This window comes from Aquarana catesbeiana, linkage group LG01 (genome assembly GCF_042186555.1).
Source record: "Aquarana catesbeiana isolate 2022-GZ linkage group LG01, ASM4218655v1, whole genome shotgun sequence".
Classification (NCBI taxonomy): Eukaryota; Metazoa; Chordata; class Amphibia; order Anura; family Ranidae; genus Aquarana; species Aquarana catesbeiana.
Genome location: NC_133324.1, coordinates 289,217,521 through 289,289,609, shown reverse-complemented (window position 1 = coordinate 289,289,609; position 72,089 = coordinate 289,217,521). Strand labels below are relative to the sequence as shown.

Here is a 72,089-nt window from a genome sequence, read left to right as displayed (position 1 = left end):
GGCGGTTTGCAGGCGCTATTGCGCTAAAAATAGCGCCTGCAAACCGACCCGAAACAGCTGCTGCTGTCTCTCCAGTGTGAAAGCCCCGAGGGCTTTCACAATGGAGCGGTACGCTAGCAGGACGGGAAAAAAAATCCTGCTAGCAGCATCTTCGGAGCGGTGTATACACCTCTCCTGTCCATTGAAATCAATGGGACAGCGTGGCTTTACCGCCGGCAAAGCGCCTCTGCAGAGGAGCTTTGCGGTGGTTTTTATCCCTTTCTTGGCTGCTAGTGGGGGTAAAACCGCCCCGCTAGTGGCCAAATACTGACGGTAAAGCGACGCTAACCATAGCGGCACTTTACCGTCGTGTGAAAGGGGCCTAATATACTAGTTTCCTACTGCACTTGAACTAGATACTTGCAAATTTCTGGCTGCAGCATATCTCTTGCCCGTTGCCTTTGACAGTTTTTTACATGTGAGGGTTCAGCCTCTCCTCAACCTTAGGTTTCTATTGGTACCTATAAAGCTATGCTTGTGGCCAGCTGAGATAATGCAGGACACCCTGGTAGCCCTTTAAAATGCTAGAAAACCACTGTGTGTTTTTTCTTTTCCTTTCTATCTACAGTTCTAGTGATTTGTTAGGCTTGTACATTTTTAGGAATCTCTTTAAGAATATTTTCTGCACTTGAAGGCTAACATTATTCTTTGTCTTAGTAGCTGGCGTGCAGTAAGCAAACGAGAAAGATCCTCATATAACTGCTTACTGAAGATGTTGTAACTACTATTGGAGTCAGATCTGTCCTTCACTGACTCTTCCCTCCTTTAGTGGATGTGGCCAGTATGCATTGTGCCCAGAATGACCCTACCTATGAAATGCTTGATCTCGTTTAGAATCCCTGAACGTAAGGATTGATCCTGAAGCTTTGAGGACCTGCACTGACCACGGCAATCAGGGAACAGGGGTCTATTAATCAATTATATTATTCCTTCTATCACAGATCATCAATGTAAGTGAAGCCCTTCACCAACTGGAGAAATACACACACACACAATTTCTTTAAACGGTGCTCTGGGATGCCGGACTCTAAGGTAAAAGGTCAGTTTATTAAACACCATAGTTTAGCAATGGCCATATGTATTAACCACTTAACAACCGCCCACCACAGATATACTGCGGCAGGGTGGCCGCTCTGTGCCAGATCATGTACCTAGTACGTGATCTGACACATCTGGGGTGTGTGATGCCAGCGACCCACTCTTACTTGGTTTTATACACAGCAGGAGCCCAGCGCCAGGTACTGTGGACTCTATGTCCGCCGGCACTGGCTGATGACACAGACACAACGCCATCTGCCTATGTAAACAAGGCAGATTGTTGTTCTGTCAGAAGGGAAGGCATTGATCCTGTGTTTCTGCAAAGCAGGGACATGAATCTTTGCCTTACCCTAGTCAAAGCACCTCCCCCATAGTGAGTAAGCACAGGCTAGGCACACAGTTATCCCTTTGATCGCCCCTGCTGTTAACTCCTTGTCAGCCAGTGTCTGAGTACAGTGATGGTGCATATTTTTTTTAGCACTGGTCCCCAAAAAGTGTCAGGTGTCCAATTTGTCTGCCACAATATCTGTCCTGCTATAAGTCGCTGATTGCCGCTATTACTAGTAAAATAAAATTATCCCATAGTTATAGTGTCTACAAACTTTTGCGCAATACAATCAACATATGCTTATTGGGATTTTAATTAAAAAAAATATATATATTTAGCAGAATACATATTGGCCTAAATTGGTGTGTGTGTGTGTGTGTGTGTGTGTGTAATATAAATATATATATATATATATATAACAGAAAGTAAAAAATATTAGTGGTGCACCGAAATTTCGGCAGCCGAAACATATTGGCCGAAAATTGTGTTTTTTGGTGGGTGCCCAAAAGAAAAAAGTGCCAATACTGGAGCCGAAAAGGGGGTGGGGCCGCACATGTCATCCTGGCGTGCCCCTGTCAGAGCCATCCCCTCTCCTCGCGAGTGTCATGAGATGCAGCCTCACAAGTGCCTTGTAGCACAATCTCACGTTGTGTCACAGAGCTGGATCTGAATCGCCGTGCAGCCGCTGTAACAATGTCCCGCCTCCTAGACTGCTTCTTGTGATAGACGGCACACTGATCCAGTGTCGGGAAACATTGTGCTGTGTGTCATAGGAGGCTGGATATCGTTACAGTGGCTGAACGGTGATTCAGATCCAGCTCTGACACAGAGCTGGATCACATGAGATCCTGCTACCAGGCACTGGCTGGCTGCATTGATCTCTTGTATTATGTCTGCAGTCTCTGACCATCTTCTGTACCATGCCTGCTAGAGGTGTACCAAATGGAAATTTTGCCAATACTATTAGCAATGTGTTTAAGTAAAAGATTGCAGACATGATACAAAATTTTAATTATAGAAAAAAGTAAAAAATATAGCTTTTTTTTTTTTTTTTTTTTTTTTTTTTGTTTATAGCGCAAAATATAAAAACTGCAGAGGTGATCAAATACAACCAAAAGAAAACTCTATTTGTGGGCAAAAAAAAGGACTTCGATTTTGTTTGGGTACAACATCGCACGACTGCGCAATTGTCAGTTAAAGCCATGCAGTGCCATATTGCAAAAAATGGAGGATCGGGGCCACTCTGCAAAAAGAGCTGCACAGTGCAGGTAAGTATGACATGTTTGTTATTTAAAAAAAAAAAAAATTAACTTTAGTGTCACTTTAAGCTCGAGCACAAAGGTCTCAGAAACAATCTGTCAAATCCATCTCCAAACAGTAGAAGAGGATGATGCAAGTCTCCTATATAGACTCTGTTTACCACAATGCAGAAATAACATTTAGGTACACCTTTAATAGCTTCAACCATATTTAGTGCAGGGCAATCTGCTTAGGAGTAAACTGTAGATGTAAAGACTGAAGACAACACATAAGGAGGAGACAGCTTTTGGTAAGAAAGAATGCTTAGGTCTCAATACCAACATAATCCTATGAAGGTTTAGAAAAGGATGCCTGCAAAACAAGGCTGCTAGCTCTGAAACCCTCCTAGCCAAAGCCAATAGCCACAAGGGGGTTTCTACATATCGCAGAGCAGCAGAATGAGGTCCCACAGTTTAAGTGAAATCCTTACAGGAGGAGCAACAGACATCACCACTGTAACAGTTTATACGACTTAAATCGCTGTAAAGTATGTCAGGGAAGTTTTGGTCATCAAATTAACAGAATATCAGAGACTTCCATATGAAGAAAAATACATGTTTAAATATACCTGCTTAAAGTGGAACTTTGTTCATTACAGTTTGATGACATTCAATGTTTTTTTAGCATGAATTATGCTACCAAAATTAGAGTGTGCTGTAAATTGCCTCCAGCATTGCTCCCGTTTCTTCTTTCTGAAGGCTGCCATTTTGTTAAAGCCCAGAGCAGACACTTTCCTTTTGGAAACTCTCCCCCATTTCTATAGTCTCAAAAACTGTATGTCAATTAAAATATGTACAATTCCAGCCTTGATTGTATGTCTTGACTCAGCTAGAGAGGAAGGCTGATGAATACAGTGCTGAAATTCACAGGCTGCCATAAGGGGGGAAGGAGTGAATATCAGGGCAATAAGATAAGACACTAGCCTTGGAAGTTTAACTCTTTTGTGTCTCCTTGGCAGCAGCGTTTGTCCTGTCACCTCTGCTTTTCTTTTCTTCCTCCCCACAGTCTGTCATTCCTGTTGTTTTCTTCCTCCTTCAGCAACAGTAAATCTTAAAGCTGTCAGTTGATTGACAACCAGTGACTCTGATTTTAGGCACTTTTTTTTAAATGTTTTTACATAACTATACCTGCAGAAAAGGCCAGCCTGACGTGATGTACCAAGACCTAATTTTCTGACTAAAGTACCACTTTAAGATGATCACAAATATTAAGGAGACCCACCTTGCTTTGAATGGCAGGCACATTGAGTAATGATCTGATCGTCATTTTATCAGGCATGATTTCCTTCTTATCCTTATAAAGACTAACAAAACAGGATGTGGTCCCTTAACTACCAAGGTTTCAGTAGGTTGTTCTAACCCTGATATGTAAAACACACTTTATTGGTTACACACATTCCCTGGAATTCATAAAGACTGGCGCTGAAAGGTTTTGCAAAAGTGTCTCGTATGTCTTCTAGAAGTGGTGTAGCGTGTGCCAAATTCATGTACCTGTCCAGAACTTGTACTTGAATTTTTGAACTTCAGTCTCTTTACGCCAAAAGAAAGTTGGTTTTAATTAGCTTCACTTTCATAAGATATGAACTTGTGTGTAAACCAATGTGTGGTACCACAATGAAGTGGATCAAATTAGAACTTTGTGAATTTGGTGCACGAGTCACTGTCAGAACCATAACTGTATCAGTTCTTTTTTTTTTTTTTTAAATTAGACGCAGCATATTAACAGTAGCAATTAAAGTGATACTAAAAACAGTGTTTAATTTACATTGTCCCAAACATCAAGATTAGTTTTCTAAGTGATATACAGCTGTCACATGACCCAAATCTTTCCCAGACTGTCTGCAGGGAAACAGGGAACTTCTAGTCCTCTGCTGCTGGTCACATGTTCAAAATAAAAAAAAAAACAGCCTTTGGAATACAGTAAAAAGAAATATCAATAAACGGTTTTAAATTGTCATACAAATACATATATATATATATATATATATATATATATATATATTTTAAATCAAATCTTTTTTATTTAGTGGAAATAACATGGTGTGGGCGGATTTCTGCCAGTCACAGGCTGTGAGACGCCCCTTCAGCCTGTGTCTTAGAATAAGAGGGAGGTGAAGCCACCATTAATCTACATGTAATATCCCGCCCCCCATTGTGTTTAGCTGGTTAGTGGGCATGGAGGAGGGAGGCAGTGGGCTGTCATTTACAACTGTGTATATGTCCACATGTGTGATTGTATAGTCACATGGGCTGCTCAGATGTGATAGGGAGGAAATGCTCAGCATAGAAACTCACTGAAAACAGAGCATGTGCAGAGTTGTCACCACAGCTGCAAAATCCATAGCTGAATTGGGGACATGAACAGCAGGTGAGAGTATGAAGAGTATGTGGGATTGGCTCGCTGATTTTTCCAGAATTCTGCCCAAAGATAAAGTCAGATTTTAGGTATCCTCTGTAACAAAAATGTAATTTTTGGTGAGATGTTCCCAAAGGGTTAATCACTGCAAGTGCATAAGCAAATTATTAAAGTGATTGTAAAGTCTCGTTTAAAAAAATAAAATAACAACAAACATCTCATACTTACCTGCCATGTCGCAATGTTTTTGCACAGCCCAGATCCTCCTCTTCTCAGGTCCCTCTTCTGTACTCCTGGCCCCTCCCTCCTGTCAAGTGCACCCGAGATGAGCTGCAGCTCCGCGTGTCCATTCAGACACAAGGCTGCTGTTCGGCCCACCCCCTCTCTCTCCTGATAGGCTAACTGACTTTGATTGACAGCCCTTGGAGCCAATGGTGCCGCTGCTGTGTCTCAGCCAATCAGGAGGGGAGTCCCGGATGGCCGAGGGACTCGTGGACATCGCTGGACAGAAATGGGGCTCAGGTAAGTAATTAGGGGGTGCTGGGGCAGCTGCTACTCAGAAGGCTTTTCATCTTAATGCATTGGGATAAAAACCTTCTGCCTTTACAACTCCTTTAATGAAAAAGTCTTTTCCATTCAGATGCACTCTGCAGACTCTTCTGATCAGAAACAGGTAGGACTCTGCAACAAAATTTATTAAAATCCTTGCATATAAGTGTACCACAAAGTGCCACTATTTCATGTTTACTTGGGTGTATATAGCTCTTTTATAGGAGCAGCATGGATTATAGTTTTTATAATTTAACAAAAAAAAAAATAACAAACTGCAATTTTTATTTTACACATACGTATGAACATATCGGGATTTTAGGATGAGTTGACATGGCTGCCTTTAAATGAATGGGCCCTAGACAAAGAGAACCACAAACACTTTTAGCTGAGTGTGGAAAATTTAAAGCCACAAACAGGTCTTTTTTTTAACATCTGTGATCCATTCCCCTTTCTTATTCCTGTTTTGGCGTCATATAGGTGAGAGAAAAATCCCCCAATGCAATCACAAACGAATACAAAAAGAAAACACTTTACACATACAGAAGGGCTTCTTCACGGTAAAGCTATGGAAATGACACCTTCAGGAACAGTATTTTTTTTTTTTTTGTTATTTACAAAAATGCTGGTTGCATTCCTGTATGCATACACTATAACTGCCTATTAACATTTCCAAATGACAAACACCACAGATTGTTGATCCAGGGAGTATCGAAATGCCGATTGGTAAGGATTTCTTTTTCCCCCGGTGTAGCAAATTGGACCTTACTTTGAAGTGATATTATTAGGCATACGTTGTTTGTTTTTGTTTTAACATGTTATGCTAACCTGCTCTTGCTCAGAGGCCCCTGCCAGTGCTCCTGGCTCCTCCGTCTTGACCAGTGCCCCCAATAGCAAGCCACTTGCTATGGAGGCACTGGTGTGTGCTCGCCCCCCCGAGCCCTGCTCTATGCATCCATAAGACACAGAGCTGTGGCTTGCCCTTCCCCTGCTCTCTCCTCATTGTCTTCCTGGCTGTGATTGACAGCAGTGAGAGTCAATGACTCCCGCTGCTGTGCCTCAGCCAATGAAAAGAGAGACCGGGAACAGCCGGGGCTCCCATGCACATCTCTGGATCGAGAAGGGGCTCAGGTGAGTATTATGGGGCTGTGGGGAGAGCAGCAAACAACGTTTTTTACCTTCATGCATAGAATGCATGAAGGTAAAAAAAAACCTTCAGCCTCTATAACCACTTCAAGAGTTTTTTCCTTTTTCTGGACCAAAAAGTTTTGGTTGGACAGCTGCCCTCATGTATATCTGCTAACTGCACGCAGATACAATATCTTCACACTAAGCTTATCTTTTTGAACACAAATCTAAAACAATCATTAAAAAAAGCTATCCATTCCCTATAAGCACCCATTCAACATCTGTGTAATTTGTCATGCATTTCCTGCAGAGTGATAACACGCAACCTATTTCAATCATTCAACTGTGCCCTTTTGCAATAGGGTGCTGTGCTTCTGATTTTTCGCACAAAAAAAAGGTACATGAGTTTTTTTTTGTGTGTAGAATTACACATTTTTGGCCCTATGGAACTTCTTGTCTTCAATAAAAGCACCTGAAAAAGCGTGACACAAACATTTTAGTGCCTAACAACTGGTCTCCTCCTCCTAGCAACCCTAGTCCTGTTAAGAAAATGTAGGACTCAAGAGTGTACATGCAGGATATGGAAACTTTCATCCACCTGGTGAGGGTCCACATGACGCTCTATGACCCCAGTGATGCCCATTACAAGAACTGGACCCATTACAAGTTGCAGAGACCCTAGGAAGAAATTAGGCATAACTTTTTCCCAGATTTGAAGACATAATTAGCCTCACAGAAAGACAACAAAGGTCATCTATATGTTTGTACGACCCATTTGTTAGGTATGCTTTATTTTTTTATAACAGAAGGTATGCCTTTAAAATGACACTGCATTACTACTGTATTACCTTCCTTAAAAAGGTTTATTTTCATAAAGAAAACCTGGCTAGTATTATTGTTCAGCATTGCAGTAGCATGCACTCCCAAACACATGGGCCCTGTCAGAAGTTTGAGGTACGGTTTCTTGCGACAGTATTCGGCCCCCTTGAACTTTTCAACCTTTTGCCACATTTCAGGCTTCAAACATAAAGATATAAAATTTTTATTTTTTGTGAAGAATTACCAACAAGTGGGACACAATTGTGAAGTGGAACGAAATCTTTTGGATTTTTGAAACTTTTTTAACTAATAAAAAAATGAAAAGTGGGGCGTGCAAAATTATTCGGCCCCCTTGCGTTAATACTTTGTAGAGCCACCTTTTGCTGCAATTACAGCTGCAAGTCGCTTGGGGTATGTCTCTATCAGTTTTGCACATCGAGAGACTGAAATTCTTGCCCATTCTTCCTTGCAAAACAGCTCAAGCTCAGTGAGGTTGGATGGAGAGCGTTTGTGAACAGCAGTTTTCAGCTCTTTCCACAGATTCTCGATTGGGTACAGGTCTGGACTTTGACTTGGCCATTCTAACACCTGGATACGTTTATTTGTGAACCATTCCTTTCTAGATTTTGCTGTATGTTTGGGATCATTGTCTTGTTGGAAGATAAATCCCCGTCCCAGTTTCAGGTCTTTTGCAGACTCCAACAGGTTTTCATCCAGAATGGTCCTGTATTTGGCTGCATCCATCTTCCCCTCAATTTTAACCATCTTCCCTGTCCCTGCTGAAGAAAAGCAGGCCCAAACCATGATGCTGCCACCACCATGTTTGACAGTGGGGATGGTGTGTTGAGTGTGATGAGCTGTGTTGCTTTTACGCCAAACATATCGTTTTGCATTGTGGCCAAAAAGTTTGATTTTGGTTTCATCGGACCAGAGCACCTTCTTCCACATGTTTGGTGTGTCTCCCAGGTGGCTTGTGGCAAACTTTAGACGAGACTTTTTATGGATATCTTTGAGAAATGGCTTTCTTCTTGCCACTCTTCCATAAAGGCCAGATTTGTGCAGTGTACGACTGATTGTTGTCCTATGGACAGACTCTCCCACCTCAGCTGTAGTTCTCTGCAGTTCATCCAGAGTGATCATGGGCCTCTTGGCTGCATCTCTGATTAGTCTTCTTCTTGTCTGAGCTGAAAGTTTAGAGGGACAGCCAGGTCTTGGTAGATTTGCAGTGGTTTGATACTCCTTCCATTTCAAAATGATCGCTTGCACAGTGCTCCATGGGATGTTTAAAGCTTGGGAAATCTTTTTGTATCCAAATCCGGCTTTAAACTTCTCCACAATAGTATTACGGACCTGCCTGGTGTGTTCCTTGGTCTTCATGATGCTCTCTGCGCTTTCAACAGAACCCTGAGACTATCACAGAGCAGGTGCATTTATACAGAGACTTGATTACACACAGGTGGATTCTATTTATCACCATCAGTCATTTAGGACAACATTGGATCATTCAGAGATCCTCGCTGAACTTCTGGAGTGAGTTTGCTGCACTGAAAGTAAAGGGGCCGAATAATTTTGCACGCACCACTTTTCAGTTTTTTAATTGCTAAAAAAGTTTAAAATATCCAATAGATTTCGTTCCACTTCACAATTGTGTCCCACTTGTTGGTGATTCTTCACAAAAAATTAAAATTTTATATCTTTATGTTTGAAGCCTGAAATGTGGCAAAAGGTTAAAAAGTTCAAGGGGGCCGAATACTTTCGCAAGCCACTGTATTTAGTGTTTCTAGAAGTCAGCATTTCAAAGATTTTCACGGTGCACATTTGGCTAGACATTGAGCCCGGTGATAATTTTTTTGTGAGCGGCAGTTAAAGAAATCCTATAAATGAGTGATTATTTTTCTGTTTCAATAAATTTTATTGAATAAACATTGGAAAAACAAGCATGTGTCATTGTTTTCAGCTACAAAAAAGTATGCATCTGAATGTTCCACAAAAAAAGGATATACAAGTAAATAAAGCATAAGAAATGTGAGTCAACAGCAGGTCACTATTCAATAAGGACTTTCAAGTAATACTTAGTCCCCAATAAGTGATTTTTGAATAAAGTTCCATTGTCAAGAAACAGTTACAATTACCAGTGTTTACTGTATTTTATCAGGCAAGAGAACAAGAGAGTAGACCTCAAACTTTTAGAATTTCTTATTTAATAATTTTCACTAGATGTAATCTGCCACGGAAGCTGTCCTGTGGGAGACATAAAGAAGGATGCAAAATCTTCCCGGATGTTTGCACTATGTGTGTTGTCCTGAGTTCTAGTCCAATGGGCTCTTCCCATGCTGTGAGTGAGTGAGTCTTCAAAAATGAAGTCTTCACGCTCCAGAACAAAGTTGTGCAGAGCACACGCTGATTTAACAACAGTGATAGCATCCTGCATGTCCAAGTTGATGGGAGTGCGCAACACATGCCACTTATTGGAAAGGATGCCAAAAGCTTCCTCAACAACTTTTTGTGCCCTGTGATGGCGATAATTGAAAACCTTCTCCTGTAAATTTCGTGAGAAATTTAAATAGGGCTTTAGCAAGTGCTCACCTAAGGCAAAGGCCTCATTTCCTAAAAAGACAAAAGGTAGAGTAGGACCTGTTACCGGTAGTGGACAGTTCTCAGGCAGGTCAAGTCCATCTTCATGCAGCATCTGTCCAAATGAAGAGTGGTCAAAAATATTGGAGTCAACACAGCTTCCATATGACCCTACATCAATATAACTAAAATAATAATTTGCATCAGCCACTGCTAATAAAACAAAAGGAAATTTTTTTGTGTAATTAAAGGAATTGCTGCCACTTGATCCTGGCTTGATAATTTGCAAGTGTTTCCCATCAATTGCTCCCAAACAATTGGGGAAATTGTAACGCTCCCAGAAAAGATGGGATATCTCTGACCATTCTTCCTTTGTAGGTTTTTTTAGGACCTCATCCTTCAGCACATCCCATATGACTGCACAGGTGTCACGGATAATGTAGCTCGTCGTCCTTTTTCCCACCATAAAATGGAAGTGCAGACTAGCCAAGGACTGACCAGTGGCTAGGTACCTAAAAAAAAACAAAAAACAAAAGAAAAAATATAATTGTTTTGCAAAGCACAGCTTAAAAGCCAAGTTGAAAAGTGTCAGACTCATACTGTATGGGCACCTCTGTGAGCAGTTTAGAGAGGTTAACACAATGTCAAATGTTCAAAGGAATATTTTGAATTTGCAGCAAGTAAAGCAGCTGAGAATCAGCACAGGAAGACGTGGACAACATTTTAAAGGGTAAGTTCACCTTTACAGAAAAATCTGTAAAGTGAATTTACACAGGACCCCCCCTCTCCAGTCCCGCTGACCTGAATGGCCGCCCATTCTGAGCTCCGGTATAGCCGCCTCACGGCTCCGGGCTTAGAAATCCCTGGAGCTTAATCTCCTAAACATATACCGTCAGGAGGTACGTTTAGCAGCACTTTAATTGATCAGCGCCATCACACGGACCAATCAGAAGCCATGTAGCCCGTCCTCTCAGCGGGGAGGAAGAAGAGGAGAGAGCTGAGAGGATTTCTAAGCCCCAGAGCTGCGAGGCGGCTATACCGGGGCTCAGAACGGGCAATCGCCGCCATTCAGGTCAGTGGGACTGGGGGGGGGGGGGGGGGGTCGGGATCCTGTGTAAGTTCACCTTACAGATTTTTCTGTAAAGGGGAACACACTTTAAAGAGCACCCAATTCTTGAAGTCCAATCTATTACTAGCAACACATCAGTTACACCTTTACCTGAAGAGCAGACTGCATCTTTATAGTCCAGGACAACCAGAATGCCCACACGAGAGCCACCAACCAAAATTTCAACCTGATGCTGGACATACGGGAAATAAATAGGTGCCCAGTGAGCACCAAGTGGAGATGCAATCCTGGGTCATGCAATACATTACCTCAGTCATTCCTCCTCCATCTAAAAAACCTTCCACTCTTTCCTTCGGAAGTACAGGCTGTACTTCATAAAAAGGTAAGTTAGAAGAAAAATTTTTTTTTTTAACTAGCCAAACATGAGGGGTGGAGAAGTGGTCTTTCATTTAAGACCACTTCTTTAAAGTGGGTGGAACTCCGCTTTAAGCATTGTTTACCTCCAGATTTTGATGACACACTATTTTTGCATTGGTAATTTTACTCTATTTGCCTTGACTATAATTTCTATTCATTTGGGATCACATCACCACTTGTAAACCCCCCTCCCCCCATTCCCTTCCCCCCTTTTTTCTACCCTCTTCTCTCTATCGACGCCTATTTTTTGTTTTCTTTCCAACTTTTAATATCGTGTGGTACTTATATACACATCATCTCTTCTGTTTTTAATATATACCTATTAGATCAGTGGTTCTCAACTCCAGTCCTCGGGACCCACCAATAGGCCAGATTTTACGTATTACCTTGGGGAGTTGCCGACTAGAATACTACAATCACTGAGCAGCAAGTGATATCACCTGTGATGTATTTCAGCTATCTTGCAAACCTGACCTGTTGGTGGGTCCTGAGGACTGGAGTTGAGAACCACTGTATTAGATTAATTTGCCTTGTTACGGCTCTTGCAAAATGAACCAATAATCACTAGCTTACTTTTTTCCTTCTGATGGGATTTTGTAATGCTTTTGATGTAATACTTTATTGGTTTATTCGTTGCTCTATCCGTTAAATTTTTACATTATGTGCTCATCCTGTTCATAAATCAATATGTTTAGCTTTATTGCTATTTGAATATTGTACCACCATCCTTGTATGTACTCAATTTGTCAATCTTTGTTATATTTAAAAAATAATTAACAAATTTGACGAGAAAAATTAGGAGACAGATCCACCTAGCAATGGTGGAACAAGAAGCAGCCTGCACTTTCCAAGAACCTTCAAGTTACATAAACAGGGAATCATACTGACAAATGGAGGCCAGAGCGAGAGTAAGAATCAAACAGCCTAAACCACAGGGCAATCTCTTTAGGAAGCTTAAAAACAGGACAGAACTGTGGTAAACAACATCCTTGTTAATGTGGAAGGAAAAAAACACCATGGGTAAAAAAGGAAGCTCTAGGCCCCAAAACAATTTTGTTCTTGTGAAGCTGATGTGAAGGGTTCCTTACAGGGTAAAGTCATCAACGCGGAAACCCTCTGAAAAAATGTAATGGCCACAAAAAAGGCCACCTTACAAGAACAGAGAGAGGAATGTTCCTGATATTTTTAACTGGCAGTTTCTGGAATACCAAAAAAACTAGATTGAGGTCCCACAGAGTCAACGGAGGACACACAGGAAGCACTATACAGGTAACATCCTGAAAAAGGCTCTCACAAACGAATAAGAAGCAGGACATCTCTGAAAGAGAACCTCCAAGGCGAAGATCTGATCCTTAATGGTCCTCAATGATAAGGAAGGGTGGGTCCAGCAGCCCCTGAAGTAAGACGGGGGAAGATGGATGCAGCGTCCATTGGGGACGACGTGGGCTTCGTTTGCATGTAAGTGTCACATAATGTGCCAGTATGAGATGCATACAAGCACATTATGCCTTTACTTTGCAGGAAAAAAAAAAATTAATTTATATATATATATACACACACACACACAGTATCTCACAAAAGTGAGTGCACCCCTCACATTTTTGTAAATATTTTATCATAACTTTTCATGTGACAACACTGAAGAAATGGCACTTTGCTACAATGTAAAGTAGTGAGTGTACAGCTTGTATAAGTGTAAATTTGCTGTCCCCTCAAAATAACTCAATACACAGCCATTAAGGTCTAAACTACTGGCAACAAAAGTGAGTACACCCCTAAGTGAAAATGTCCAAATTGGGCCCAATTAGCCATTTTCCCTCCCCGGTATCATGTGACTCATTATTGTTACAAGGTCTCAGGTGTGAATGGGGAGCAGGTGTGTTAAATTTGGTGTTACTGTGCTTACTCTTTCATACTGGTCACTGAAAGTTCAACATGGCACCTAATGGCAAATAACTCTTTGAGGATCTGAAAAAAAAGAATTGTTGCTCTACATAAAGATGGCCTAGGCTATAAGAAGATTGACAAGACCTTGAAACTGAGAGCTGCAGGAAGGTGACAAAGACCATACAGAGGTTTAACCGGACAGGTTCCACTCAGAACAGGCCTTGCCATGGTCGACCAGAGAAGCTGAGTGCACGTGCTCAGCGTCATATCTAGAGGTTGTCTTTGGGAAATAGATGTATGAGTGCTGCCAGCATTGCTGCAGAGGTTGAAGGGGTGGGGGGTGAGCCTGTCAGTGTTCAGACCATACGCCGCACACTGCAGAAATTGGTCTGTATGGCTGTCATCCCAGAAGGAAGCCTCTTCTAAAGATGATGCACAAGAAAGCCTGCAAACAGTTTGCTGAAGACACGCAGACTAAGGACATGGATTACTGGAACCATGTCCTGTGGTCTGATGAGACCAAGATAAACTTATTTGGTTAAGATTGTTTCAAGCATGTGTGGTGGCAACCAGGTGAGGAGTACAAAGACAAGTGTAACTTGCCTACAGTCAAGCATGGTGGTGGGAGTGTCATGGTCTGGGGCTGCACGAGTGCTGCCGGCACTGGGGAGCTACAGTTCATTGAGAGAACCATGAATGCCAACATGTACTGTGACATACTGAAGCAGAGCATGATCCCCTCCCTTCGGAGACTGGGTGACAGGGCAGTATTCCAACATGATAACGACCCCAAACACACCTTAAAGACAACCACTGCTTTGCTAAAGAAGCCAAGGGTAAAAGGTGATAGACTGGCCAAGCATGTTTCCAGACCTAAACCCTATTGAGAGTCTGTGGGGCATCCTCACACGAAAGGTGGAAGAGTGCAAGGTCTCTAACATCCACCAGCTACGTGATGTCGTCATGAAGGACTGGAAGAGGACTCCAGTGGCAACCTGTGAAGCTCTGGTGAACTCCATGCCCAAGAGGGTTAAGACAGTGCTGGAAAACAATGGTGGCCACACAAAATATTAACACTTTGGGCCCAATTTGGACATTTTCACTTAGGGGTGTACTCACTTTTGTTGCCAGCGGATTAGACATTAATGGCTGTGCGTTGAGTTATTTTGAGGGGACAGCAAATTTACACTGTTATATAAGCTGTACACTCACTACTTTACATTGTAGCAAAGTGTCATTTCTTCAGTGTTGTCACATGAAAAGATATAATAAAACATTTACAAAAAATGTGAGGGGTGTACTCACTTTTGTGAGATACTGTATATATATATATATATATATATATATATATATATATATATATATATATATATATATATATATATATATATTATATTATATACACAGTAAGTTTACTTCCTCTTTAAGATAAAAAACCTTCTGTGTGCAGCAGCCCTCCCAATACTTACCTGAGCCCATCTCTATCCAGCGATGTTGCATGAGAGACTCGGATGTCTGGGACTCTCCTCCTGATTGGCTGGGACAAACAGCAGACGCCATTAGCTCCCGCTGCTGTCAAAGTCATTGAGCCAATGAGGAGTGAGAGGGGGTTGGGCCTAGCCACGGCTCCGTGTCTGAATGGACACGTGGAGCTGCGATTCGGCTCAGGTGTCCCCATGGTAAGCTGCTTGCTGTGGGGGCACTGAACAGGAGGGAGGCGCCAAGAGAGCCAAAGAGGGACATGAGAAGAGGAGGATCTGGGCTGCTCTGTGCAGCAAGTTCCTCCTGTTGTCCTGCTGTCGTACTGATGCAGTAAGTTCCTCCATATGCATTATATCATTTACCACTCTGATCCAATGTCCTACAGTAGGAGGGGAGGAGGATTTCCCACTGTGCTGGTATACAAGCCCTCGCCGCGTTGAGAAGATATCTCACTACTGAATGGTGATATCTGCTCTTAGAGAGAGGGCTAAGATGCAACAAGCAAGCTGCTGGATCTTGGTCAAGAGTAAGGTCGGACACAACTTTGATTAAGGTGCAGACATCCTTCCAATACGAGCAAATTCATGGGCAACTCCAAAAAATATGGAAAAAGAGGTCCCCTTATCCTCCCCACAACGCAAGCAAGTAGCATCAACATCTGGGAACATGCAAATGTAATTTCTCTGGAGTGCTGTACCGTCTAGTCAAGAGTTTATATTCTGATTCCTGCAATCTCAATGATATAGATAAAAGGATATATAAAGCCTCTTTGATCTGAGGATAATGTAATGTTCAGATCTTTTCCCCCACACAGCATTGATGGAGGGAGTATAGGAATCTGGAGGACTAATTAATACAGCATATGCCCTTGAGAGACCTCTTTGTATAGGTTGACCAGCTATGCATGGTAGGGGTGCGGAATTTAATCACTGCATCGCAATTCGGGTGTTCCCGATGCGGCATCGATGCATTCAACCCGAAAAATCGATGTCGGGTGACGTTATCCCGACTTGCCCCGCCCCTCCCGGAAGAGCGCTCCCAGCGTGTCTGTCAAAATAACTTTTGTAATAAATGCAGAGTTATAATCCATTAAGTGGCCACCGCTGTATGTGTTTTTTAAAATATATGCAGCTTCATACCTAATTTCTTAGTGTGTGTATACCTGTATATGCTGCTCATTTGACTGCCAGGTCCGGCCCGCCTCTCTCCTCTTACGTCTCTCCTGACGTCAGCCCCGCCCCCGCCTCTCTTCTGATCTGATAGCTACAGTCAGTGGGCGGGGCTGAGAACTCCCAATGACGTCAGGAGAGACGAGAGAGACGTGAGAGGAGAGAGGCGGGACCAAGCAGTCACATGAGCGGCATATACAGTTATACACACACACTAAGAAATGAGGTATGAAGCTGCATATATTTTAAAATGTACATACAGCGGTGGGCACTTAATGGATTATAACTGCAGGTATTTTAACAGCAGTATGTAGAGTACAAATGTGTTTGTACTCTACTTACACTAGCTTCTACAGGTGCTCTGTGCTGACATTTCCCCTCTGTTTGCACATTCCACTGTGTTAACTCCTAGTGTGCTGGAAGGTGCAAACGGGGAAGCCCAGAGAAATGTCACCACAGAGACAGTACAGGGAACTTCACAGGGCTGTTTGTCAGTTGTTGATTCTAATCCCTCCTGACCTCCCAGCAGCCGTGTGTGTGAATTCCTGTACCCTGTAGTGCACCGGATTAGTGCACTCATTAAAGTGGAGTTCCACCCATTTTTTAGTTTATTAAAAGTCAGCAGCTACAAAAAGTTTAGCTGCTGACTTTTAATAAACAGACACTCACCTGTCTCAGGGTCCATCGATGCAGCCGCACGGAGCCTCGCTCCTCTCCCCGTCCTCGGCGCCGTCACATCTACTGTGGGCAGTGACACCCGGCCGTGACAGCTTACGGCTTCACGGCCGGGCGCGCACTGCGCTCTGCCATTGGCCAGCCAATCTTCTGGGACCTGTGTTGTGTCCCAGAAGATCACTGGCAGGGAGGGGCTGCCTAGGGCGAGAGGAGGAATTACCTAGGCAGCCGGGACAGGAAGTCCCACTATAAACAGGACCCCCCCCAAAAAAATGACATGCCAAATGTGGCATGTCAGGGGGTGAGGAGTGATGTGACATGTCAGGGGGGGAGGAGTGCTTAAAGCAGAAGTTCCACTTTTGGGTGGAACTCCGCTATAAAGGAGTGAGGTGATTTTTAATTCAAAGCAGAATTCAAGTAGATTTTTTGTTTACTAAAAGTCAGCAGCTACAAAAAAAGTGTATCTTCTGACTTTTAATAAAAAGACACTCACCTGTCCCACAATCCAGCGACGTGGCCACCCAAACCCTCCCTTCTCTCCCCCGCCTGTCCACGGCGCTGGCAATACTACTGTGGGCATCCGGCTGTGACACAGTAAGTACAGCGCTGCACTGTGTTGTTTATTCTATTTGAAAGTTTTTTGGAATTGAACTTTGGGTGCTGGCTGCTTTACACTTATAATATTCATTTGCTAATTAAATTGACCTTAGGGTCCCTTTTTTTCCATCCGGCTGTGACAGCTTGCAGCTTCACAGCTAGGTGCGCATGTCTCACTGCGCTGTCCTGCATAGCCGGGCAATATTCTGGGACCTCTGATGTGAAGATTGCAGGGAGGAAGGGCCGCCTAGGCGGCCCAAGCGGAAGTGCGTCAGTAATCGTGATGCATCGTGGAATCGAATCGATAACCAGATAATCGAATCGTGAGACCAGTGAAGATGGGCACCCCTAATGCATAGTTGCTCAAACATAGTAGGGGTATCCACACCCACAGGTAGTGACCCAAGATAATTCTATAATTGAATTGCTTGCCATCTGGGAAGAGGGGGTGTAAGCATAGATTGTATATCTGCTATAGATTTCCAATCATTTAGATCTCTAAAATCTTTTATTCAGAATTTATCTGCCTCTATAAATTGGCACTCTCCCATTGTTTTTAAACATCCTTTGACTCTGTTTGAACAAGAATGTGCTTCAGATAGTCCCAAACATACTTTGTCACAAACTTACAAAATCCTCCAACAAGAGGATCTTTCTTCATCCTTTTTTGACTGCTGGAAAAAGATGTCAAAATCACACTCGCTTCTACAGACTGATCACATATCCTATCCCTAGGTGGTATGTAAAGTAGTAAAGCGCTGCTATGTAAAAATAATAATATAATGTGAAACTAGAACAGCTGCACCATATAAATAGTGATCTCACACTTAACTAAGTTATGAATTCTAAAACCACACCATTCTCTTTTAGAATATATCCTATCCCTAGCCACTAAATCCTCCATTAGTAATAGTGGACATGACAGATGAATGTTCCTTGTTAGAAACAAAATTAGCGTTTGTATTGGGTCCCTGCTTGCATTGCCTATGCCAATCTATACTACAGTGACCGCTGTTTCCGGGGTTGTGGACATCGGGGTGATGTTATACATATATGGAGGAGGTGTCCTAGACAAATTGGCCTCTGGTCTCATGTATTTGGCCTATTCACTTTGTTTCATCTGCCCATACCAAAAGAAGCCAAGTTTGCCTTATTGCATTGTCTAATTCCAGGGCTGATCGCTCAACTGAAGCTCGCCTCCTATCTATTTCTGTCAGCCAAAAGAACAATTGCCCAAGCCTGAAAAAAAAAAAAAACATCTATCCCCTTTCCGGGGGTGAGAGATTGCATGACTGCGTTGATGCTTAATGAACAGATGTCGAGCATTCACAATGACTCTCATGCCAAGTTTCTCAAAATTTGGGAAACATGGCTGTCATATGCCTTTCCTACCCTCCCCCAAGCCAGCTTGGGCAGCCAGTGACAGACAGTCTCGATACTCCTGAACCCTTACCTTCTCCTCATCTATCCTTCTGGCCTCCCTTTCCTCCCTAGACTCCCCTATCCCTTCTCTAGCTCCCTACTCAGCAGGTGCACAAGCTCCTTAACTCTAGCTTCACCTTTCTGCCTAACTTTCCTTTGGTTTGCGCTAATTTTTTCCCTTTTCAGACCAGACTAGGCAGAATATTGCACCACCTTTTGGATATTGGTGGGCCCAGGGCATGCCTCGTAGTTGTGGGGAACCTCTCTGGGACCCCTTGGTCCTTATAGTTTCATTAACACTTCTATTTATTGTTGTTCTGTTAGCGCTCTCTTTTTTTTTTTCTTGTGTTATTTATATATCGCTTATTTTTGCCTTCCTTGTGAGTTAACTTCTGTTACCTCAATGCTAGCCCCTGCGTAGGTGGAACTTTTGCATGTTAACCACATGTTAAAACCAAATAAAAACTATTGAAACAGAAAAAAAAATAATAAAAAAAAAAAACCCATTAGCAGAGGAAAGTGGCCATGATGGAATAAAGGAGATCCTCGATGCTGCCAATGACTGAATGAGAGCCAGGCAGAGGAATGATGCTGGCAGAGCTCGCTAAGGGAATCGCCACCCCATCCTCTTTGTCAGAAGCCACCGGAGTTCTGGCCAAGTCCCCAGTCCCCACCTCCTTTTGTCTATGACTATTACCTGAGCAAAACTACCTGAGCAAAATTGCTGAGGGAGGCCAGTTGGTATCCCACCTGGAGGCCTGCTGAGCCCAGAAGCAGAGGAACTGCCTGACTAAGGAGGGAGCCTTCCAAAAGGGCGCCCTGATCAGACATGGGAGGGATGGCTGTCCTGCCACAGGGTATGTGCAGTATAGTCCAAAGACAGACCCAATGTATGCACACTATAAATAGGCCACCCATGAAAGAAAAAAAAGTCTCACCGGCAAAACGGCACCAAAATACAAACAAAAAGGGCATGTTCCCAGCTGCTTGCCATCTTTGACCACAGAAGGGAGACCATGGCCAGCTAACCCTATTCCACAGCTGCTGCTCCTCACTGCCCGAAGGGCAGGAGCACAGCACTCTGGGACCCATGCAGCAGTGGCATGTACCATTTTACTTTCCCAATGCAGAACTTCCGGTCCCAGCTCAATATTCACTTCCATCCTGGTCAGGCTGATCTCACGGTGGTCCTTCTGGACTACAGTCTTGGAACGGTACAGCACTCCACAAGCCCTCTCATATGCTGCAGCAACGTGCCAAGGTGAGCATTTTCCATGGGATTCAGTGCTAGTCAGCAAACTTACAGGTCATTCCTGACATTCTGCGACCTCCCGCCTCCCTCAAAGCGAGGAAAGCTCAGAGGCAACTGACCTGGATAAGCTCTGCTTTAAAAAAAGCCCTTAGGATGAGCAGCCTGGGCACCAAGAAAACTTGCAAGAGGATCCAACACTTTCCAGTAGAAACATTGGAAAGATTCTCCCAGCAGAGAGGAAAAACCTGTCCATCAGCTATGGAGCAAAAACACTGAAGACATACTGGCAGTGGGAGTGGTTAAGCAGGGCTGGGTTTAGCTTTGCTACTGCCAGTGTCCAATCACCTGGAGGTGGAGCATAACCCATTGATCAAAAAATACCCAATTCTGTAATGTAGGATAAAGGCGCACATATATTTTTATAAAAAATTACTTTATGTACTGTTATGTCTTTATGGATATTGTGTTATGAGGTTGCTGAAGAACATGCTTAAGGTGCTGAAATTACACACATTACCAGAACAAAATAGTAAAACAAACTTACCGCAATGCGATTATTAGCCTTACCACAGGCGGAACACGTTTTCTGTAGACTTTGTTCTGTTGCTCCAAATGGCTAGAGAGTAAGCCCAGCAGCTCATCAAAACTGTGAAGAAAGAAAAAGTGTGCTTAGTGGTTAAAACCCACAAGAGACAATTGGGGATAATAAATAAAGCACATTGGCCCATTAAAAAGTCATATGCCTTAGGGTTGGTTCACACCACAAAAACGCACTGCAGATCCGTTCCGGATGCATTTTTGCTTGTGCATTTTTGATGCGTTTTCGGATGCATTCCAGATGCTTTTCTTTTTTCTTTATCTTTTTTTTACTGCGTTCCAGTATAGTTCAGTGCAGGAAAAATGCAGCATGTTCTACTTTTTTTTCTGTAACTGGAAAGCACTGGAATTGACCGCGCTGGTGTGAACTATGCCATTGGAAATCATATACCCTACTTTCCACGTTTTTGATGTTAAAGAGGAGGGCCCATTAAAAAAAAAAAAATAATAAAAGTCAGCAGCTACAAATACTGCAGCTGCTGACTTTTAATTGGACACTTACCTGTCCCAGGGTCCAGCGATGCGGGGGATCGAAGCCCCGCTCGTCTCCCCCTCCGTTTGGCGGCGCTGGCATTGCAACTGTGGGCGCCGGGCTGTGGCTTCACAGCCGGGCACCCACTGCGCATGTGTGAGCGGCGCCGCGATTGGCCGCTCAGTCACCTGGGACCTGTAATGGGTCCCGGGTGATTGACAAGAGGGAGGGAGCAGAGCCGAGTCCTTCCTGTGCTGAGGGGGAAGTGATGTCACCAGCCCAGACACTGAAAGAGGCAGACTAGGAGGGACCCCCTAGCAACAGGCATTTAGAGGTGAGTTAAAAAAAAAAAATTTCCAAATGTTTTTTTTTTATTTTTTTTTTTAGGAATTTTCATGTATTTTTTTTTTTTTTTGTTGGGTGGTACACCACTTTAACTAGCCGCTGGATTGCTTTTACAAGCAGTGGAATGTTGCTCACCTTTTGCAGCTTTATCGGGATCTCCCATTGCACCGAGAGTCCCGATCAACCAGCCATCATTTTTCGCCGGCTGATTGGAGAGCTGAACAAAGACTTGGCTTTCAGCTAAAATAACCCAGAGACGATGACCTGACAACACTTCCGGTTTACCTGAATGTCAACAGTGCCATTTTCAAAAATCAAAAGAATTCCAACACACTGATCTTGGTGTGATCAAATGCTTTTAGGGCAAAGGAGGGGTTTGCTAGATGCATTTGGGATGTAATTTACAATTAATGGCACCCTCGTGCGTCTAGCAAGGGCAGTGCGTTCCCACATGGAAAACGTGCACGTTTCCTGCACATGTTCTGGTGTTAATGGGCCCTCAAAGTCCCCAATCAAAAAAAAAAAAAACAAAAAAACTGAAATTCAGGATGCGCCATTATTGCCTCCAGAATGCCTGGCAGCTGCTGCTCTGCCGCCTTCTGCAAAGCGATGCACTAAATGACTTTTCAACTTGTCCCAAACTCCATCATATTATGACCAGAGATAAGATCAGGCATCCTCCCAACTCGTCTCTACTCCAAGTCAGACTTGTTCTTCACTCCAGTGAGGTTGTTCCCATCTTGCAGTCTATGTAAACACAGAGGCTGACTGGAGTAAGGCCCCTTTCACACGGACGGACCATCTATCCATTTTTCTTCCATCCGTCGACGGACGACAATGCATTCCTATGGGCAAACGGATGACCATCCGTTAACCTCCGCTTCCGTTTTTGTCTGTTTTTTTTAACGTACAAAGCTATGTCCAGATCCGTCAAAACGGATATTAACTGACGTTAACGGACAATGTCCATCATAGTCCGATCAGTTAAGACCGGTTTTAAAAAAATAATATTTTTTTTGTTTATTTGTATGGGAGGAGCAATGCTTTCTGGGTAATTCCCTTAAAGGCACAGAAACTGCTGTAAACGGATCAAAACTGATACAAAAACGGATGTGAACGTGTACATTAACGGATGAAAATGGATATTAACGAAACAGAAGACAGATGAAGCAATGAATAAGAACTGATTCCTTTTTTAACGGTGCCCGTGTGAAAGGGGCCTTAATAAAATTCTGGAGGACGGATGAGCTCAGCTCTAATGCTCCATTCACACCAGAGCGATCCAAATTGCGGGCGGTGAATTGCCGCGATTCTGCCTGAAATTCGAAAATGCAGCAAATTGCGGGATGCTTGTGCAATGCCATTACTTCTTAATGACACCCCAATCACGGTGGGATTTTTCCACAATTGTAGCGCTTCCACACATTGTGATTTGCCACAATCACAGCGCAATTCATCATGCAGCAAAATCGCTCCACTGACGAGATTTGGCACGATTTCGAAATGTGGCGATTCTGTACACAATTCGGATCGCTCAGGTGTGAACGAAGCCTAAGACCCCATTTGCACCTGCGTGCTCCAAGAACATTTCAAGCATCGCACTTGTGGTGCCATTATTTTCGCCCAGAAAAGGCGTGGGCACTCCTTTGGCCCGTTGGGCAGCTGCCCTATGAAGAAAAAAAAAAAAACCCGCAAAAGCGTGAAGCGTGACGCGTAACGGTGAATGGGGCCTGATTAGGAGAACCAGCAGCTGAACTCACCTCTCCACCGACATCCGCATGTATTTGAAGAATTCCTTCTTATGTGTACGGAGGTCGTTGTATATGACCCAGAACTGGCCCCTCTTTATTCCATTACCAATCACTGGATGGATCTCAGACCTTCTCCTCCTCCTCCTCATTATCATCCTCCTTCGTCTCCTCCTCCTTCTCTCATTCTCCTCTTCTTGTATTAACACTGCAGCAGTTGCTGCAACAACTGCCAAGAAACATGCTGTGGCGTACATCGCTTCCAAGCTCAGGGGGCACAAACCATCACCACGCCACACACAAAAACAGGAAGCAGCTGCACGGACGCGGAAATATGATGTCACAGTGCTCCTGATGCCCACTGGCCAAACCAAAAAACGCGTCCAAAACCCGCACAAGAAACGCGTCTAGATCGCATGACGTGCGATTGGCTGCTGCTCCCGCCTATAGCCCTCGTGTATAAACGCTGGTTCTGTACTCTTATTGGCCAATTGCCTTTGACCAGACACGCCCCGCCCTGCCTACCCTACGCTCATTATGTTACTAGGCAGCGGCTGGCCCCGCCCACTCTCCATAGTTACGGTCTTAGCGGAGGTGGCAGCCGCCATCTTGTTGTAGAAATGAGCGGGTCGAACCGAGAAGCAGCGAAGGAAGAGCGTAAGAAGGCGGGGGGCGGGGTGATCAACCGGCTGAAGGCTCGGCGCGTGCACGGCGATGGGGAGCTGCGGGGAGCGGCCGCGGTCACAGAGCAGGAGTTATTAGGCCTGAAGGAGCTAAGACCGGAGCATGTCCTAGGCCTGAGTCGGGTCACTGAGAGTGAGTGACTGCAAGTAGACCTGTCACCGGCCTGTGCTTAGTGTGTGTCATTAACGTCACTTCTGTCTTCTGTCATCAGATTATCTGTGCAGACCTGAGGAGAATGTGTTCGGGATTGACTTCACTCGCTTCAAGATCCGGGACCTGGAGACTGGCACTGTGCTCTTTGAGATCTCCAAACCCTGCTCAGGTACCTGACATTCCCGGGGCAGGTCTCCTTCATACTGCATGTAGAATTAGAGGCAAAGATTCCTTTTTTATTTTGCGTGGAGTAGGGGAAGGTTATAACCTCTGTCAGCTTTTTTTTTTTGCTATTTGTGTCCCAATAGGGAGATTTCCCTTCACTTCCTGTCTCATACCCAAAACAGGAAGTGAGAGGAAGTCCCTGCAAATTAACTCCTGCCACCAAATCATGTGCCCGCTACGTCATTTGATTTTAAGTAATGCAATTTTTATGCCTGTGTTTCGTCAGATTGGGCGACTCGTCAAAATTTGTAACGGAAGTGACGTTTCGTCACTGCCGCCATCATCTTGCTACACCCAGCACTCATCCACAGTAAGGATTACAGTGAGAAGGCGGCAAGCGGACATCTTGCATTTAACACTTATTTATAACAGTAAACTGAGTTTATATAGTGAAATGCAGTGCTTAGAACTCCGTCTGACTGCTTAGATGTTGAATTTTAATTGCTTGCCACCTGCCCACCGTCAAAGGACGGCAGGGCGGTGCTGCTCTCGTTCTGGGAAGCCGTCATATGACGGCGTTGCAGAACGGCCGCTCTCGCGCGCCAGTCGTTGCCGTGCCGTGTTGCTAGGACACGGCGTGACCCCGATCTCTGTAAAGATCCACGGCTCTTTAACCATGTGATCGGCTGTGTCCAATCACAGCTGGTCACATGTAAACACGGAGATACCGGTAATCGGCTCTCCTCGCCTCACACTGACAGAGTGTGTGGTGAGGAGAGCCGATCAGTGGCATCTCCACGCAGGGGGACATCTACACATGTAATCAGGGCACTGATCATCAGTGCCCTGATTACAATATAGCAGTACAGTGTCACCAATAAATGCCACCAATCAGTCCCCATTAGCGATGCCAGTCAGTGCTGCCCATCACTGCTGTCGATCAATGCCCATCAGTACCACCTATCCATGCTGCCTATCAGTGCCCATAAGTGCGGCATATTAGTGCCTCCTCATCAGTGCCCATAAGTGCGGCATATTAGTGCCTCCTCTCAGTGCCCATAAGTGCCGCCTCATCAATGCCCACCAGTTCACCCTTTCAGTGACCCCTCATCAGCGCACATCCGTGAAGACGAAAAATTACTTAGTTACAAAATTTACTGACAGAAAAAAATTAAACTTTTTTGTTTTTTTTTTGTAAAAAATAAAAAACCAAGAGTGATTAACTACTTCCCTCCCGGCCAATGTACATAAACGGCCGGGTGGGCGCTCTCTCCTTCTGAGTGGATGTTCAGGAACGTCCCTCAGAAGGAGCGGGATCGCGCGCGTGCCTCCGATGTGCTCGTGTCACCCGAACACGGCGCAACTCGGATCGGCAGGAGGGCTCTGTGATTGGCCCTCCTGATCACATGACGGCCGTGTCCAATCACAGCCGTCATGTGATGTAAACACAGCCGGTTGCTAGGCGATCAGCTCTCCTCTCCTCACATGGAAGTTGTCGCTGAGGAGAGGGGATCGCTGCAGCCGGCTGATGATCAGTGAGTATGAGCTGTTTTTTACAGCTTTTTACTCACTGATCGCCAACCTAGTGTCAACACACATGTCCCCATACAATGTAAAACACACATGTCCCCAAAGCACATGTCCCCAAATAATAATAAAAGCTGCCCCCCACATATGTCCCACTAAAATCACATGTCCCAATGATTATCTGCACACATATGTACGTGATCACCTGCGCACATCTGTACATGATCATTTGCGTACATATGTCCGTGATCACACAAACCAATTATTATACACTTAACAGGTTTTTTTTAATCAAAAACATGTAGCAGAATACATTTTGGCTTAAATTTATGACAAAATTCTATTTTATTGGATTTCTTTTAAAACAGAAGAAAATATTGTTTTTTTCCAAATTTCTGCTATTTTTGCGCTTATATCGCAAAAAAAAAAAAAAAAAAAAAAAAAAATGGAGTCATGAATAAATCCCACCAAAAGAAAGCTCTATTTGTGCGAACAAAATTATAAAAATTTCATTTGGGTACAGCGTAGCATGACTGAGTAATTGTCATTAGAAGTGCGAGAGCACTGAAAGCTGAAAATTGGTCTGGGAAGGAAGGGGGTGAAAGTGCACAGTATTGAGGTGGTTAAATACCACCAAAACAAAGCTCTATTTGTGTATAGAAAATGATAAAAAATTTGTTTGGGTACAGTGTAACATGACCGCGCAATTGTCATTCAAAATGCGACAGCGCTGAAAGCTGAAAAATGGCCTGGGCAGGAAGGGGGTGTAAGTGCCCGGTAGGCAAGTGGTTAAAAGCAGCAATCTTCTGTCAGATTAGCAAACCTTTTGAGATCAGCAGGCTTGCCACTACTTTTAAAATTCAACATCTAAACAGTCAGACGGAGTTCTAAGTGCTGTATTTCACTATATAAATTGAGTTAACTGTTAAAAATAAGGACACTACGGTCCGTCGTCATCCGATCCCCCCATAGGGGAGAGCGTCACTCTGACAGGTCCGTCGCTGCACACTGTGCAGCGATGCACCTGTCATCTTCCTGCTCAGCGGGGATCGGCGGAGCGATCCCCGCTGAGCCAGCGGATGTTCACGGGGCGGATCATCACTGATCCGCCCCGTGAGAAAGAGGCCTTAGTGTTTGTACACCTAGAAATAAAAATAAATCATTGCATTGCCTCTGTAATGTATTTTCTATGGGCTTTTTCATAATCGATATTATAACCGTGCCTGCTGTTCTTCTCAATTACCTGGTTGATCCTGCTCGTGCCCCTCCTCCTGATAGTAAAATGACCACGCTAAGCATGGTAGCCAATCATTTTAAGTTACCTGTTATCACACACCTATGCAGGCACACTGTATAACTGCTTTTTTATTGATTTAAGAAGTATGAGATATTACATTTTCTGAAAACATATATTGCTATTGTTTGTTGCAAATACCTCTATTATATGTAATGTTATAATGAACACAACATGACTTGAGCACACAAGGAACAATAAAATGATATATTAACATAAATAAAATAACATTTAGTGAAAAAAAAACAAAACGGGGGGGGGGTAGTGGGTGTTAGACATTGACACCCCTGATCCAACCAGAAAGAATACTTGGTCCTAATATATAAAGACATTGTATAAGTGTGTGTGTGTGTATATATATATATATATATATATATATATATATATATATATATATATATATATATATATATATATATATATATATATATATATATATATATATATATATATATATATATATATATATATTGGAACATTAGGATTTTTTTAAAAAGAAAAACAGACCACCGGAACTAAAAGCCTGCTGGAAAAGAGCGGGGCAGAACAGCAAAGGACATCACTGGAGAAGCAGCTTCAAAGTGATTTTACAGGCAAAAGCTTCTTCTTTTTTTTTTTTTTTTTTTTTTATTAATTCTAATAAAAAAAATAATAAAAAAGGGAACCCCCCCATTCAGGGAGCCCTTAACGAAAAAATTATATATAATACTTTTTTTTTTTTTTTACTAATATATCAATGAATGAGCTAAAAAATAATCTTCACGACACATGTCTTTCATTGACTGACTGCAATTCTTTTTCCTAGCAATAAAAGAGCGATTTCTGTAGCTGCTACACATTGCTATTTGATAGCAGTAAACAAATACTCTTGCGCACAAGTGTGTTGATCAGGTGATCTACAGTTCAAGTTGGATAATGTCTCTGGCCTTGCTGGCCTATCCAGGATAGGGGTATCCCAGCAGTGAGAAAAAGAATAACGAAAAGAGGTTGCACCAGCCTTGTGCATTATCCTTTTGATAAGTTTATTAAAATAATAAATTAAAAACGACTCGCTCAAAGCCTTTGAATGGTGGCAATCAGTCTAATAACAGTCTCCAGGTGATGGAGAGGACATGAGGATCACTGCTGGCTGATGCGTTTTGAATGGATACTGAGGCTCGAAGGCTCTGAGAGGAAGAAGGTATCCCTTCGAAACGCGTCAGCCACAGTGATCCTCTCCACCTCTCCTACATCACCTGGAGATTGTTATCAGACTGATTGCCACCATTCAACGGCTTGTGAGTAGTTAATTCATTTATTCTTTATTTTATACTTTTTATACTACTAATGCACAAAGCAATTTAATAACCGGGGAAAGGTCAGCGATCTATAGGAGTCCAAAGTCCACCACTGTTTTTTTTAATTTTTTTTTTTTTTTTTACAGAACCTGATGAGGAAGAACCAGAATCTGGACAACTAGATAGCAGTGCTGGCCGATTTGTACGTTATCAGTTCACACCTGCATTTCTAAGGCTTCGCAAGGTTGGTGCCACGTAAGTACTTGAAATAGATTCACTGCAGTATTATGGTTTGCTGGTTAATGACGACTGTGCAGACTGTTCAGCAAAGAACAGGAAGCACTGACTATGAAATACTGAAATTGAATAGCTGTTATTAATGGCAGTTTTTCTAGTGTAGTATTGATTAACATGGGTGCTGACTCTCTTGACAAGAAAGTAGTGAAAACTGGTGCTTAACCATTTGCCGACTAAAACTTACATATACGGCAGCTCTGCTGTGCAGGATCACGTACCTAGTGTGTGATTTTGCACTTCCGGGTCTGGGGCACGCATGTGCACCACGGGCGACCTGCTCCTGCTGTGAATGTACACAGCGGGAGCTGATCGGCGATACCACGGACTTTGTATCCGCTGGCACCCGCCGAACATTAGCCAGAGAGCCAGAACGGCGATCTGCCTATGTAAACAAGGTGGATCAACCTTCTGTCAGTAGGGAAGGCATTGATCATGTGTTCCTGCAAAGCAGCAAGTAAAAGCACCTTCCATACAGTACATGAGCACTGGCTAGGCACAAAGTTAACCATTTGATCGCCCCTGATGTTACCCCTTCCCAGTCAGTGTCATTAGTACAGTGACAGTACATATTTTTTAGCACCAATCACTGTAAAAATGTCACTGGTCCCCAAAAATGTGTCAGTGTCTGATTTTTGTCTGCTGCAATATCGCAGTCCCGCTATAAGTTGCTGATTGCTGCCATAGAATGTTCAGAATTAAGCAATTAAGCAATCACATTCAAACTCATGTTAAATAGGAGTGCACACCTGCCATCATTTTAAAATGCCCCTGATTAACCCCAAATAAAGTATAGCTGTTATAGAAGGTCTTTCCTGACATTTTCTTAGTCGCATTCTACAGCAAAATCCATGGTCCGCAGAGAGCTTTCACAACATCAGAGGGATCCCATTGTTAAAAGATATCAGTCAGGAGAATGGTACAAAAGAATTTTCAAGACATTAGATATACCATGGAACACAGTGAAGACAGTCATCATCAAGTGGAGAAAATATGTCACAACAGTGACATTAACAAGAACTGGACGTCCCTCCAAAATTGATGAAAAGACCAGAAGAAAACTGGACAGGGAGGCTGCCAAGAGGCCTACAGCAACATTAAATGAGCTTCGGGAATATCTGACAAGTACTGGCTGAGTGGTACATGTGACAACAATCTCCCGTATTGTCTGGGCTATGGTGTAGAGTGGAAAGACTGAAGCCTTTACTTGCCAAAAAAAAACATCTAAGCCTGGTTAAATTTTTCAAAAAACACATCTGAAGTCTTCCAAAAGCATGTGGGGAAAATGTGTACTGGTCTGATAAAACCAAGGTTGAACTTTTGGCCAAAATTCCAAAAGATGTTTGGCACAAAAACAACACTGCATGTCACCAAAAGAACACTATACCCACCATGAAGTATGGTGGTCGCAGCATCATGCTTTTGGGGCTGTTTTTCTTCAGCTGGAACAGGGGCCTTAGTCAAGGTAGAGGGAATTATGAACAGTTCCAAATACCAGTCAATATTGGCACAAAACCTTCTTCAGGCTTCTGCTAGAAAGCTGAACATGAAGAGGAACTTCATCTTTCAGCATGACAACGACCCAAAGCATACATCCAAATCAACAAAGGAATGACTTCACTAGAAGAAGATTAAAGTTTTGGAATGGCCCAGACCTGAATCCGATTAGAAAATCTGTGGGGTGATCTGAAGCGGGCTGTGCACCGGAGATGTTCTCGCAATCTGACAGATTTGGAGTGTTTTTTGCAAAGAAAAGTGGGCAAATAAGTTGAGATGTGCCATGCTGCTAGTCTCATACCCAAAAAAACTGAGTGCTGTTATAAAATAAAAAGGTGCTTCAACAAAGTGTTATGCCCCGTACACACGATCAGAAATTCCGCCAGTAAAAGTCGGATTTGAGCTTTTGGTCAGAAATTGCGACAGTGTGTATGTTCCATCGGACTTTTGCTGGCAGAATTCTAGCTAGCAAAAGATTGAGAGCAAGTTCTCAATTTTTCGGTCGGGAAAAAGTTCCTATCCAAAAATGCTTTAGTCTGTATGCAATTCGGACGCGCAAAAAATCACGCATGCTCGGAAACAATTCGACGCATGCTTGGAAGCATTGAACTTCGTTTTTTCGGGTCGTCGTAGTGTTGTTCGTCACCGCGTTCTTGACGGTTGAAAGTTCAGAGAACTTTTGTGTGACCGTGTGTATGCAAGGCAAGCTTGAGTGGAATTCCGTTGGAAAAACCATCCAAGTTTTTTTCTGACGGAATTTCTGATCGTGTGTATGGGGCATAAGTGTAAGGGTGTGCACACTTATGCAACCATATTATTTATTTTAGTTTTTTAGCTTTACTTCCCTCCACCTAAAAGATTTCAGTTTGTTCAACTGAGTTGTACAGTTTATAGGTCACATTAAATGTGGAAAAAGTTCTGAAATTATTTATCTTTGTCTCATTTTTTTTTTTTACATCACAGAAACCTGACATTTTAACGGGTGTGTAAACTTTTTATATCCACTGTATTATTTTTAATTTTATTTATTTTTTTACACAAACTCACAGGTTTTTATTGTTCAGAATTACAACCATGGGCACTGTGCTGGCAATCTAGCAACAGATTATGTCATAGGTTGCTAAGGAGGACATCGAGCCCTCAGGACATCCTTAGTTGCCCCTCTCCATCAGCACTGGGGTCGCAATAACTGAATGAGGGTGAAAAAATTGGAGTGAAGGGAAACTGTGGAATACTAGTCAATACCAGTGTGCAAAGCTGTGTTTTTGGTTTAGAAGAATAAATGGCCTCTGATGTTGGATGTCCTACGTGTTCTGATGCCACTGCATTATATAAAACTATTGGTTTAGTTTTTTTACATTTTAGAATGGGGTGCCTCCAGATAGATGCATAGACATGGCAAATTACCCTGTGTTAGTTCACACCACCATGCTGCAGTGGTGCGTGGTGAAAAAAGTAAGACTCGTGCTACTTTTTTTTTTTTTTTTTTTCCCCACTGCAGCAACACACTACACTTGCCATTTTGACATTTCGATAAAGTAAGAAAATTGATTTTAAAAAAAATGCATTGTAATTTGTGCTTTACACTGTTTTACTTCACAGCATACACCAACGTGTTATAACGCTGCTGCTGGTGTGGATAGACCATTAACCACTTCCTGAGCACCCACTGTGTGTATATATACATAATGACTTTGGCGTTATATACCGTGGTAATGGCAGCAGATAACTGTCAAAACCTGGTTGTATTTTTATATCACATGCGATCCTCTTTCGGATAAAAGTGGTTCTGGTGGCAGATTCGGCACAGGATAACTTTTACGGGTGGTCTTTTTGATCCCAGGTCTCGTATTAAAGAGGCCCTGTCCTGTTTATTTCTATTGCAAGAGATGTTTACATTCCTTGTAATAGGAATAACAGTGATCAATATTATTATTTTTTTTTTTTTTTTTTTTTTTTTAAAGAGACAGTGTAAAAAATAAGTAAAGTAGAGAAATTTTTTTTTTTTTAAGCGCCCCATCCCTCCGAGCTTGTAGGCAGAAGCGAGCACATACGCAAGTCACGCCCACATATGTAAACCAAACGTAAGCTATCGCTGTGAACATTAGTGCGAGCAATAATTCTAGCACTAGACCTCTTATGTATCTGAACAGGTTACCTATAAAAAATGTTAGTGTCGCCTATGGTGATTTTTAAGTACCGTAGTTTGTCGCCATTCCACGAGCATGCGCAATTTTAAAGCCTGATATGTTTAGTATCAATTTACTGGGCGTAACATCATCTTTCACAATATACAAAAAAATTGGGCTAACTTTTTACTGTTTTCTTATTTTTTTGTGCAAATTCAGTGTGACATAAAGTATTGCAACGATCTCCATTTTAATTTCTGGGGTCTCTGCTAAAAAAAAATATATCATGTTTGGGGGTTCCAAGTAGTTTTCTAGCAAAAAATACTGACTTTTAACTTGTGAACAACAAATGTCAGAAAAAGGCCCGGTCCTTAAAGTGAAAGAACCCCCTCCCACCCCTTTATCGTTTTCAGCTAAAGAAGCTGACATCTTTACCTCTGTTTAATCTATAACTGCTATGATGCTGCACATTAGGGCTGCAGCTAATGATTATTTTCATAATCGATTAGTTGGCTGATTTATTGTTTCGATTAATCGGATAATAACCTTAAAAAAAAAAAAAAAAGTGTGGTGTAAAGTTTAAAAAAAAATGTATTAAAAATCTCTATGCAGTGGTAAATATAAATAACCAACTATATGCTTAGGGAGAAAATTCTCTAATCTAGTCTGAGAATAACAGACAGAAGAGAGATACTGTATATACTATTGGAGGTTGAATCTGGTAAATATCAGACTAGGAGATCACATTTTTTATTTGGACCCCTTTCACACTGGGGCGCATGTAATGATACCTGCCCCCTGTAATGTTCCCTGCCTCCTTGTAATGTGCCCTGTTCCAATGAGCCCTTCCTGCATGTAATATGCCCTGCTCCCACGTAAAGTTTACTTTAAATGTAATTGTAATGCATTCTATTACCTCCAGTCTATCAGCCTTCACCTTCTCTGGGTTCAGATGCTGATCTTCCCTGCACAGTCTTTAAAGTATTTTTTTTTTTTTAAACAACAAATATGTTATACTTACCTGCTATGTGTAATGTAGAGCTGAAACAACTAATCGATTAATCGACAACTAATTGATTATGAAATTAATCCATTACTATTTTTATAATCGATTAATCGGCCAGTAACATAATGGGGTTAAAAAAAACCCTAAAATGAGCCCTTTATAGTACAAAAAGAGCAAATAATCGTTACTGCAAATATTACTTTCACTGTTCTACACAAAAAAAAAATTAACCCCTTTACAGTAGTGATTATCTGCTTTTTTGTACTATAAAGGGCTAATTTTATTTTTTCACCCCATTATGTTACTAAACATCTTAGACCTGGTTCACATCTATGTGTTTTTTTGGTACTTTTTGCAGAAACGCACTACAGTTAATTTACATGGTTTCCTATGGGACACGTTCACGCAAAATGGTGATTTTTTTTTTTTTTTTTTTGGTTTAATCTACTTCAATAGAGAAGCTGAAGAAAAGCGTGTAATGCATTTTTGCAGCAATATGTGTTTTTTAATCTGCCCAACAACAAATTGGCCAAAAAAAAGCAAAAACGCAAATTGCAGCAAAATCACGTGCACAAAAATCAAAACGCACAGCAAAAAGCACTGCAGAAACAGATGAAAAGCAAACTGCATAGGTGTGTACTGAGCCTTATGCTGGCCACACGGATCAATTTTCAGACGAGAATGTTCAGACGAAAAATCTTTGTACATTCACTGAATGAAAGAACAAACGTTCTTAAAATGACATTTTTTTGAAGGAAGACATTTGTTTTTGTTTTTAATAAAAAAATTTGATCACTGAGTCTGATGATATTTACCAGATTCACCCTTTCAATAGTATATACAGTATATCTCCTCTAATAGTATATACAGTATATCTCCTCTAATAGTATATACAGTATATCTCTTCTGTCTGTTATGCTCAGAGTGCATTCGATATTTTGCTCCCTAACCATATAGTTGGTTATTTATATTTACCACTGCATAGAGATATTTTAAGAATAAATTACCTTTTTTTTTAAAACTGTACACATTAACTAAATTACACACCACACTTCTTTTTAAGGTTATTAACCGAATAATCGATTAATCGAAACAATAATCGGCCGACTAATTGATTATGAAAATAATCGTTAGTTGCAGCCCTAGTGTAATGGTTTTGCACAGAACAGCCCAGATTCTTCTCTTCTGGGGTTCCTCACCGATGCTTCTGCTCCTCCCTGCCTTCAGAGTGCCCCAATAGCAAGCTACAAATTATAGTATAGTGTGCCCCTATAACAAGGTAAAAAACTTCTGCCTTTACACCCACTCACTTCCTGCCCAGGACTACATGTTCCATGAGGTATTGCTCCTCACACATTCACAAGTTCTCAGGCACTTACTGACATGTATGGACGGTGTACTGAGCTGTATGTGTGCTGCACTGTATTTATTGATGTGTAAACATATATTGCATTCTGTATGCAGGCTAACTAATCGGCTGGCCGATAAAACGATTATGAAAATAGTTGACAACTATTTTCATAATCGATTAGTTGTCAATTAATCAATTAGTTGTTTCAGCCCTACTTGCACATATGATCAGTTATAACACCAGCCATTGGATGGTTTGACAGTTTGGTCAAACCAGTATGAAGGCTGTGTGCGAACAGGTTACTGTACTCAAGAATTAACACAGGAATTAGAAATCTTTATTAAATTAATGTAAAACTTTTATTATAGTAGGAGTGCCATTTTTACTATATTGTGTGCTGGGTTTATATGTAACTTATTGAGTAAGAGTGAGAAACTGGCGCACTCTTCTATTTAAAGCTTGGCACTAACTGGAATGTATAGTCTTTAAGAAGAAGGATGCAATCGATGCCCTTGTAAAGAGTTTGTACTACCAGTCTATATTGACATTAAAGTGGAACTTTCCCGCCTATTGGCAAAAATTTCCAGATCCCAACAGTCCTTTCTTGTCATAGGGGCCATTTGTTGCTCCACCAGGCAACTGGTGAATGAACTTGAGCTAATCATTACTGAACTGGCCTCCTTTTTACAATGACCTGTATAGTTCATGTGATGACTACTCTGATGAGGCACTGCAGAATTATTTACAACCTATAACCCTACCGGTTCTGACCAGACGAGCCCGCTTGGACTTGGATGCCCCGTTCACATTGGACGAGCTGAAAGAGGCGGCTGGTTCTTTCCCCACCTGTAGGGCACCTGGGGGTGATGGGATCCCCATGGAGGTATATACCCAATATGGGGATTTCATTCTCCCTAAACTGTTGGAAGTGTTCGATGCCTCTCTGAAAATGGGACAGTTACCTACTACACATATCTAGGGAGAATGTTCTACTGCTGCTTAAGCCGGTAAAGGACCCAGTAGACCCGAGTTCGTACAGACCCACTTCGTTAGTACAAAGTGACGTAAAAATTTTAGCAAATATATTGGCCCTGAGAGTGAACAAAGTCATCCTGTCCACCCAGACCAGGCAGGCTTTATGCCACGCCAACATGCAAACCCCAGCTGACAATACTGGACATAGAGCCCTGTTGTCCCTTGAAGGTAATAAGGCATTTGATAGTCTTAGTTGGTGGTATCTCTGGGCTGTATTATCTAAATTTGGATTTGGCTCCAGATTTATTGCATGGACATGTTTTTATTATATAGCTCTCCACAAGCGGCCATACGAATGTCTGATAGGATGTCTCCTGTCTTTGCACTGGGCAGGGGAACTAGGCAGGGATGTCCTGTGTCCCCCCTGCTCTTTGCTCTAGCCATTGAACTTCTCGCTGCCCAGGTGCCCACAAGTAACGGGATTCAGATATGGCGAATTGCATGAGAAGAGCATGCTCTACGCTGACGATATGCTCCCCTTCCTGGGGGACGTAAATAACTCATTAACTAAAGTTATGGCAATCATTTCAGCCAATATTCTGGCCTTACCATCGGTTGCGCGTTGATGCTCTTGGATGATGTATCTGGGCCGCGGGCAGCGCTTCCCTGTCCTGTCCCAATAGTAACCACCTTTAGATACTTGGGCATTCAAATAGCGCCCATGCTTACTGATTATCACAGCTTAAACATTTTACCCTTTTCTAACCTGGTAAAAAAAACATATGGAACAAACTTAAAATGTCCCTGGCAGGGAAAACCAACCTCATCAAGATAATTCTCATGCCCCAGTTTCTATAGGTGCTCCATAACACACCTGTAGTTATTCCATTGAAGGTATTCCGAGTGGTTAATTCTCTATTTAGACTGCTATTCTAGAACACTCGCCCTCCCAGGTTTAAATTGGAGCAGCTGCAGTATCCCAAGTATGGGGGTGGTCTAATGCTCCCCAACCCTTGGCTATACTACCTGGCTGCACAACTGCGGCAGAATCCATTCCAGAGAGCTTGGAGGCTCAGCTGTTCCAAAGACCCAATAAACGAATACCCACTTATACGCTTCTTCAAAAGATGTGGAAAGAGGCTAAACAATTTCAGCAAGTAAAGGGGTACACAATGTACAGCCGGATCTGGGAGAACAAATCTTATGAGAAACAGGCTAAACTTCAACAGGGACCCAGATGGCGTTCCATAGGAGTAATCGCCTCTCACACGTTTTTCACAACGGGAAACTACTCTCCTTTTTCAGACTTGCAAAATAAGTATGCATTGCCCTCGAACATGCTGTCTTACTACCTGCAATTGCATCATTCCATGGAATAAATGCTACATGAATCATCTGCCCTTACTTAAGATCGCCACGGTCAGTAATGCTAGGGGACATTTTTCAAGGTGGTTTCCAGGCCTAGGCAAATGATGCCCTCCCAGGTGGGGAGGAAGAGGGGTTTTCTCAGCTAGGCACACACTCCTGCATGCATGCTTGAGCTAAGGGTAGATGGATTCCTGGAAATGAATGCTGTATGAATAATCTGGCCTTACTCAAGATGGCCACAACCAGGAATGCTTGGGGGGGGTAAAGTGATTTTTCAGCTAAATGAAGCATAGTGACATGGATGGATGTGGTCGTTTGCTTTGATTATTAAAAATGAATTCAATAGTGTTTTTTTGTGGTGCTTAGATGCAGTGAAGAGCCGCTTTAAAGAATGACATTATAAGAAGATATCTAGAAAGAAAACTAGGAATTGTGGAAAAACAGGATATGACTTAACTTTAACCCTTCTATTTCATTTAATGTTTTTATTTTAATTTTGTTTAATTTTTTTTAGGGTAGAGTTCACAGTGGGTGAAAAGCCTGTGAATAGTTTCCGAATGATTGAGAGACATTTCTTCCGTGATCGGATCCTTAAAACTTTTGACTTTGACTTTGGATTTTGCATTCCAAATAGCTGTAATACCTGTGAACACATGTACGAATTCCCACAACTGTCAGAGGATATAAGTAAGTAATATATATGTGGTGAAAATGAAATCTTGCCTATGTGTATTTGTGCATGTAAACCAGTGATGGTCAAATTAGTAAATACAGAAGGCTTCAAGTGCGGGTCCTCAACATGCCTAGAGGGCCACACTCTATTTTCACAAATTTTCTACTATTGATACAATACACTATGATGCACGTGGTAAAAGAACTTATTTGTTTAGAAAAAAAAAATCATCTGTCTGATTTTTAGTGCAATTTGCTTCATTATGGCAATGCACCCTAATATGATTAAAATTTACCACAATGCACCACACCATCATGTGTTCCAGTGTTCTGCAGTGCAAGGAGGGTCCAATGGCACCTCAACGCAGTAACAAATTTTGCGTGTGATGCATTGTGTTTTCAGTGCTCCGCCCATAGTGTATTCTTGGATTTAGTGTCAGTAACAGTTGGTGGTTCCTGAGCTAAGTCCCTCCAGAGCCATTGTCGCTTAAAGTGCAGGCTGTTGTGCTCCAGACACAAATACTGGTTTGGCACATAGCAGGACAAATGCTGAGTGCTGGCAAGCCACTGGTGGCCTATGGGTCATTTTTGGACACCAGGGATGTAAACCATTTAATTGTTCCTCAAGCATGCAATTTGTAACCCCGCTGTACAGCTGATAACTTAAAGGATAAGTGACTTGGTTTTGACTTTATGTTAATTTAGTCTGGATCCACTGAAAGAATTCCATTAAAGCACTAGTTAACACGGCTTGATGATTTGTACTTACTGGTAAGCTTATAATAAAGCTTACCTGTAGGTACAAGGAATATCTCCTAAACATTTACAGTTTAGGAGCTATTCACCATCTCTGCAGCCGGTGAAGTCACCGGCGCACTGCACTTTACAGGGACGGGATACTGAGTATGCCATACCTTCAGGGTGCTGTGCCATGGCCGTGACTCCTGCGCACATGCGCGAGAGTGACGTCACTGCACCTCAGCTATTCAAATGGCCGGAGGCCAAGAACCCGGACGGAAGACCGGGTGAAGACAGAAGCCCTATCAGTGTGCCCCTGGGGGGGCTTTGTTTTAAGGAAAGTCTTTTTACAATGTGCCAGTATGCGGTGCATACTAGAACAATATGCTCTTAACTTGCAGGGGAAATTTTGTTTGGTGTTTTTTTTTTTTTTTTTTTTTTTTTTTTTTGCTTCACTTTTTTTTTTTTTTTTTTTTTTTTTTTTTGTTTCCAGACCTTTCTGCTGCTTTACGTGTATGTCTGGACAAAAAAAAAAAGTACAAAAAAATATATATATTTAATTACACACCCCCTTTTGAAATATACAGTTGTGCTCAAAGTTTACATACCATTGGAGAATTGGTAACATATGTATCATTTTTGAGAAAAACATGAGTGAGCAGGCAAAACACATTTCTTTTATTTCTTATGGGATTCATATTCAATTGTAGGTCATAACAGAATGGCACAATCGATAAAATAAAACATGGCAACAAGTAAACAAATGAAATGACCCCTGTTACAAACCTGATAGATTCAAATTAAACATAAGATTAAAATTGCTTGAGCGGTGGTTTTTCACAGAAAATAACCTCATTAGAAGAATCAGTCATTTACAGGAAATGTCAACATTTACCTAAGACCACAGCTGTCTTTATATAACTTGATATCATATTTCTTTTTTTGTTTTTTGAACGTGTGGTTTTCACTGACGGCAAACCCTCCTTGTGCATATTGTCATCATATTCCCCAATAGGAATTACCCAGGTTCATGATCAGCCTAATTTAGGTCTCATTCACACCAGCAATTGCGCTTTGTGTTGTGATAACATTATGAATGGCATCCCAATGCGACATGCTGATGAGTGTGCATTGCATATACCATTTTGTTTTTGTTTTTTTTTGTTTTTTTTTGGCAGCGGCAATGCATATTAGGTGTTTAGCCAGCTAAATGGCACTGTATTGCACCAATGTATGTAACATGGCATGTTACTACTGCGTGATAGTGTGAACGGACAATTAAACTGACAACATTCTCAATTTTTAACCACTTCAATACCCGCCTATAGTAAAATGACGTCCTCTACTTTGTGGGGTGATATCTGAATGATGCTTGCAGCTAGATGCATCATTCAGATATCATTCTTTTCAGCCGCCGATTCTGTGCATAAGAACGATCATAGCGGCAGTGCCACCGCTTGATCGTTCTTATAGGCGACGGGAGGGGACGCCCCCCCTCCCGCCGCCATCCGGTGCTTCTCCGGGCTCTCCCGTGCCATCGGGGGCCCAGAGAATGAATCGGCCGGCGCCGGATGTTGACGATAGAGATGACTGGTGAACAGATGGTCACCAGTCATCTCTATGACCGTGGGAGGCCCGGGCGCGTCGTTATGACGTCACGCCCGGGTACCCGGAAATAACCGAAGCCACGAACGCGGCTGTCAGCATGAGATCGGTGAATTTTTTTTTTTTTCCGATCTCATGCTTTCCAGCCTAGAGGAGAGATGTGGGGTCTTATTGACCCCACATCTCTCCCTATAGAGGACCTGCCACATAGATTCCTATTACAAGGGATGTTTACATTCCTTGTAATAGAAATAAAAGTAATCAAAAAAAAAATGTTAAAAAAAGTGTAAAAATAAAAAAAAAAACGAAGTAAAAAAAAAAAAATTAAAATAATAAAAAAAAAAATTAAAACGCCCCTGTCCCCGGTAACTCGCGCTCAGAACGCACACGTAAGTCCCGCCCACATATGTAAACACCGCTCAAACCACACATGAGGTATCGCCGCGTGCGTTAGGGCATGTGCAACAATTCTGGCACTAGACCTCCTCTGTAACTCTAAACTGGTAACCTGTAAAAAAATTTTAAAGCGTCGCCTATGGAGATTTTTAAGTAATGAAGTTTGGCGCCATTCCATGATTGTGCGCAATTTTAAAGCATGACATGTTAGGTATCTATTTACTCGGCGTAACATCGTCTTTCACATTATACAAAAAAATTGGGCTGACTTTACTGTCTTGTTGTTTTTTAATTCATGAAACCGTTTTTTTTTTCCAAAAAAAAGGCGTTTGAAAAATTATTGCGCAAATACTGTGTGAGATAAAAAGTTGCAATGACTGCCATTTTATTCCCTAGGTTGTCTGCTAAAAAAAACATATATAATGTTTGGGGGTTCTGAGTAATTTTCTAGCAAAAAAATGATGATTTTTACATGAAGTAGAGAAGTGCCAGAATAGGCCCGGTATTGAAGCGGTTAAAGAGCGGCAGAACAGTAAAGCACAACTATTTTGTGTAGTTTTGAAAAACAAGAAGTAGAGTTTGCATATGCTGTGAGCAAATATGGCTACCTCCCATGTACGTATAAATTTAAAGACTGTACATAGAAAATGTCAAGGGTTTTTTTTGCCGAAACAACTGGTATTTTGCACTTGTTGAACAGATTTAAGAGAACTTTCAATGATATACATGTATTTACAGTATTTAGAGAATTAAAGGGGACCAAATAAGAGACGTTCATCAGTGGGTTTACATTCACTTTGAGTGAGTTTGAATAATTTCCCCTACCAACTGAAAGCCGTCTAGAATGGCTAGTCAGCAAATCTCTATAATTTAATACTGAGCTCCATTTGGTTGTGCTTGTACGCTATAACTACTTTTCTTTATATAGGTATTTTGTACATAAACATTTTTTTTTTTCTACAGTCCGGATGATGATTGATAACCCATATGAAACAAGATCTGATAGCTTTTACTTTGTGGACAACAAGCTTATCATGCATAATAAAGCGGACTATGCCTACAATGGAGGACAATGAGGATCAATTTCCTCCGACTGAAAACTGATGTTCCCAGACAGGAGCTGAGGGTGTTGCATTTTCTGTGTGGTCAGTCCTTTATTCAACAGATCAAGAAGTGCGGCGTCTTTTTTTATAAAAACGCTGTAATTAGAAGACTTTGTACAAAGGAAAAAATATTTATTTTTTTTGTAATATACACTGATCTTTTGGTCCTGCTATAGCAGTTAAACAACCTTCAAAGCTCTGAAGGAAGCTAGTTTTGCTGTTACAGTAAATTATGTTTTATATCATGAAAGCACCCAGCTATAGTTGGCATAAATGGTAACTTGACATGTTCTGTGCAATATGATTTTACTTTTGTCCTCTCCATAGACAGACTTTGCACATCACCAATTGCTGTATGTTTATTGCATGGTATTGAGTTCACACCAAGGATATATATAATGTGTTCTTGGGCCTCATGCACACAGGCAGTTTGGCACTTACAATGTTATAACCAAGCAATTTTGGGTACTTTGCAGGCGCAAGTGCAGTGTACACAGCCTGCTGCCACCAGCCTGTCATAATCAATGACCTGAGTAGTACTTGCATATAGGGCCGCATATTTCAAATGCAGGGTCCTGTACACAACTACACCTCAGAATAGTATACAGTCGCTGGGCATCCAAAAACTTGTTTTTTGTTGTTTTTTTTTTTTTTTTTTCTGCTTTGCATGTCACTCTACCCATGTGCATGACACCTTACTTTAATAAAGCATTTTTATCATAATGCAAATTGCCTTCACAAGGGAAACAAGCAGACCCTATACCCACCAATCTGCTTTTGTCTTCCCGCAATACTACTTTTTTTTTTTTTTTTTGGTACAAGTAGTTGTTCTGATGCCACATTGGTTTTGACACGTACTGAAATATTGTATGCCTGATAAGCCATGTTGATTTAAACCTTAATCAAAATCTCCAGTGTACTGCACCACAGAAAAAAAATAATGCGTGCAGCTGTCGGTAAGGAGCAATACAAAACTTCCAAGGTCAAAATCCAGGTCACAATCTCCACAATGACGTTGCATCCAAACATCTCGCTCTATGCACGTTTCGTCAATTAAAACCTTAACAGCACAGCTTGAAATAACATGAGTAAAAGAGGTGCTCTGAAAATGGAGTGTGGGGGTGACTTGGGAACACATGAGCTGTAAAGTATAGTCCCCCCTAAACATACAATGCTGTATTCTATTTTTGAGAGATTCGCTTACATTTGGCCTATGTTCTCAAGCATGTTACGGGTCTCTTTGCATTATGAGCTGTGATTTGACCTGTTCTGCCGGATATAGCTTGTATGGTCCCATTATTCGCTTCCAAATAATTTTGAAGGGGTTAAAACTATGTGTACAATTAAACTACAGCCATTTCCAGTATTTTTAATGGGAAATATTGTTTAAGTTGTGCTAAATTCAAAATACAAACATTTTTTAACTTTCATAATAAAATAAACTCTCTCACACACACACACACACACACACACACACACATACATTCAGATACATTCAGATACATTGGCATTGGTACCTAGGATGAGAGGAATGTATGGAGCAAGGTAAGGTGAAGTTACTCAGTCTGCATTAACAGCAGGTTCTTTTCACACAATTTCTAATAGAGTTTCTGTATACTATTTTTGTAACAATTGAATTATGTTAAGCTTGTACTTTGTGTCACAACAGCTAATTGTTACCATGTGTTACCTGCTGTTGGTCAAAATGTGCCTATTTTTTCCAAAAAATGTAATCTTCCAGTTGTAGTATATATTCTTAGCGTATAAGGTTTACTTCATCAAACTTTACCCAAGAATAAGGCCCCTTTCACACGGGGTGGATCTGCTCAGCGGGGGATCGCTCCTTTGATCCCCACTGAGCAGGCAGTTGGCAGGTCCATCCCTGCTCACCGTGCAGGGACGGATCTGTCAGAGCTCTGCTGTCCTCTATAGGAAGATCGGCTGAAAATGGACAGCGTGTCCGTTTTCATCCAATCCACTGGACGAATGGCGAACATATTGACATCCGTCTCTTTTCAGCGGATCTTGTCAAATCGGATGGCAGGCGGGTGTCAGCAGATACATCTCCGCTGACATCCGCCTGCCTATACAAGTCCAATGGGTGGCCTACTCAGATCCGCCTGAAAAACGGACAGGCGGGTCTTTGTGGGCTGATCATGTGAAAGGGGCGTAATGCTCATTAAAATTGTCATTTTTATTTTAAAATCTCTTAGGACTCTGAATTATTTTTGAAGTTGAAAATAAATGTCTTTTCTAAATAAATAAAATAAAAATCCTTAGCCTGTAGTTTTAGCTTTAAGAGTTTAACCTAAACTAATGATAAAGCTTTAAATTTAATCTTCTTAACTTCCATTAAAGTTCCAAGCAATAACTTTGCTACCCAAATACCAGCTGTGGATTTCAACCATGGGGACTGGAGAATGGGTTAAGGCCAGATCACCTAAATGTCTTCCATATCCAAAGATTTGTTGGGATTGCTTAAAGTGACCCTGTCACAGGGGGAGGCCATGAAAGCAAGCCTGTACAAAGAGGATCGTAATGCTTATCCTTTTGGCAAGTGTGTTAAATCCTCACGATCTCCAAGATCTGTGTGCGCTGCAGCTGTCATACACTTATGGGGTGTGTTTGTGTTGGGGTTGGGATCGCAGGAGGAAACAAACACCCCTTCCCACCCCCTGCATACACTTGGTGACAGAGTACCTTTAAGATCAATAAATGCCTGAGTTTTTGGTAGTTACCTTGTAGCAAAATAATGAATTCAAATAGTGGTCATTCAAGTTTTAAAACTGTATTATAAGAATATGCTGCCTAGTTTGGTTCTGCTGCTAACGTTAAAAAGCAGCTTGTCAAGTAATCTCACATTTTAAAGCAAACTTTTTCTTTCCAGTTACAGTCCACAAAGGACAGCTTTACGTTTTAGACACCTATCCTTCACTCGCAAGTGTACTTTACTAGGTGCCATGTTTTCACTAATGAAAACTGACATGCATTGACCTTCTTAAAAAGCCTTTGGTAAAGGGACTTTAGTAGATGCAGGAAAATCTGCTGCTTATCCTGGGATCTACTGGATTACATTTATAGGGTGTAAATGTGTAGTTTTTTTCTGTTAATTATAATTTTCGAACTGTTGGTTTGTAACTGTTGACATACTGACTGAGAAGTTAGTTTAGCTGGATGGTACAACTAAGCAGAGTGTACAGCATTTGCAATAGTGTAATGTTTTGTTTTACCCATAGACAATGGGCTGTTTATAAGATCTTGTATTTTTCTTTAATAATAAAGTTTATAATAAGTGGTTTGTGTTCATCTCATTTAGTATATATTTGCAATGAGAGGTACAACAATCAACCATTCCAAGCAAGTTGCTTGATTGTTGTATACAGCAGCCTTTTATGCTTGCTTAGGAAACTTTTGTCTTTAGCTACCAGGGCATCAGTGTGGCTTTAGCAGGAACCAGCAGACCTCAAATAGTTGGACATCAAAGTGATCATTTGTGACTTAGAGCAGCAGCCCACAACCTTTTTGGCATCGGGGACCTGTTTTGTAGAAAAAGTTCTTGCCAAAGACCAGGGCCGGGTGAGAGTAGGGGGGATTTGTTTGGGGGCCGCAGGTGATTTATTGGGGCAATTGCTGGTGTTAGCTCTTCAGTCATCACAGCACCATGGTTGATATGGTGTTAGGATGATTGAAGCACATTATATCTATTATTATATTCCATTGTAATGTAAAATGAAATGGCTCGACTTGCCATAATGCACAATTGGTGGAAGCCCTGAGTGTGTCACTTGCCACCGTCGCCTGCCACCAGATGCAGCATGTCACTTGCCACCGTCGCCTGCCACTAGATGCAGCTTCCCACTATCCTGCCACCAGATGTAGAATGTCACTGTAGCCTGCCACCAAAAATAAGAATTTAAGGCCAGGTTTTTAAGGCTTTTCTTTTTTTTTTTTCTGCAGTTGAACTTTACTTACTCACCCTCTTCTTGCAGCCTCTCCCCAGCACTCATTCCAGGTTGGTGTCCTCTGGCAGTTTGAACAGACAGGCCTAGATGACGTAACTTCTGCGCATGCGCACAGAAGCGATTTCTGCATTAACATCACACTCGGTGTCACCGCTACTGTGATTATCTCCTGGATGGTGGTTGTAAACCCTTGCATATACCCAGTGAAGTGACTGGCCTCAGGTGAGGCACAGAGATGAAACATATCCCACATAAATTGTACCTGTTTATCTACAGCCGTCTTCCCCCTATATCCATTCAAAGTGCAGAATTTACACAGGATCTCTCAGCTCAGCTGAAAAGTAGAGGGTGGGAGTTGAAAGTACATCAGTTATGAGATCTGATTGGAGGGAAGGGACACACCCCCTTTTACACAGAGCACAGGAACAGAACTAAGGCTGTCAATCGTAGACTGTGCCATCCCCATCACCATTTTTCTCTTGGTGTCAGGAAAATTTATCAGAAGTGATTCATGCTGATAGCAGAGGAATGAGGCAGCAGAGAATGCTTGGTGCTCTAGATTGAGACAAGTACACACTAGAGGGGTATGCTAAATTCATATTTCATGTTTGAGGTTTACAACCACTTTTAGGCCCCATTCACACCTGAGCGTAGCGTTTTTTGAGCGTTTATCAGGCGTTTTGTCACGCGTATTTCCATGCAGTGTTTTCCAGCTTTGGCAGTTTTTTTTAATTAGCCAATAGGAAAAATGATCATCTGTTTCATCATTTTTTGCTATGTTTTTAGATTTTTTTCATCTGCTTCCTGGGTGAAAAAAGCCCAAATCTGCCAGATTTGAGTGACAAAAAAGGGTCCTGAACTTGTTTGAGCTTCAGGCGTTGGGATTCAGATGACTTGGAGTGGAGATGTGAACCATCTCCATAGAGAATAATGGATTTTTTCCCCTCGAGCGTTTTGTAGCTTGAGGCTTCAAGCTACAAAATGCTCAGGTGTGAATGGGGCCTAAAGGAGTACAGCCAAAGCTCAGCTGTACTTCTCCAGTGGATCGCACAAGTGCAGTTTGCTCTGCATACCTCATGACCTGTTTTCAGCTGACAGTGAGCTGAAGTCACAGAGGCGGTCCAAGCTGGGGAAAGATCTCAACCATATGGCTAGAATCCACCCAGGAGCCTGGACTGACACCTAGTTCAACCTCTCATCCGATAATCTGATGGTGTGTACAAGGCTTTAGTCCCCTGGTGTCTCATTAAAGAGAACCTGCCACCAAAAAATCATCACATACACAGAAGCTCTGGTAATAGAATTATTGCTAACTGAACTGATGACATGTAGGGACTTTTAAAGCATCACCTTTGGTAAATTTAGGGTACTGAACTCTGTCACCATTTCACAGGTGCACGCAATTTTAGGGTTTGGTATCTATTTACTCAGAGCAACCTTATCTTTTATATCTTACAAAAAAAAATGGTAATTTATTGCATATGTGTGCCCTAAAATGAACGAGTGTATTTTTTATGGAAATTTTGCACTAATATCGTGCAGGATAAAAAATTGGAACTACGATTTTATTTTCTAGGTTGTTTTGCTTTCAGAAAACAGATCAAAGTTGGGGGTCTTCTGTAATCCTTCAGTCTCAAATTATTATTTTTTTTAAAACCACTTGTCGGCCGCCCCATAGCAGATTTACTGCTACAGGGTGGCCGCACTGTGCAGGATCACTTATATACACGTGATCCTGCACTTACAGGTATTAGTGTGCGCCATCGCCGGTGACTTGGTCCCACTGTGATTTAGGCAGACGTCTGTCAGTGTACCGATGTAAACAAAGCACATTGCCGTTCTGTCAGTACAGAAGACATGGATCATGTGTTTCTGTAGAAACACCGATCCATGCCTTCCACTAGTAAAAGCACCTCCCCCACTACACTGAAACGTTAGCTAGGCACACAGTTAACCCTTTGATCACCCCTGATGTTAGCCCCTTCCTTGCCAGTGTCATTAGTACAGTAACTGCATATTTTTAGCACTGATCACTTTAATAATGTCACTGGTCCCCAAAAAAAGTCAGGTGTCCAATTTGTCCGCTGCAATATTGCAGTCTTACTATAAGTCGTTGAGTAAATAAAAAAAAATATATATATATAAAAATCCCATAGTTTGTAGACACTATAACTTTTGTGCAAACCTATCAATGTACACTTATTGGGATTTTTTAACCAAAAATATGTAGCAGAATACATATTGGCCTAAATTTATGAAGTTTTTTTTTTTTCCGGATATTTATAGCAGAAAGTAAAAAATATTATTTACATTTTTTTCAAATTGTGATCAAATACCACCAAAAGCTCTATTTGTGGGGAAAAAAAGGACAGCATCGCAGGGGCGCGCAATTGTCAGTTAACGTAGCGCAGTGCCGTATCACAAAATATGGTCTACTCAGGAAGGGTGGGGGGGAAATCTTCCGGAGGTCAAGTGGTTAGACCCCTTTCCCACTGAGGCGCTTTCACGCTAAAAAAAAAAAGCACCTGAAAAGCTCACAAAAAAAAAACAATTTCCATTAAAATCAATTAATGCTTTCACACTGGGCAAGTGGCAGGGTTGTGAAAAAACTGCAAGCAGCATCTTTGGAGTAGGGATGAGCCCGATGTGCGAGTCGAACGTAAGTTCGACTCGTACATCGGGTGTTCGCTGAACAGCAAACAATATGCGGCGTTCGCGGCAAATTCGAAAGCTGCCAGAATACCGTTAAAGTCTATGGGACACATGAATAATCAAAAGTGCTAATTTTAAAGACTTACAGTATGTGCAAGTTATTGTCATAAAAAGTGTTTGAGGACCCGGGTCCTGCCCCAGGGGACATGTGTCAATGAAAAAAATGTTTAAAAAATGGCTGTTTTTTCGGGAGCAGTGATATTTTTTTTTTTTTAATGCTTTACGTGAAACAATAAAAATGAAATATTTCTTTAAATATCGTGCCTGGGGGGTGTCTATAGTATGCCTGTAAAGTGGTGCATTTTTCCTGTGTTTAGAACAGTACCACAGCAAAATTAAATTTCTAAAGGAACAATTGTCTTTTAAAACTGATCACGGCTGTAATGAATTATCGGGTCTTGGCAATATAGATACAGACCCTTTGGGTCTGGTATGAGTATTAAGGGGAACCCCGAATCAATTTTTTTTTTTTTAATTGCGTGGGGGTCCCCCTAAAATCCATACCAGGCCCTTCGGGTCTGATATGGAAATTAAGGAGAACTCTGCGCCAAATTTTAAAAAAAAATGGTGTAGGGGTCCCCCCAAAATACATACCAGACCTGAAATGGATTTTAAGGGGAACCCTGTGCCAAAATGAAAAAAAAAATTGCGTGGGGGTCCCCCCAAAATCTATACCAGACCCTTAGCCAAGCACACAACCTGGCAGGCCGCAGGAAAAGAGGGGGGGGCGAGAGAGCGCCCCCCCTCCTGAACAGTACCAGGCCACATGCCCTCAACATGGGGAGGTTCCTTTGGGGTAGCCCCCCAAAGCACCTTGTCCCCATGTTGATTGCCTGGTGGTTGTGGGGGTCTGCGGGTGGTGGGGCTTATCGGAATCTGGAAGCCCCCTTTAACAAGGGGACCCCCAGATCCCAGCCTCCCCCCTGTGTGAATTAGTAACGGTGTACAAATGTACCCCTACCATTTCACAAAAAAGTGTCAAAATGGTACAAAAGACAAGACAGCTTGGGATAAGTCCTTTATTAAAAAATAAAAAAATAAACATGTCCCACGAAGTAAGTTCATGCCGCCCAAAAGACCGAAAAAAAAAAAGGCGCGACCGACCCACCTCCATGGGAGGCTCCCGCCGTCCGATGCATCTTCGCTGTGACAGTTCTTATGTAACTGAGGGCGGGGCCACCCGGTGATGTAACGGGGTGACCCCGCCGCCCTCTGATGCCATAGGGACTTCCCCATGGCTTCCCCGTGGTGTCAGAGGGGGCGGGGTTACCCGGTTACGTCACTGGGTGGCCCCGCTCACAGTTATATAAGAGCTGTCACAGTGAAGACGCGTCAGATGGTGGGAGCCTCCCATGGAGGCGGGTCGATCGCGACTTCTTTTTTTTTTTTTTTTTTTCGGTCCATCGGGTGGCGTGAACTTACTTTGTGGGACATTTTTATTTTTTAATAAAGGACTTATCCCAAGCTGTGTCTTGTCTTTTGTACCATTTTGACACTTTTTTGTGAAATGGTAGAGGTATATTTGTACCCAGTTACCAATTCACACAGGGGGGGAGGCTGGGATCTGGGGGTCCCCTTGTTAAAGGGGGCTTCCAGATTCCGATAAGCCCCCCTCCTGCAAACCCCCACAACCACCGGGCAAGAGTTGTGGGGATAAGGCCCTTCTCTCCATCAATATGGGGACAAGGTGCTTTGGGTGGCTACCCCAAAGCACCCTCCCCATGTTGAGGGCATATGACCTGGTACGGTCCGGGGGGGGGGGCGCTCTTTCGCCCCCACTCTTTTCCTGTGGCCTGCCAGGTTGCGTGCTCGGAGAAGGGTCTGGTATGGATTTTGGGGGGGACCCCCATGCCATTTTTTAAAAAATTTGGCGCAGGGTTCCCCTTAATATTCATATCAGACCCGAAGGGCCTGGTATGGATTTTCGGGGGACCCCCACGCAATTTTTTTTTTTAATTTTGATTTGCGGTTCCCCTTAATATTCATACCCATCCCCAAGGGGCCTGGTAATGGGGGGGGGGGGATCCCATGCTCTTTTTTATTTTCAATTATCTGTATCTATATGGCCGAGACCCAACAATTCATTACAGCCGCGAGCAGTTTTGAATGACAATTTTTCCTTTAGAAACGTCATTTTGCTGTGGTACTGTTCTAAACACGGAAAAAATGTGCCACTTTACAGGCATACTATAGACACCCCCAGGCACGATATTTAACCACTTCAGCCCCGTACCATTTGGCTGGCCAAAGACCAGAGCATTTTTTGCGATTTGGCACTGCATCGCTTTAACTGACAACTGCGCGGCTGTGCGACGTAGCTCCCAAACAAAATTGACGTCCTTTTTTTCCTTTTTTTTTGGTGGTATTTGATCACCTCTGCGTTTTTTTTTTTTTTTTGCACTATAAACAAAAAAAGAACGACAATTTTGAAAAAAAAAACGCAATTTTTTTACTTTTTGCTATAACTATCCCCAAAAAATATACAAAAAAACAATTTTTTCCTGTTTAGGATACGTATTCTTCTACATATTTTTGTTAAAAAAAAATTGCAATAAGTGTTTGATCGGTTTGCGCAAAAGTTATAGCGTCTACAAAATAGGGGATAGTTTTTTGGCATATCTATATATATAAATTTTTTTTTACTAGTAATGGCGGTAATCTGCAATTTTTAGCGTGACTGCGACATTATGGCGGGCAGATCAGAAACTTTTGGCGCTATTTTGGGACCATTCACATTTATACAGCGATCAAAAATGCACTGATTACTGTGTAAATGTGACTTGCAGTGAAGGTGTTAACCACTAGGGGGTGCTGCAGGGGTTAAGTGTGTCCTAGGGAGTGATTCTAACTGTGGGGGGGAGGGGCTATGTGTGACACGACACTGATCACAGATCCCGATCACAAGGAGCTGTGATCAGTGTCCTGTCACTAGGAAGAATGGGGAAATGCTTGTTTACATCAGAATTTCCCCGCGTCTTCCTCTCCATGAGACGATCGCGGGTACCTCCGCGGACATCGAGTCCACGGGACCCGCGACCACACTCACGGAGCTCGTGGCGGGCGCGCGCCCACAATGCCGCATCTTAAAAGGCAATGTACAGGTACATTAATATGCCTGTATTTGCCATTCTGCCGATGTATTTCGGCGTGAGCCGGTTGGCAAGGGGTTAAAGGAATATTTCATTTTTATTGTTTCACTTTAAGCATTAAAAAAAAAATCACTGCTCCCGAAAAAACTTCCATTTTTAAAAAAATGTTTGCCTTGATGCATGTCCCCTGGGGCAGGACCCAGGTCCCCAAACACTTTTTGTGACAATAACTTGCATATAAGCCTTTAAAATGAGCACTTTTGATTTTTCATGTTTTTCGTGTTCTGACCAATTTTTTGCCCGTTCGGTATGTTCTGTTGCGAACCGAACCGGGGGCTGTTTGGCTCATCCCTACTTTGGAGTTTGGAACGCTAAAAAATTGCTCTTTCTATTGAAATGAACAGGAAGTGCCTCAAAAGCGCTTCAAAATGGTTCTTTTGAGTGCCCTTCAAAAAAAAAAAAAAAAGCGCTGCAAAAGCCTCTGGCGCTTTATGGGCAGTGTACAAGCGCCTTATAGGTGTGCATAGAGCACAAAACCAGCTCTGGCAATGAAACAGTCGAAGCCGATGTAGAACTGATTATTAAGAAAAAGGTTGGGGAGGAGATATGTTGAAGCAGATGTCTGAGGTAGGCGGAGCCCCGTCTTTGAAAACACGTGCATTGTGTTTACAACTATTACGTGCTTTACGCCTCTGAGTGGGGCGGGACTATCCGGAACGTCATCGACAGGCGGACCAAAGGCGCTGACGTCATCCGAAGCGGCCGTCCTCCCGGTGTGTACGGTTAGAGTATAGAAAACATGTACCGTGGACTGACGGTTGTGTGCCGCGCTTGGCGGCCGCTTCATTCAGGTAAGCACGGAGTGAATAATGTAACGTTGTGCTGACCGCCGGAGCCCGGCTGACCTCTGTGTTGTATGTCCCCACAGCTTCCCGCTGCCTGCACACCGTCTACCAGAGCGCCGAGCTGCCTGATACACACCGCATGCTGCGGGACACATGCCGGGAGTTCGCCGAGAAGGAGCTGCAACCTATAGCCGCTCAGCTGGACAGAGAGCACCGCTTTCCGCAGGATCAGGTGTGATAGAGGCCTGTCAATGTCACCCTCTGTGCCCTTTCACCCAGTGATAGGCCAGGTGCTGGCATGCCTATTACCCTGTGATTTGTCATCACCGCAGGCTGGTCACAGTCATGATGACCATCTACGTACTCACTAGAGTTGACACCTCATCCCTTTAAACCCGAACACCTTTACACAGGTTCTGAGGCTAATTAAATGCAGATGAGGCACTGAGTGAGTTTAATGACCACCTTAATCACCCACAGAACCTGTGTAATTAATATGTGTTTGGATTTAAAGGGATGAGGTGGCAACCATAGTACTCACCCCAGGCTTAAACAATTAACACCTAATAAAGTTTAGGTGAGCCACCTGCAGTGTTCTGTCATAATATACCCCATACCTGTACATTAGCCGGGGTGCTATCGAAAAGTGCCCATGCATGCACGGTACGGAAGACCGCTCCAACTGATTTCCCGATCAGCTGGCGTGCCGTAACCATGCACACATCGCAGGAGGCGTTTTTGGACAGGAGATACCATTTGACAAGCAGAATTGAAAGCTATGCAAACAGCAGAGGGAGACCGTAGTTGTCAGATTGTGCCTCGCTGTTGCAAGGCGGGTTTTGTCTGTGTTGCAACCCGCCCTTAGACACAGGCAAAACTTGCCCTGCAACACAGACAAAACCAGGCCGTGAGCATACAGTAAAGCCGCGCCGCAACAGAGAGGCACAATCTGACAACTACGGTCTTCTGCCGCTGTTTGCATAGCTTTCGATTCTGCCCGTCAAATGGTATCTCCTATCAAAAAATGCCTCCTATGATATGCGTTATGGTGACGACACGCCAGCTGATGGGGAAATCAGCTGGAGTGGCCTTCCGTACTACTCATGTGAGGGCACTTTTCAACAAAGGTCACTGTTCGATAGCACACTGGCACTGGAGCCTTCTCATGCATGCTGTACAGAATCAATTGATTTTTTTTTTTTAACCTATTCAGCCCCGTGCAACCTGTCAAAGTCATATGACTGACTCTTCCCCCCAGTTACAGATCAGAGAGATCTCTGTGGGACACCATGGGGTACAGGCCATGAGAGATAGAGATGTATAGATAGATCTCTATCACATCCCTGAAAGCGGAACTAATCTCACTGATTTTAACCACCGGCTCACGCCAATATATGTCGGCAGAATGGCTCTGCTGGACGAAACCCCTGCACGGTGGGGGACCATTATTTTGGATATTATAGCAAAAAGTAAAAAACTTTTTTTTTTTTCTAAATTTACGCTTTTTTTTAAATGTTATTTACAGCACAAAAAAAAAACCGCAGAGGTGATCAAATACCGCCAAAAAAAGCTCTATTTGGGGGGGGGGGAAGGCTATTTTTCTTTGGGTACAACGTTGCACAACTGTGCAATTGTCAGTTAAAGCGACGCAGTGCCGAATTGTAAAAAGTGCTCTGGTAACGAAGGTGATACAATCTTCCAGGGCTGAAGCGGTTAAAGTGGTTGTAAACCTTCAAATGAAAAATGAACAAAGCATATTCCCTTTATAGTGTGTACTTGTTTCAGTCCAATCCTAGTGTGATTTTTGTCTGTAATCTGTAAAAAGGACAAACGGCAGCACAGGGAAGCCCCATACTGCAGTCAATATATATTATATATATATATATATATATATATTTTTTTTTCTATTAAGTCAACACATAAAAACACTCAGTAGGCAATGCACTCAAGTCTGGAATGGAGGGTGCATGTACTGTATAAGAAAAGCCTTGTCCTCAATGGCTGTATAACACATCAGGTGTGAGATCTATGCAGCCGCTGTTGGAGTGTAGGATAACAGGATAAATGGAGTTGGGCCTTAAAGTGGATGTAAACCCAAATTTTTTTTTATATCATACTGTAGAGTATAAGATTTCCTATCATTTGAGCCCAGTCTTGCCACAAAGAGTTAATCCAACTCTGAGCAATCCTCTTTTATTGTTCAGTGAGATAAAACTTGACAAACAGAGAAAAACTTTGTCAAATCCTCCCCCTTGCTGTGAGTGACAGGTGATTTACAGATCTCGTGCACTAGCCTAAGACATGCATTATTTTTTTAATTCCCACCCCCCACTCCTTTCTTCAGCAGCTCTGCAAGGATTGGCTGTTCCATACCTCAGCATGATTTGGCATGCTGAAGTCATGTGGTTACTTTCCTGTCTTTTCACTGGATGTTAGAGATCATAGCAGAAGTTCAGTGTAAGAAACACACAGGAGAAAATGCATATTGACAAGGGGAGTGTAGAGGTGGGCGGGGAGTCTACTGACATCATGACTCCACCCACCGAGCTCCAGACAACAGACCCGCCCACAGAATCTGCAGTTTTTCAGGTCTCATAACAGACAGAGGGGAGACATTTGACAGGTAAAGATACATGCAGGAGGCATCTATATCCTTATAGATAACCCCTATGGCAGTAGTTTAGAAAGGATGACATTGGGTTTACATCCACTTTAATGTAGAACAAATTCCCTAAATGTTCCCTAAAAGTTTCTAAATGTTTTAATACCTATTTAATGGAGAACAGCTGAAGTGCTAAAAAATTGAATTCCAATTTAAATGTCTCATGTACTCAAGGACTGGTTTTAGAAGCACCCATAGGTTTTGTCCCAATGTTTATGATTCTTGGGCCTGATTGCATTATATATTTCAGATAACCAGTATACTTTAATTTTGAGGCATCACAATGCAGTGCTAAGTGAACGTTGCCAAGCATCCTGTGTTTTGCCTAATATGCTCTTTTTGCCTTGGGTGTCAGGAATAGCTTGTTGGGCCTTAGGAACACATGCAATGTTAAATGGGCCTTAACCTTTTTACCATTTTTATTCTCTAGGTCCGACAAATGGGGCAGATGGGATTGCTGGCTGTGGATGTCCCAGAGGAGCTTGGTGGTGCAGGTCTTGATTACTTGGCTTATTCAATTGCTGTGGAAGAAATCAGCCGAGGATGCGCTTCCACTGGGGTCATCATGAGTGTCAATAATGTGAGAATATGAAATAAATCCATTTGGACTGGGTCAAATGAAAAGTGAATATTATAAAAATTGCTTTTGCACGCTTTGTACATGTATACAATAAAGGGGTATTAAACCCAATACCAAAAATGTAATATATTGCAGCTTGACAGTCATCAGATTTGGTGCTTGCATTTGTTTTCTTTTTTTTAGTCCCCCCCCCCCCCCCCCTCTTTGAAGAAACACATGGGGCACATTTTGTATAGCAGCATTGTCGGTCTTGGGGAATGCTAGTTGCACTATGAGAATCTAGATACACTAACAAATTGAAGCTGACTTCCAGTTAACACTTTATGAGCAGTTACAGCAGTTATTTTCCTTTTGGGATAAAGGTTTTAAATGAGAGCTGATCATTGTAAGCACCCCTGTCAGTGGTAAATGGTTTGTCTCAACCCTCTGCTACATCTCCTGAACAGCTTGTTCTTTTGAAAAACTGACTGGATCACTAGGTGAAAATAAAGGGGAAAAACTAATGCAGCAAGCACATATAAGAATTGGAAAGCTGCATTATAATGTTTGCTATTATGTTTAGCACTGCTTTAAAAATATAACTAAGAGCAAAACTTTTTTTTTTTTTTAAAGCTATGGATAGAGTGGAGAGGATTAGAACCCGTCAGGTTTTTATTATTCCTGTACTCTATCCAATATGAACAAAAATATTTTGCCTTTTGTTTGAATTGAGGGTTTGTGTTTTGCACATTTAGTGGAGAAAATGTACAGAAACATAGGATTGTTGCTAGTAGCATCTTAGCAGAACAAATAATCAAGATGTACATTTCACTGTGCTCATATGTGTAATTGTGTGGCAGTATAAATAAATATAATTCTGCATGTATTACTCTGTAAACCATTGTCATAGGAAAAGAAGGTCCAAAGAGCCAATCCTGTGTTGACTTTTCATTTCAGATCTGAAAATAAGACACCTGATTTGATCATTGTGAACAAATACCTTTTAATCCAGCACTGAAAGTATTTGCATAGGGGTGATGAAAGTCAAGATGCAAGCAACAAAGCCGAAGAAAGATAAAATCTGTAACAAAGTCAAAAGAATATCTAGTTGGACGAACTGGATAAGAGTGACATATTGTCCCCAGTGATAGTAGTTTGTGGTACTTGATGTACACTATATTGTCAAAATTATTGGGACGCCTGCCTTTACACACACACACAAACTTTAATGGCATCCCAGTCTCAGTCCGTAGTTTTGAATATTGAGTTGGCCCATCCTTTGCAGCTATAACGGCTTCGACTCTTCTGGGAAGGCTGTCCACAAGGTTTAGGGGTGTCTATGGGAATGTTTGACCATTCTTCCAGAAGCGCATTTGTGAGGTCAGGCACTGATGTTGGACGAGAAGGCCTGGCTTGCAGTTTCTGCTCAAATTCTTCCCAAAGGTGTCCTATCGGGTTGAGATCAGGACTCTGTGCAGGCCAGTGAAGTTCCTCCACCCAAAACTTGCTCATTCATGACCTTTATGGACCTTGCTTTGTGCACTGGTCCAAATAATTTGGTGTAATGGGGATTATGGTGTGGGGTTATTTTTCAGGGATTGGGTTTGGCCCTTTAGTTTCCAGTGAAGGGAACTCTTAAGGAGTCAACATACCAAGACATTTTGGACAATTTCGTGCTCCCAACTTTGTGGGAACAGTTTGGGGATGGCCCCTTCCTGTTCCAACAGGACTGCACACCAGTGCAAAAAGCAAGGTCCATAAAGACATGGATGAGCGAGTTTGGGGTGGAGGAGCCTGAATGGCCTGCACAGAGTCCTGACCTCAACCCGGTAGAACACCTTTGGGATGAATTAGAGCGGAGGCTGTGAGCCAGGCCTTCTCATCTGACATCAGTGCCTGCGACCCAATACTTTTGACAATATAGAAGTCCGTCACATGTCCAGAGGTTAAAAATAGTTACTTTAGTTAATTTGGACCAAGCTGGCCCAAACAAAATTTCCATTATGAAGAAATGTGCTTGCTGTCAGTGCTGTATACACTGTAGCATCATCTAGATATAGTATACAGCTCTGTATTCTGGCAGTAGTACGAGGACTTCCCATCCTATTTCTAGAACAAAATAGTCTGGCTGAGCACCATTCACAAGAAGCCTTATAGTGATTTGAGTGAATACAAGGCTTCCTTTTAAAGGACTGACTGAGGTGGAGAAGTAGGTAGATAATGTTGCGATCTCCACCACGGCCAACCAGAGGGGGCCTTGTATTCATTCATAAAAGTGGAAGGCTGAGTAGTGCTCAGTCTGACCAGATTTTGTTCGGGGGATGGGAAGTCCTTGTACCACTGTTGGAACACAGCACTGTATGTAGCTGATGCTTGTGCTGACAGCGGACATATTTCTTAAGTCAGATTGACCCAAACAAACTATTTCACGTAGATGTGAGCCAAGCCTTTAACTGTTTGAGTTTCATACACACTATTTCTTAGAAGAATTAACTAGTGTTATTATTTCCCTTAGTCTCTTTATTTAGGGCCGATCCTGAAAAATGCAACAGAAGATCAGAAAAGAAAGTGGATTACTCCATATTGCAGTGGAGATAAGATTGGCTGCTTTTCGCTGAGTGAACCAGGTATGTGAAATTGGTGTATGAGAACAAATCTTTAGGCACTTCCTTGGTCTTTCTTAACAGCCATGCAGGTGGAAAAAAATGTAGGCAGTGGTTGGTGTTCCTGCACTTTCCTTCTGCATAGTTTGCTTTAATGGGGGAAAAAATTGCAAATAAAAAAAAATTAACATAGCATATACAGTTGCCACACAAGTCATATTGGAATTTAATGTTAAAATGACCTTTCCTTTTCAATTTGCAGACCTGTAATTTTCTGTAAAATGCAATATCGCAACCTGGAGGCGTTCTGTAAACAGATGGTGTACAGAACGCCTCCCAGGAATGTCATCTCCTGCTTGTGTGATTGGCTTACTGATTTTCCCAGAAGTCTGCACTAAGATACAAGTCATATTTTGGGCATCATCTGCAGCAAGAATTTCATTTTTAATAAGATGCTCCCAAAGGGAAATGGCATCTAAAGGGATTGAGACGCTGCCACTTTCCTCATTAGAACCCTGCAATTGCAGCAGTTAATTGATCATTATAAAATCACTCCCATTCACGTTCGTTTTGCACATGGACACGAACAGCTATTTCTTTAGAATAACAAAAGGTAGGAATCTGCAACAAAGTTTGTTAAAATCTTTGCAATGCATATAGATTACCCAGAGGGAACTTTTTTTTACCTCAACAAAAGTTGAGTTATTCCCTGTACACACGACTGGTTTTCCCGTCGGAATAAACTCTGAATTTTGTTTCCAACGGAATTCCGCTCAAGCTGTCTTGCCTACACACGATCACACCAAATTCCAACTGTCCAGAACGCGGTGACGTACAACACGTACGACAGGTCTAAGAAAACAGAAGTTCAATAGCCAGTAGCCAATAGCTTCCGTCTCGTACTTGCTTCAGAGCATGCGTCGTTTTTGGTAAGTCGGAACAGCATACAGACGAGCGGTTTTCCCGATAGGAATTGGTTTAGTCGGAAAAATTTAGAACATGTTCTCTTTCTAGGTCCATCAGAATTTTCTACGTAAAAAGTCCGATGGGGCATACACACGATCGGAATATACAATGAAAAGCTCCCGTCTGACTTTTTCTGTCGGACATTCCCCTTGTGTGTACACGGCATTACTCTTTAATATTGGCAGTTTTGCTTGTCATCTTGGTAATAATTTATCTGACAAGTGTACAAAAAAGTTCCTTTCCTATTTCGAGTGCTGCTAGTGATCATACCATGCAACACAAGTTAGGAAGAAGAATGAAGCTACAGACAGAAACTGGAGAGTCCAACCAGCAGTGTTTGTACAACAAATTGCCTGTCGCAGAGATCAAATCAAAATGCCACAATAATTTAAATACAAAAATATGAGAAACATTTTGTTCCCAGTAGTTCCCAAGCATTCTGCCTATCTTACTAACCTAGTAATCCTCTATAGGTAATGGCAGCGATGCTGGAGCAGCAAGCACAGTCGCCAGGCTGGATGGGGATCACTGGGTGCTAAATGGGACTAAATCCTGGATCACAAATGCATGGGATGCTTCTGCAACTGTTGTCTTTGCAACAACAGACAAGTCCTTGAAACACAAGGTATGTATTCCAATTTTTTTATGACAGAGGCAGGCTTTTTATTCCAAAAAAATATCCCTTCTATCTTAAAACATTCACTGTAATTTGTGCTAATCCTTTACATAATGCTTGTGTCCTGAAAGTTAATACTTCTAGAAAATCCTAGGGCACTAATAGCATGTTACTCGTGGATTCCATTTATTTTCTTTCAAAGACCGAGAGCCAATGCAGACATTTACAGTGGGTATAGAAAAGAATCACATTTTGTTGCTTTTCAGCCTGAAATGAAGACACACAGTTTTTGTTTTATCCAACTGTATTTTCTCAGTGCAACTTATAACATCCAAGTGAAAGATATAACACCAGCATGTCAGAAAAAAAAAATCCAAACTGAATCGCTGAGTTGGAAAAAGAATCACTCCCTCCTAAAAATGAATGAATGTAAACTCAATCAGGTGTAGCTAATCACCTCAATGGCACACAAAGCCATTTGAATTTCAACTGTGGTCATTTTGATTCACTCAGCATGAAGAGAGCTTTCCTGGAGCATTTCAGTCCCTGGTAGTCAAACTGAGGCAAACCATCAACTATGGGTGGCAAGGCACTGTCAAAAAGATCTCCGGGATAAAGTTGTGGACAGGCACAAGTCAGGAGGTGAATACAAAAACATTATCAATCCTAAAGGCACATTGAAGTCTTATAATAAGAATTGGAAGGTATTTGGTACAACACAGAGACCATCCCAGGAACAGGACGTTGCTTCAAACTGGATGACAGAGCCAGGAGGAAACTGGTCAGAGAGGCTACCAAGAGGCCTACAGCAACTTTGAGGCAGTTGCAGGAATTTATATCAAAGAGTGGTCATTGTGTGCATGTGACAGCAATGTCACATTCTCCACAAATGTGGCTTGTATAGGATGGTTGCAAAAGCCACTCCTGGATAAAGGCCACATGCAGTCACGACAGGCTTTGCCAAAACGCACCTTGAAGATTCTAAGGTCACATGGAAAAAGGTGTTGTGGTCAGATGAGACTAAAATTTTATTATTTGGCCTCAACACCAAATGGTATGTCTGGAAATCCAATACAGCTCACCATCCAAATAAATCTATTTCTAGAGTAAAGCATGGCGGTGGTAATCTGTTATGGGGTTGTTTCTCTGCAGCAGGGACTGGAGCACTTGTCAGGATACAAGGAAAAAAAATGGAAGGGACAAAATACCGTCAAATTCTTGAGGAAAAATCAAAAACCATGTTTAGCAAGTCATAAAAGTCCCAATTATAAAATTATTAAGTAAACCATAAAGTCCAAAGGAGTTAATCCACCATGCTGAACAAAGGGTGACTTCCAAAGCAATCGTGTTGTGATTCACCACCACCATCCAATCTATGTGCTTACCAAAAAATAGTATTAAACAAGCCTGTATAATGCCTCTCTTTAATCCTCCAAACTGGTAAGTAGATGGGTTTCCACCAGATCAGACTATGCTCTTATATTTCTCCAGTTCTATATGGTTCTCAAAAAACTAAATTGGCCATCATTGTGCAAAATTCCACACTTTAATGGTTAAAAGATCATAAAGTTTACACTCACATGTATGTGTGCCTTAGACTGGCACTGAGTCTGTCCAGAGTTCCAATATTGCCAGTAATGGCCATGATACTACCAGGAGCCATCGTGCGTTTCAAGTTTCAATCTCAGTGCGGTACGTTCGGCAGGAAAATACGTCAGTCGCACAGCCGGCCTCAACGCATTTCGCATAAATGTGTCGTCAGGAATTTTGCGCAATGATGGCCAATTATTTATTTATTTTTTTCAAATTTTTTTTGAGAACCATATAACCTGGAGAAATAGAGAATAGTCTGTGATCTGGTGGTAACCTATCTACTTACCGCCTTGGAGGATTAAAGAAAGGCATTATACAGGCTTAATACTGCTTTTTGGTTAACACATAGATTGTGGATGGTGGTGGTGAATCACAACACGATTGCTTTGGAAGTCAGTCTTTGTTCAGTACCTCCTTTGGACAAAAGGAGGTACACAAACTGTGTTTTGTCTTTGTCAGGCTGCAAAGCAACAAAATGTAATTATTTTAAAGGGAGGTGATTCTTTTCTATACCCATTGTATATTGGCACCCAAGGTTTTGATGCCTTTCTATTGTATGTAGAAGCATATGTTGTCTAAGACATGAAAGTACCTGTTATTTTCTGGCTGCTACAGTAATTTTATCCATCCCTACTTTAATGTTTCAATAATTAATCATATAAAGCAGTGGTCTCAACTGTGGCCTGGGGGTCGGATACAGCCCTTTGCTTGCCTTTATCCGGCCCTTGCAATGCATTTCCTCTCACTGACCTCAACAACAGGACACCATTCCTCCCACTGGTGCCAATGATGGGGGCCCCATTCCTCCCACTGGCGCCAATGATGGGGGCCCCATTCCTCCCACTGGCGCCAATGATGGGGGCCCCATTCCTCCCACTGGCGCCAATGATGGGGGCCCCATTCCTCCCACTGACGCCAATGCTGGGGGCACCATTCCTCCCACTGACGCCAACGATGCCCTGTTTATTCCCACTGGTGCCAGGACAATTTTACTCCCAATGGCCACAATCCGTCCCCCCCTTAAGTCTGAAGGACAGTAAACTGGCTCTTTTGTTTAGAGAGTTTTGAAGACCCCTGATATAAAGTATAAATAAGCACTTTGACTCCTGAAAGTGAACCTTAAAATAAAAAAGGAAATGAAAGGGACAGCCTATTACTTATGCTTATTTTTGCTCTCATTGGATAAAACTTGTTTCTTCAGTATAAACCCTCCATATCCTCATAGCTTGGGCAGTTTGGTGGTTCTCTTGCTGAGCTGAATGGCCCATAATGCAGAAGATTTGACCATCCACAGTCATAGGCAAGCCTGATAGATATGGGCATTTAGCACAGCTGTTACTACTATATTATAATTTTTTATGAAAGTCAGCACTATTATCACTGCTTTATTTTGCAGGGTATTAGTGCCTTCTTGGTTGAGATGCCATCACCAGGTCTTTCACTTGGGAAGAAGGAAGATAAGCTGGGGATCAGGGCTTCCTCCACAGCAAATTTAATCTTTGAAGATTGCCGGATACCACGTGAGAATCTTCTTGGAAAACCTGGAATGGGCTTCAAAATTGCTATGGTGACTGTAACAGGGTATAGGCTACGTGTCGGTATTGTGCACACTGCTTTTCTTACTCATTTTTTTTTCTTTAGCAAACTTTAGATGCTGGCCGGATTGGCATTGCATCTCAGGCCCTGGGTATTGCTCAGGCAGCTCTTGACTGTGCAGTAGACTATGCAGAGAAGAGAATTGCATTTGGAGCACCTATCACCAAACTGCAAGCTATACAGGTGAGATGCTTTACATCGAAAAAATATTTAATTAAATATGCACCTGCCTTATGCACTTTTTATTTATTTATTTTCCTGTGAACATTTTAGTTTAAGTTGGCGGATATGGCCCTAGCTTTAGAAAGTGCCAGACTCCTCACATGGAGAGCTGCAATGCTAAAGGATAATAAGAAACCTTATACTAAGGTGAGCTTTGATATCTACAGAGCTTTAACACAGTGATAGGATGTCTGACTGTTCTTTTAGTTCATTTATTTCATGTATTTATTCTAGGAGGCAGCAATGGCCAAACTAGCAGCATCAGAGGCTGCAACACGGATTTCCCATCAGGTACCTTTTTTATTTGTCAGGCCACCTTCTACAGCTCTACTATATAAAATTAGGAACTATTATTATTATTTATTTATTTATTTATTTATTTTTTTTAAAGATTGTATAGAATTGCAAGCTATATATAAATGCCCAATGGAAAGGGATGCTGGCATGCTCTGTAGTACTGAGTACATCTAAACCCCAGCAGGCAAGTTTCTCTGCAGAGTTGACATCCCTTCTGTGAGAGCTGCAGAATTCATCCAGATTTCAGAATCTAAAGTATTCATCTGGTCTTGCATACACGTGCAACATGATTTGCTTTTTTTTTTTTTTTAGGCTATCCCAAAGTCTAAGCATTATAGCATTTTAATTTAGCAGCCAGTTATGTGTAGTAATGCTATATTGCTGATTTTTTTTGTATTACTCATCTTTTTAGGCTATTCAGATCCTTGGAGGGATGGGATATGTGACTGAGATGCCAGCTGAACGTCACTACAGAGATGCTCGAATCACAGAGATCTACGAAGGCACTAGTGAAATACAGAGACTGGTGATAGCCAACCAGTTAGTGAAGGAATACCAGCAGTAATATACTGCACTATGAATGACTTGCCAAAGCCTTAATTGTGAAATATTACTTCTGGGGGAGTAAAAAAAAAAATTTTAATGGTTGCAATGAACAAAGATAATCATAAAGTGCCCAGTCGACGAACTTTGCACAAATACGATTTTGAAAAATTGTTGTTCTGTTTTTAGATGAAGGCTTTTTTTTACCATTTTTTTTAAACTGATTTGTCTTGCATATGGAATAATATACAAGCCTGAGTTCACTATTCAGCGCTAATATCCTTTGCCCAGCATTCTTTGTATAGAGCGATATAAAGTCTCTCTGGTCTGAAATATAACCTAGAATGGAACACAAGATACTCTGAAGAGCCAAACGGGGACACTCAGATACCAGACATGAACTATACCACACTGCTGTCGATAGTGGACTGGTGCAGGTATGAAAAATAAAAAAAAAATTGGGTCTGTGTGGAACAAACTTTCTTTTCAGTGCCACACAGTGTACTTCCCTGCTGCAGAGTGCCTGTTGCCTTCAATTAATAAAACAATAAATGAGTGTTTGGCGCCTATACCAAAATCAGACAATCTTAAAGCGGGGTTCCACCCAAATTTTGAACAATATCTGTATGTATTCTCTTAACTGCCTAGATGCTGACATGCCGTTTAAAAAAATTTAAATCGCTGTAATTACCTTCTTTGCACTTCCTGGTATTCTTCTTTGCACTTCCTGGTTCTCCTCCCGTGGGAGTAGGCGTGTTTCTAGCCTCTCCCAGACTCCTGGGAGCTAGTCTCAGGCTCCCCAGGATGCCACTGAGCATGTGCGGGAACGAGCGGTGAATGCTGGGATCACAGCATTCACCACATCCAGGAAATAAATGCTTGTGGGCTTCAAATGCCCACAATGAAGATGGAAACCGCCTGCAGTGAATAATATAAGTTATTCTTTCCGACGAAATCTGACACAGGCGGACATATTACACACAATATGTGAGTATGTAATGCTGAGAAGAAAAGTTTGTGAATGAACTAAAAAAAAAAACAAAACGATAGATAGGTGGACCCCTGCTTTAAAGTATTATGTCTAGCCTAACAATAAAATCCCTGTGTCTACAGACATCCATGTAAAGAAGAAATCAGTATACATACTTTTTTTTTTTTTTTTTTAAGCCAGACCAATCCTGTCTCCAGCGGCGAAAGCTCTGCAGAGGACACAGCTGACAATGGCTGTGAAATGAATGGGGAGTGACATTACCCATAGCCTTACTATGGGGCTTCCATTGTCAGTAGTGTCTTCTGCACCGGCCTCCACAGTGAAGCCGTGGCTGACAGCTCAGCGTGGGGTGGGATTGGCTTAAAAAAAAAAAAAAAGTATGTATACTGATTTCATCTTTACGGGGCTAGATAGGTTAGTGTTAGATCGTAGATGTCTGTAGATACAGGGATTTTAGTGTTAGGGTGAACTTCTACTTTAACAAAAACCATAGCTGTCCCTTACAACATATACATAGTTTATGTATATGCTTGGTTCTAAATAATGATAAAAGTGACAGTACATTAATAAAGTACTGTAATATAAAAATATGTTATTATAGTCCAGTGTGATAAATTCCCAACATCAAAATTAATCTTCCAATGCAATTTTCAAAAATCCTTCACCGCTTGTGTTCAAAAAAATGGGTGTGCACTCACCAGAGATGTTTGACCCCCTTTTGTTACAGGTTGGTCAAAGAAAGCACTTTTTTTTTTTTTTTTTTTTTTTTTTTTTTTGGTTCTCAAAAGCCAAGATTCCTCCTGAGGTGTGCTGTAAGGATTCCTTAAATTTTGATATCACTCATATTATGTATCATGACCAAACAGGAGATAGATATAAATAAAGTTATTGCACTATGATACTTTATAACTCACATTTATGGGCACCTGAAAGCCGGCACCAGCAAATACAGCGTGTAGGGATGAAATGTCACTGCCGCAAATTCAAGTGAAACGTACGCCAGAGCATTAGACCGCCACTTCCGGCTCCTGTGTGATATCGCGTCCGGGTCGGGAAACTGATAACGAGGCTTGGAACGCAGGCCAGCTCCATGCTGGTTGCGGCAGTGACATCTCATCCCTGCACGCTGTATATGATGGTGCCTGGCTTTCAGGCGCCCATGAATGTGAGTGTAACCAACTTATTACAATTAAAGTTATTGCACTATAATATTTTATATCTCACATGATATTATGTTGTCATACATGATATGAGTTGATGTTAAAAATGGAGGAATCCTTGCAGCACACCCTAGAAGGAATCTTGGCTTTTGAGAACAAAAAAAGCGATTTTTGACCAACCTGTAACCACGGGTCAAACATCTCTGGTGAGTGCACATCCATATTTTTGAAAATTGCGTAGGAAGATTGACTGTGCTGTTGGGAAGTTATCACACTGGACTATATAATTAAATTTTTATTATTTATATTACTGTACTGCCACATGTCACTTTTATCATTTGGAACCATCTGCCATCTCTTTCTCTATATGTTGGAAATGCCTGCAATTCAATAACACCCAAAAACATTTGACCCACTTGATCCATATTTCAGACTGCCTTCAGTGAAGAGGTAATATTGCCCTTTCCTTCCCCATTAACTCTGATTTTGAGCACCCTTTATTTATTTCTGGGCACCCAGGACCCGGCATTTACAATTAGTAAGACGCTCAGATAAATAATGTGCCCTACCTTTCATGAAACACACAAAATATACTGACCTTACCCTTTAAGGGTTTAATACTAACATTTATAATCTTGCCTTGTGAATGCTAGCGTGAAAGAAACTGTGCGGTTGATTTACTAAAACTGGAAAGTGCAAAATCTGGTGCAGCTGTGCATGGTAGCCATTTAGCTTCTAACTTCAGCTTGTTCAATTAAGCTTTGACCAAAAAAAAATCTAGAAGCCGATTGGATTCTATGCAGAGCTGCACCAGATTTTGCACTCTCCAGTTTTAGTAAATCAGCTCCTGTGATTTGCAAGCTTAGAAGCACCTAAATGACACCTCAACACTGCAGAAAGAGCTCTTGCCAACAAAAATATGAGTGTAAGTAAATGAAAAATGTGATGGATGTTTCTGCAACTTTGCTAAGCAACCTCTTTTCCTCAAAAACAAGTTGAAGCAGAAAATTTTTTTATGGAAAAATAGAGGTTCAATTTGCATCTTCTGCCATAAAAAGTTCTAACCCTGCTAGGTAACAATTTTTTGTCTGATTTTACACTGACAGCCATGCATGCACAGCTCCGTATACATCTCCAGCATCTGTCATCAGTGGGTGGCTAATGAGGAAAAGGACTTAAAAAAAAAAGTATCAGGACTGAGGGGAATTGCGAACACCACATTGCTGGAGGAGGGCTCCCTGAAAGTTTATGTCCAGCCACCTACTTTTCTTAATTTGGGGAAGGATTAGAACCCCTGTCACCACCATTGGAAAGACTCACTTTTAAGCTGAAGTAGAATGAATGTAGCATATACTACCTTAACTTGACAATGCTGTTTGCCCTTAAAGGCTAAGTTCACCTTTGCTTATTTTATTTATTTTTTCCTAAATTCCAGTATAATGTCCCAGTATAGCATTAATGTACTTTATTTGCAAAAATAAAACAGCTTTCCATTTATTCTACACATCCTTACCTCACTCTCTTCATGGCTGTTCAAAAACACTTATCCATTACTTTTGCCTTACTTCCTGGACAGACTCTCTTCCTGTGTCATGACCTAAAGTCTGTCCAGGAAGTAAGGCAGAAGTAATCAAGCAGTGTTTTTGAATAGCCATGAAGAGAGTGAAGTAAGCGTGTGTAGAATAAATAGAAAAAAGTTTTATTTTTGCAAAAGAAGTACATTAATGCTATATTAGGAGAGAGGGGAACTAGAATTTAGAAAGGGGGGGGGGTGAACTTAGCCCTTAAACCCCTACCTCAAAGGTGGAAAAGGGCAAAATGAAACCTCTAACACAAAATTTATTTGTGTGATAGAAAGGCTGATTTTATCATCACCAACCCACAGAACTGTTAGGGTTTTCAAAGGTAGAAACATTAGAGCGGGGGTCAGCAACCTGTAGCTCGCGGACAGGTGACTGGTAGATCTGAGTCTGGACCTGCTGACCCGCCATTCCAGAGCATCAAACAGTGCAATGCAGAGGGACTACTTATAAAGTTGGAGCTGTAGTAGGGAGCAAGAGCCTCCTCTGTAAAGCCAACTCCTCTCCCATGTGGAGTGATACTGACTGCACTCCCATGTCTTATCCCAGCTAGCAACCATTGAAGCTGTTAAAGCAGCCATATAGGCGGCTCAGAACAGTTAGGCTCCGTTTCCATTACTGCGAGTTGTTGTGCAACTTGACACAAAAACCTATGTATTTTAATGGTCCTCGTTCTAATTGGTGCGACTCAAAAAAAGGTTTTTGCACTGCTTTGTTCCAACTTTGGTGCGACTTGTTCTCACATGGTTTTCACCAGTTGCATGACATCGCATTAAAAATCGCATTGCACTGTAAATCGTGCAACTTTGGGGTTGCAATAGTGGAAACAGAGCCTAAGGGTTCATTTACATTTGCAGTTTAGGGGGGGTGATAGGAAGTATTTTCACCCCTGCCTCACCCGCACCCCCTTTAGCTGCAGTGGCCAGGGGTGAACACATGTCGCAGCCACAGCAGGAGTTATATGCCCTGTCATGGTTGGTGGGTGTAGCACCTGCCAAGCATGACCCATTCAAAGTGCCCTGCACCCTTGTGCAATACAGCAAACAAGGGGTTAAAGCAGGTAGCGCTGTGTTGCTTTCTCATCACCTGCTTTAACCCCTTGGACCCTGCAGAAGCATGCAGTTGTGGGGCACTTGCAGAGTGGCCCCATTTACTTGAATGAGTCCCGATTGGCAGGCAGTAGCACCTACCAAAAGCAACAGGGGGCTTAATTACTGCTGCAGCATGTGTACACCTTTGGCTACTACCTCAGCAGCTAAAGGGGTAGGGATTGGGGGCAGTAAAACCACAACTCAACTGCAGGGTGTTCCCACCCCCAACTTTACATGTGAACGAGCACTAAGAGCTCATTCACAAGTGCAGCAGCCACTGCTGCCCCTCTGAAAAGCGATGCGAGTCTGTTTGATAGGCGTTATGTTGCCTCTTCACCGCCTTATTTAAACCCATGTTTGCCATGCAATGCATGCAACTGCGACATGGTAGTATGGCAATTAGAGGTTATAGGCCCCTTTCACATGGGCAGTTCTACTGTTGTTAAAAGCATGTTTTGTTATTTTTAAATTCCAAGACTCCAGGCACAGTGATCACTTGCATTTGTACATTGCAATCAGCTGTGTTTACATGCTGCTGCGTTTAGCTGTGTTGGAACGATTTTGACCAATTCTGATGTGCTTCCTGTTGTATTTCTTTCCTTGTTGCTGCAGGAGAAATAGTACACTGTGATTACCTACAGCAGACAGCTGCAATAAATCGTTCCTGGACGCAGTCAAATTTTTTTTTTCTCTAACCGCACCAAACCCCATGTAACAAAACCGTTGCTAAATGCAGCGTGTGAATGGGGCCCATAGGAAAGCATTGTGTGAGTTTAGCTGCAGTAGATAACTTGATCTATTCGCAGTTAAAAGCTGAAATCTATCCGCCCATGTGAAAGGGGCATAAATCAGATGTGAGGAGGTGACACTGTGTCCGTTGATCTTTGACTTCTCCCATGTTGTTCAGGTAGATCTCCACCTCTTTAACCACTTCAGTACTGTGCCATAGTCAAATTACGTCCGCAGATGGGATCTCCCATCCTGGGCGGGTGTCAGATGATGTCCTTGGCTTCTCGACGCTCCTGCGGGGGCCCGCAGCGTGACGATCGGGGATGAGGCCTGTCCCTCGGACACAGCCCATCCCAGATCCGTGTAAAGAGCCAATAAAAGATGGCTCTTTACCACGTGACTGGCTGTGTCCAATCACAGCCGGTCACTTTTACTGTCCACATGCTCATGCGTGCCCCTAGGGCTCGCGCAGAGCTGCGATCAGGGACAAGGCTTGTCACCCTGACACAGCCCAGCCTCGATCGCAGTAAAGAGCCAATGAAATTGGCTCTTTACCACGTGACCGGCTGTGTCTAATCACAGCCGGTCACAGAATGTCAACAAACCGCCGTAACGAGATGTGGGAGAAGGAGATTGCGGTCAGGTCTGTATTGTTGGTAATTAGTAGGTCTCGTAATGCTTTGTTTTTAGTTGGTGCATTTACCATCTGACTCATAACATTGTCCTGCAAGACATTTAGGAACTGACGAGTCTTAGATGAATGCGCGGTTCCTTCCAACCAGTCTATGTCTGGATAATTAAAATCCCCTATTATAATGACACTTCCCATTCTTGCCACTAATCCAAATTGTGATAGGATGTCGGCCTCCACCTCCTCCCTCTGGTTAGGGGGGCCTATAGCATACTCCCAGTATGACTTTCTCCTTAGTTTCCTCCCTTTGTAGCTCTACCCATAAGGATTCAACCTCCTCCCTAGCTCCCTTTGTGATGTCATCTCTCACATTCACTTGTACATCATCAAGTGTGATCTCTATAACTGATCCAGTTGTGCTAACTTACAGTCGCAGTAGCTTAGCAGATAGTGACTTGATTCAAATGACATCTTGAAGATCGTAGAAAGCTTTAATCCAAAATTTGTGCAGATCATAACAGATGAACATCAGATAATTAGGTAAAAAAAAAAAAAAATCATAGCGTGTCTAGCATGTGGTGAATAGAGGCTAAAGCATGAAAAAGAAGTGTGAGAATAACTACATGGCGCATCCTCTAGATACAGAGTTAGGTAGGGACAAAATGAATCAAAGTAAACAGACAATGCATATGTAACATGATCAGAATTCAAAAGTAGGGTGTAGTAATTGGGTGTGGTCGAAATGGAAAATGCAGCAACCCGGGCAAGTGGGGGGGGATTAGCAATCCTGTAGCGAAGTCCTTGTGGCAAAAAGGCGTGAGGAAGAACTTGCGTACCTTCTATAAAGGGCTCTAGGCCCAAGTAGCGGTAAATGTGCGAGCTGTGCTGTGATGTAAACATGTGGTCATTCACCTGAGCCTAATATCTGATTGGTTGAATTTTAGCACCAAGTTTGAAAAGTTTACACTGTACAGTGAATGTTTTAAAAATATATTTTAAAAAAATATATAACAACTAGGCTTCTCTATGTACTTAAATATGCACCATATGTGCATATTTATAAAGCAGTGAATGTCACCAAATCTTCACTGCACTGTGTATTTTACTGGTGCATGTGTTTTAAATTACAGGCAATGTTTGGTAATTTTCACATTCACAGCTTTATAAATGTGCCCTAAAACAGCACTTGTAACCTAAGATTCACAACTGTCAGTACAAACAGTACAGCCAGGCTCCAGCACTATGATGCAGATTCCAAATGGTGCCAAAGCCTTTCAGCACAATATGAATAAACAAGTTACTATATTAGTAGAATTGACCATATCCAGACTTGCAGCTCCAAAGCCAAGCTGTGCAGAAGAATACAATTGATTCAATATCTAAACAAATATCAATTTGCTATAGTAGCATAGCAAATTAGGTTAAACCACTTGCTGTCCTCGGTCAATTTTGACATTTCTCACATACATGTTAATCTTTTTTTGCTAGAAAATTACTTACAACCCCCAAACATTGTTTATTTTCTAAAAGCAAAGGCCCTGGAGAATGAAAAGGTAATTGTTAAAATTTTTTATATCGCATGATATCTATGCAGCTATTAATCAAATACACATTTTTCGGAAAAAAAATTTAGTGCACACAATACACAATTTTTTGGTAAAATATAATCTATGATGTTGCATTGATTAAATAGATACAGGTTATTAGTTTACAGTTAAACATGAGCTCTGGCAAAAGAATTTCTGCTCTCTGTTTGCGGCGATACGTCATGTGTGGTGCAATCATTGTTTACATATGTGTGTTGGACCATTATGTGCGTTTGCATTTGTGTGTAAGCACAGAGGCCAGGATGCTTTAAAAATTTAATTTAATTTAAAATTCTTGCAGTGGTCCTGGACTCCCTGGTGAAATGGGAGAGCCCGGGAACAGTGGTGGAAGGGGAGGGCCCCCTTCCATGCCCTATAAAAGTGATCAGGCAGCTGTATAGCCACTCAAATCACTTTTACTGAAAAACTGGTCACCAGTTTCAAAAAAATGATGCTAGATCCTGAGGCCTGATACATACGGCCTAAGGACAGCAAGTGGTTTTAATCTGATCAAACAGACCTTTATGTACAGAAGTGCTATACTTCCAAATATGCAAAGCT

The 72,089-nt window shown here is 42.0% G+C and overlaps 2 protein-coding genes across 2 annotated transcripts; both read left to right on the top strand.

Moving 5' to 3' along the window:
* The first annotated feature begins 23,804 nt into the window (after positions 1-23,804).
* Positions 23,805-44,790, top strand: UNC119B (unc-119 lipid binding chaperone B). The gene is made up of 5 exons (XM_073629288.1): positions 23,805-24,077; positions 24,157-24,267; positions 28,508-28,616; positions 37,496-37,668; positions 41,356-44,790. Exons 1-5 carry the CDS (start codon positions 23,882-23,884, stop codon positions 41,466-41,468), a joined length of 702 nt encoding a protein of 233 aa, XP_073485389.1. The 5' UTR covers positions 23,805-23,881; the 3' UTR covers positions 41,469-44,790.
* A 7,162-nt stretch (positions 44,791-51,952) lies between these two features.
* ACADS (acyl-CoA dehydrogenase short chain) lies at positions 51,953-64,045 on the top strand. The gene is made up of 10 exons (XM_073629287.1): positions 51,953-52,109; positions 52,187-52,335; positions 55,196-55,345; positions 57,840-57,951; positions 59,367-59,518; positions 62,499-62,669; positions 62,744-62,881; positions 62,972-63,067; positions 63,155-63,211; positions 63,630-64,045. Exons 1-10 carry the CDS (start codon positions 52,058-52,060, stop codon positions 63,780-63,782), a joined length of 1,230 nt encoding a protein of 409 aa, XP_073485388.1. The 5' UTR covers positions 51,953-52,057; the 3' UTR covers positions 63,783-64,045.
* The last annotated feature ends 8,044 nt before the right edge of the window (positions 64,046-72,089 follow it).

What these genes read in the sequence shown, in the direction of transcription:
- ACADS (XM_073629287.1), top strand. Translation starts at nt 52,058, where the DNA reads ATGTACCGTGGACTGACGGTTGTGTGCCGCGCTTGGCGGCCGCTTCAT. An exon ending in TTGGCGGCCGCTTCATTCAG is followed by an intron (nt 52,110 to 52,186) that starts GTAAGCACGGAG and finishes ATGTCCCCACAG; the next exon opens with CTTCCCGCTGCCTGCACACC. An exon ending in ACCGCTTTCCGCAGGATCAG is followed by an intron (nt 52,336 to 55,195) that starts GTGTGATAGAGG and finishes TTTATTCTCTAG; the next exon opens with GTCCGACAAATGGGGCAGAT.
- UNC119B (XM_073629288.1), top strand. Translation starts at nt 23,882, where the DNA reads ATGAGCGGGTCGAACCGAGAAGCAGCGAAGGAAGAGCGTAAGAAGGCG. An exon ending in CCTGAGTCGGGTCACTGAGA is followed by an intron (nt 24,078 to 24,156) that starts GTGAGTGACTGC and finishes TTCTGTCATCAG; the next exon opens with ATTATCTGTGCAGACCTGAG. An exon ending in GATCTCCAAACCCTGCTCAG is followed by an intron (nt 24,268 to 28,507) that starts GTACCTGACATT and finishes TTTTTTTTACAG; the next exon opens with AACCTGATGAGGAAGAACCA.